Source organism: Paramormyrops kingsleyae, chromosome 15 (assembly GCF_048594095.1).
Source record: "Paramormyrops kingsleyae isolate MSU_618 chromosome 15, PKINGS_0.4, whole genome shotgun sequence".
NCBI lineage: Eukaryota > Metazoa > Chordata > Actinopteri > Osteoglossiformes > Mormyridae > Paramormyrops > Paramormyrops kingsleyae.
The window spans coordinates 26,525,626-26,597,714 of NC_132811.1; the positions used below are offsets into that span (position 1 = coordinate 26,525,626).

The window sequence follows — 72,089 nt, forward strand, 5'->3', positions numbered from 1 at the left end:
AGTGCGTTTGTGAATATGAGTTGTCTGTAAGTCAGGCGTTCTTAACCTGGGGACTGCCTGTATTACAAAATATATTAGGTCTTTGGAGAAAGCATGTTTGCTTTTCTTTTTTTAGAACTGTGGTTATTATTCTTCTGGTGCAGACAGGAGCTTTCCCTCACTTCCTACTCGTCTAGCTACTAACACAAGGAGAATTTATAGGCTGGCTCTACAAGGACCTCTTCTCCATCCCTGCCTGGGATCTTGGACCTGAAAGGTTTGTGAAGGACTTCCTGTTCATATCTCATTGCCCCCTTGACCTTGGAGATTAATTTGGAGATTTGTTTATTGTTAATCTTGCAACACTGAAGAAACAAAAAGATTTAAAATATCCATGAATCATTTTGGTGCTGTGAACAGTGTTAGCCAAGCGTACTCCCGGCTGTGTAAGTGGACTCCACCAAAATGGATTTGGTTTTAAATTTTAGCTCACATCAGTAATATTTTAGTTAAATTTTACATTCCCTTTCCAAATATACAGCTGTGACATTAATAAACAGGGTTACACACATTGCTTTTTTGTGTCATAATGTTATCTCCAAACATCATGAGTCTTATTGGACACAAAATAAGGTATTAACTTATTAGCCTTTCCTGGCAGTTTACCTTTAGTTTTACAGAAACTAGACTTGGTCTTTTAATTTGACTGAAAGTACCTGTAGTTGACTGATTTAAACTGAAAGGAGAATAAGAAATTATAAGCATTATGATGCAAATTCTCTGGATTAACTTAAATGTACATAATATCCAGGGTTATGATGATAATATAGTTAATTGTATGCAATTTCCAGGGTGTAGATTGATTTTTGTCTACTTACTCTCCATTTTCCTGGAGCTTGTATCACAGATAACTTGTTGGATTTTCGGTATTCTGGGCTAACTCTAAGTGACCGAAGATACAGTCCATATAAATTAGAGTATGTTAAATCCGACAAGTTATCCAACTAAGCAAGAAATCCAGCTTTGTGATACAAGCCCCTGGAGCTGGAACATCTCTTCCCAGGAAGTTAATGCATTTTCTTCCAGTACATTTCCTTCCCACTATGGATTAGTTGTATTTTGGATGAAGACTCCATCCTATTTATATAATTCAGAAGAAGTGCACATCATCTAAAAGAAAGAGATCTTCCCCATAAAACTAGTTGTGTTTTGGTGTTTTTCACTTTTATGTTAGTTTCGTTTATGGTTGATGTGATTTAGGCTTTTTGGAGGATCGTGTTGTTAAGGTTCTATAAAAGTCCTCAAAGCAGTGCAGAAAAACTTTAAATGTCCAGCTTCACCCATTAGAAACAAGTGCTGTAGATTGTATAGCAAAACATTTAAGTATATCAGGATATTTTAGTAGCCGGTCAAGGAGAAATAAATCCACTGTTCAGAGGGGAAGGATTTACATTGAGAGGTCTTGTTGTTCTACTTCATAGCAATATGCCTAAACCTCAGTCTAGTCTAACAATACTAAAGAAATTTGAAATACCTGCCTTTATGCTGGTATTGTTTTTAATCTATTGTGTTGTGATTGTGTTTATTTATCCATTACCTTTCCCACATAATCTGATGTTTGTCTTGTGTTTTATATCCATTTCTAGGCTTTACTGGGGTTTGCTGACTTTATATATTAATACTATTTATATTCTATTTATCACTTGATGTTGTGCTATGATCAATGAGGAATGATATTTCATGTCAGTGTGTGGCCCATGCGTCAGAGCTGAGGACAAAGTTACTTTAACTGTATATTTAGTATGAGGAGGGGTGAAAACAGTCTGCACACTAGTAACTTCCAAATGCTGATATTTGGGGGGGGGGGGGGCACAGTGTCTTGACGTCAACTCCCTGTGTTTCCGCTTACACAGAGAGAACCAATTATTGGAGCGGCAGTTAATCACCTGTGAAAGGGAGCAAGGAAGCAGAAGGGGAATGAGCTTCAATTAGCTTGGGGTGAAATCACCCTTGCATTTCGCTCACTGCTAATCTTCTGAAAAAAGCCCACACGTTTGGATTATGCAACAAGATCTCTCTGGCTGTGTTTCACATTTCATCTGTTGAAGCAACATCTTGCTTTAATCCAAAAAATGAGTCTCTGGACCGGATAAACTTGGCCCTCCCGCTTCTGAGTGACGCCTTCCGGCGTTAAGCTGCTCATATCCTCCTGGATCTCCCAACGAGCTTGTGGAACCCAGGGGAAGCTGAGCTTGTCCAAATAACTGTCCTCCATCAACCCCCAGGAGCTGAAGGAGCCATCGGCGACTTCCCATCCGTGCTGTTTCCGTCATTAGTAAGGGCCGTGCTGCCGGGGTGGAGTCTGTGTGGATGCCCCGGGGTCATTAAGAAGCAGTATTTTTAGGCCTGTCTGCGGGGAGCAGTGGTAAGCTTTCCTGTTAGTGAGAACAGCATGTTGGGTCAGCTGAGGTATAACCCCCATGTCTGCGTCTAGACGCGTGCCTGTGTTCAGCAGCAAAGCCACCAGGACTCCGGGCACGGCTATTTTTAAAAGGTTCGGGGGGGATCAGTACGCTGGGCAGCTGGCCACCGCAGGGCTTGCTTTCCTCAGCTAAGCTGAAATTAAATTGCTGTACGCCACACTAATAGCTTCATATAGGGGGCGCTTTAGCTAACCTGGGTTGTGTGCGGAGCACTCAGTGTAAAGTGAAATGCCTGCTCTGAAGGGGAGGGGGTCACGTCTCATTCTGAGGGCGAAAGGGAAGCCTTGTTCTGATTCTGCTGGTAAGGAATGGCTGGACTGTATGCTCAGCCCCAGGAAATGAAATATGGAGTAAGTGGCAGAGAGAGAGAGGACGAGACAGCAGAAGAAAGAGAGTTAAATGGCAACAGCTGTGCTGCCCCTGTGTGGTCACTCTGTACTGGGAGACGGGAGGCTGGGCAGGGGGCAAGGTGGGGGGGAGCGGAAGCCCGCGTGGCGTGCACACGAGGCCGGAGCAGGGCAGGGCGGCCGCCAGGAGAGCGCCAGGGGAAGAGCAGGCCTGGGGGGGGGGCAGCCAGAGGGAGGTGGCGGGTTCAGCAGAGAGCAGCACTTTCCCACAGTCTGGGGATTTGACACATGGCTCTCACACATTCCGCAGGCTACAGCCGTCAGCCAGCAGACAGTCAGGGCACACGGCCCGCGCGGGTGGGGGGGGGATCGCCGGGGCAGGTTCCGCCCTTGGCACTAGCAGGAGTGTGGAGCGGGGGTGGAGGGGAGCAGGGGCAGCGGGGGGTGGGGGTGCAGTCCACCGCACACTCTGTTTGGTTAACTCTTCCGTCTCTCCCAGACAGTTTTCGGACGGTTTCACATTGAAGCTGCACATTGCAGCTGTCTTGCATGTGTACATAACATATCCTGTTTTGGACAGTCCATTTAACCCTTAATATGGTACAGTAATTTGTAAGCTCTGCTTGACAGCAATGCGAAAAGCTAATAGTTACTGATTAGCCTGTAAGTTTATATCTTTGCTGTTCCTCTGCAGAAATAATACATCTTTCTGTGTGTACCTAAAACACTCATTTTAAAGTGACCTTTTCTACAAGGCTTGACTAGTTTGTGGTAACCTGGGGCTGAGGACCAAAGATGTGTTGTTCTAGTTTAATATGTGGCTAAAAATCTATGGCATTTGCTTGAGATTTTGAGAACACAAGTTTCTGGACATCATGGCTTCCGTGTCATGGCTTGAGAGAAGAGCTGATGATCAGCTAATTCAGTCCAAAGGGAGCCTAATGGATAGATCTCCACCAGCTCCTCTCCTGAATCAATGAGCTGTGCAGCAGGATGTAAGAGGACGATGGTGTGTGTGTGTGTGTGCCCCCACTAAGCAAAGACCACCCATATGCTATGAAAAAAGTGCAGGAAGACTCTCCAAAGAATAGAAAAAACATGGCTAGGTGAAGAGAGGAAGGAGGTACATCATTTCTGCCTGTGAGCCACTGGAGCTTAGTGTCCAAATCCATTCATAGAAGCGCAAATTGGCAATTAAGCTGCATCCAGGTCAGACCGTATTACGGGGCTCCTGCTTCAAGTGCTTCCGCTAAAGGAATTAAAACATGCCAGGCAGATCTGATTCAGCTCTAATGCTGATCCTGACGTAGCAACAAAGCCATAAAATCAAGTGGGAGACCAAGCCAGAGTGTTCCTATCACCCCTTGACAAGGTCACTTCCTGGATTATTAAGTGCTGTGTTCTCCAGTCTTGGGGTGGTTTACTGACCTTTCATTCCTCTTCAGGAGCAGTTTGGTCAAGCCCTTCTCTGTAAAACTCTGGTATAAAAGGCAGTTTGTTTGGAGGACGAGTTGGAACAGGGACTGTGGGGAAGGAGGGAGGTGGGGGTAGGAGAGATGAAAGAGGTCAGAGCCCCCCCCCCCCAAGCCCGCTACAGCTCGCTCTTGGAATAGTGAAGCAGCCAGGGGAAGAACAGCTAGCTTGTTTGGACGCATCTCTTGGTAAATAGATGATCTTTGAGAGAGGAAGCGAGTCATATTCCAATAGATAACAGGATCTCCTCTAGTTGCCCCCTTCCCTGAATGTTGACTGTGCTGAAAATGGCTGTTGCGGCTGAAAGTGGATGCCTGACAACAGGGGAACAGTGTTCCCAGGGTCACTAGCCTGTCCAAAACGTGTGTTCAGGAAGCTGCATCTGCAAGCTACATGTCAGGAATAATTGTTGCCTTTTGCGCGATTCCCAATGTCAGCGATTTCATCAGTTGAGTCTCAACCCTATCTCTAAAGTGATGTGTTTTAGTCAGCAGCCCACCTAAATGGCTTACGCTAAGATAGATGACCGATTACAAATGTATAGAAGTTGGAACATCATCCAGCATCATAAAACTCCCATAACCCAGAGCAGACTGTGTTGTAAATGTTTCTTTTAGACAAGGCTGGATGCTGCTCCTGGATGGGCTGAGAAGAGATGAGGGTCTTTGATGTGCTCTTGATGTGTTTTGTTCAGTGCACCCTGCACTAACACTGGAGATGATTAGTGGGCAGCTTGAGGCCCTCTAATGAATCATGTTTGATCTTGAGTGCCCAATTACTCCAGACACAGCCCCAGCTTGAAAGGAGTATGGAACAGTGTTGTTCCTGCAAGAGCACCTTGGATGCTTTAATCCCAATGACACATTCGGTGGAGCCCAAAGCTGATAGGTCAAGTCGTTTGCAGCATGTGTATGAGCACGCAGTTACATGCATGCTAGGTAAGTGTGTCACGAACCAGCCTGAAGGAGCCTAGTCAGTCTCACACTCCTCACATAGGGATTCCCCCCAGCTCAGCAGCCATGCCCTGCAGGGAATCCTTGCATGAGAATCCTGCCCAGTCAGAAGAGCCCTGTCCAGTCTGTGTCCAAGGGTCCCTGCTGATCTCTGTCATTGGCCACGCCTCTCCCGGCTGTTGCGGGTTATCGCTCATTAAGCTTCCTATTTTAGTTGCATTGACACGCTGCTCAGGAACAAGATCTTCTCATTTTCTAAGAGTTTGAGCGTTTTGCCTTCTGGTTTTTTGATCCTGTTCCGTCTTTCGGTTCCAAATTTGCCTTGCCCCTGGATCACCATGTGTGACGGAGTGACCTCAAAGTTCCATGTGACCTACTCTGGTATTGTGAAATTTATGAAATCACCTTTTTGTCTCGTTGTGTCTACATCTTGTCTTTCACTCTCCAAATATTTTTGCATTCTTTCTGGATTGGCATTGCAAACTGTATGACATCTCCTACAAGTACCATTTCTTTCAGACCACTGAGAGCCAATATTTCATTAAAACTATCCTGCAAAAGTTAAAAGGTAAAACACAGATTTGGCACAGAATGAAACAAATGAGTGTAAGATTCAATGTAGTTGCACTATATGTCAATTAGTGTACAACAGTGACATATGTTCTACACATAATGATCCACTCCATCAAATAAAATATATCGTTATTTTTGAATGTGATGGGGTTGACATGGTTTGCTCAAGCAACATGATTAGGTATGAAAAAAGCAACAAATCACAAAGCTGAATCAAAACAAAACTTACACCTTCCGAATATGGCTCCTCTAAAGTCGCGTGATATCACTTCCTCTTATTTAGTCATTTACAAAGAGAGTGACGGAGCTAAAGGCAGGGTGAGCACACAAAGTTATACCCAACAGCTAGAATACATACAGCATATTACTTATTTTTTAGTTATGACTTGCGACTTTATACATCTGTCATTTCTGTTATACATTCTTATTATGGTGGGTATATGGTGTAATTTTTAAATATATATATATTTTAAATCTGTAAAATCCCTAAAACAAACTTAAAATATACTGTAATACATAGTAATGTTTTGAAGTAAAACTAAGCTACTCCTTTTGTGTTTAATAGTTTTCCGTTTGAGGAATTTGCAAAAAACTGCAGTGCATAATGGGTAGAATCTAAAGAAAAAAAAACTTTGAGCAAGGCCTTCTGTTTGTTTGCAATTTCGCCCATGTAGGCTATGTTCTTAAAAACTGCTTTTGGTTGGATATAGTCTGATTATATGCCTTTGGTTTCTATGCAGGTGGAACATATACAGTATCCTATTGCTTCAAAACCTGAGAATGTAGCATCTAATTTCTCACTTTCAGTGATTATATTTCTTGAGTATATATTTTTTAAACATTAAATTTAACCAAAGGAAGTAAGTGATATAAGTTAATTTCACAAATTATTTACAGGTTTCACAAGTGCCAAAGGCTATGATATGTGTAGCTTTACTCATGTCCTTGAACCACAGGCTGAAATTAAGGTGCTGGTTTCTTTGTTTTTTGAGCATTGGGATGCTCTATGTCCCATCTACCCAGAAAACAATGGATATAAGGCATATAATTTGATTTCACAAATTTTCCACAGGTTTCACAAGTGCCAAAGGCTATAATATGTGTAGCTTTACTCAATTTCAGCCTGTGGTTAAAGTACATAAGTTGCTGGGCTCTTTGTCTTTTGAGCGTTGGGATGCTCTATGTCCCACCTGCACCGAAAACAATGGATATGAGGCATATCATTTGATTTCACAAATTTTCCACAGGTTTCACAAGTGCCAATGTGCATGATATGTGTAGCTTTACTCATGTACTTTAACCACGGGCTGAAATTAAGTTACTGCAGGGTTCTTTGTTTTTTGAGCATTGGGATGCTCTATGTCGCACCTGCCCCGAAAACAATGAATATAAGGCATATAATTTGATTTCACAAATTTTCTACAGGTTTCACAAGTGCCAAAGGCTATGATATGTGTAGCTTTACTCATGTACTTTAACCACGGGCACAAATTTTGTATACTCAATGTTCCACCTGCATAGAAAAATAATGGACATGTTACCTTATACCACTATTTACAGTTTCACGAGTGTTAGTGGGCCATGTAAGTATGGAGGGCTAAGAGTGCCAAAATTAAATAAATAAATACACCAATAATTAATTAATTAAATGTGTCATGAATTGTTTAAAATGGGAAATATAAAGATAAATTATTACTTAAATGTGTCATGAATTATTTAAAATGGGAAATAAAAATATCGTTAATTAAATGTGCCATGAATTATATCTACCATTAGAAATAAAATCATTATTAATTAATTACATGTGTCATTTACAATTATTTCACTATTTATTTAATTTTGGCACTTTCACCACATCATGAATTAATTTTATCTGTCAGTGTGACCCATCAAAGTCAGTAGGCGGGTCACTGCGGGTCGTCAACCAAGAGTAACATCTGATTGGTTACCCTGTACAGCAAGTCAAAACAAATAGATCCCAGATAATGGATCGGTACGGGACCCGTCAACATACTCCGAGACAATAGATGGCAGTATTTGTTTTAACATTGCTACCTATAATAATCAAGAAGAAGAAGAATTTCGCAACGGCCTTAATTGAGCGATATAGGTAGGGGTGTCACCATAGATGTCACTACCTTAAATGTAACTTCCGCTACTACGCATGCGCACGCTTGCGACTTCTGGAAGAAGGCGTGCTATTTTTATGGCATCGCGTCACATTTCATCGTCTGTTGATTTTTTATGATAATGTCGACAGCGAGAGGAAAGAGAATTAACCGGATAATGATGGAGTCCTTCGACTTTAAAAGATTTTATTTCGCATAGGCCTTTAATGCCTAATGTGCTTCAGAAGGAGCGACGTAAAATACAGGGTATGGCCATCAATTTTAGTCAAAGGTGACATTACTTTAATGTTACCATTATGTACTACTCCCAGTTCGATGTGCTGTGAAGTTACTTAAACTAAGCCTGCTTTTTGCTCCTTAGTCATTTCTTTTCTTAATTGTATCAGTGTAATTACCACACACTCGTGTCAGTTATGGCAGCTGTGTTCTGTGGTGCTAAATGAAGCAAATTATATTTGTTTCTGACAGACGACCGATTGTTTTATCTTGGGCCAAACCGCACAACATAAACATTGTTTATGTTGTGCAAATAAAAGTTCTTAACTATTATTTTGGAGTGATTTATTTATTTTTTTTTGAAAATGCTGTACATATATCACAGCCCCTTGATAAGCAATATGGGTACACAAGATTGATATACACCCCAATTTCATTACGATTTCTAAAGAAAAGGCATCTATTCAGCAATACCAATTGGGAAAGTGTAAGATTACTGTCCGGTGTTCTGACAAAACGTCCTACTTTATCAAAATATCCTACCGTAGTGTTAATCGATAGCCCTAACCCTAACTCTTACCCTAACCCTAACCCCCCAAAACCCCCTAAAACTCTTACCTTAACCCTAACCCTAACCCCTAAAACCTAACCCTAATCCCAAAACGGTGGAACTGCACATGCGCAGAAAGGCTCGATAGCACGTCTCGATAGGTAGGATGTTTTGTCAGAACACCGGCACTAAAAGCAACGCGCACACAGATGCAAATATTACAATCTGCAAAGCAATATGGTTTAAATACCACAATAAAGTGACGGCTGAACTATAAATATAAACATCAATGACCCATCTCACAATACGTGACCAATGAATGATGATACACGACATTCATGCCCTGAATCACGGTCTGCCGCAAAATGTGAATACATGCGCAGTATTGGGCCTGGTCCATGATTGGTAGCGCCATGTTGGAAATGACACAGCTTCAGACCAAAACAATCGGCTGCACAAGATCCAGATAGATCATTGTTTGTCCCGCCTACTGACTTTGATGGGTCACACTGACAGATAAAATTAATTCATGATGTGGTGAAAGTGCCAAAATTAAATAAATAGTGAAATAATTGTAAATGACACATGTAATTAATTAATAATGATTTTATTTCTAATGGTAGATATAATTCATGGCACATTTAATTAACGATATTTTTATTTCCCATTTTAAATAATTCATGACACATTTAAGTAATAATTTATCTTTATATTTCCCATTTTAAACAATTCATGATACATTTAATTAATTAATTATTGGTGTATTTATTTATTTAATTTTGGCACTCTTAGCCCTCCATATGTATGTGCTTGTCATTTCTTGTAAGTATGTGCCACATTGGAATAGCGTTTTAAAGTGTTTTATGTGTTTTGTAACAATCGTTTGTTGAGCTACTCCTTTTTTAAATTTGGGACTTTCATTTTGAAATGTCGCGGTCTGTCTAAACCCCTAGTGAACGCGTTAATTTACACCAGGAGCTGCATTATTTTGCTTTTTCACAATTTACTGGATATAATAATTGAATAACCAAGGTGTGCATGTGATTTCACAAACACACACGAATTTGTGAATGTGCAATTTACTATGTTTTGTAATGTTTTAGAGTAAATTCAAAGGTGATCTGTGAATGTCTGGTGAATATCGAACCCACTGCTAACTTTACTCCAGTTAGATACCTAGGCTAAATACGCCAATGTGATGGGGGAATTAAAAACTTAAGGACACACATACATTTTCATATTTTAATTTTAATCTCTATCTAGTCATTCTATTGTGAGTCTGGATATCTATATGCGTCTACATTTTGCAAATGTTTTATGTTAATACAACTCTTAATCTATAATATATGGGATTAGATTTCGACAACAAACACTGTGGCAGTGGAAATTAAATTGCTTATTTATGCATATTCATGTATCTGCTATACTTATTACCAGTCCTTTGTTCTGGTAAATTATTTGTTCTCCCTCCATTACCATGTTCTGGCAGTGTCAAGCGAGTACATTATAATTAGGATATTTATAGGCAAATACATTTGATTTTACAGTGTATTGTTGGTGTGTTGGTGTACGCGGGGATGGGGTGGAGACGGTTTTGGTGCACGCGGGGACGGGGTGGAGACGGTTTTTGTGTACGCGGGGATGGGGTGGAGACGGTTTTGGTGCACGCGGGGACGGGGTGGGGACGGTTTTGGTGCACGCGGGGACGGGGTGGAGACGGTTTTGGTGCACGCGGGGACGGGGTGGAGACGGTTTTGGTGCACGCGGGGACGGGGTGGAGACGGTTTTGGTGCAGGCGGGGACGGGGTGGAGACGGTTTTGGTGCACGCGGGGATGGGGTGGAGACGGTTTTGGTGCACGCGGGGACGGGGTGGAGACGGTTTTACCCTGGACTGTTTGACCCTGTTGTTTTTCCCTGAACCATTAAAGCCTCCTAACTTCACATCCGCATCTGAGTCCTTATTACAGTACTTGCTGTCACAAAGTGTTAGCTCTAGGCTCCTTCAACAAGGACTTTGAAAATCAAGGAAACAGTTTAAAATCAAGTGGAGGAAGAGCAGTTTCCTTTGTGAAACCTCAATTCAAACTTGTCTAGATTATAAGCAAACAGCTGTGTAATATGTTAGCACAAGGATCCTGTTTGCATTGGGTTTTTTGTACACTGCTGAGGACACGTGTAGGTAGGAATTATAGGCACACATCTGCACTCGTGCGTGTTCTTGGTGTGTTTTCCATAGAATAAACATTGGTGTGAATGCTCTTCCTGGACTCTTTTTTTTGTTGTTGTGAGTCAGGGCTTGTGTACTTGTGTGGGAAAAGAGAAAGCTGAAACTTGCCGTGGGATAGAGGCACAGTACTTGACCCCAGTCTCCTGGTAATCTTTTATACAGATCAGTAAACATGCACCAGGGCAGACTGTGCTAGACAATCTCCAGATTGGCGTTTGAAGAAGAGGATTTCGGAGACGCTGCCGATTCTCCTCCAAGGGCTGTCTGCTCTCTTTCTCTCCAGCAGCACGAACTCTGAGCGAAGGTCTGGAAGTCTATTAATCATTTTATAGGAAAGATATCAAATTATAATGCATTGTAACTATATACATTTGATTCTTCACATTATGTGTTTTTTAATCGTTATATTAAAATTCTCTCTCTCTCTTTCTGTGTATATATATATATATATATATATATATTTATTTTTATTTTTTTTCCTTAAGAAAAACATTCATGACCATTGTACATTTTCATGCTGATGCTTTTTTACTGCATTAATTAAAATTTTTTAGCTTTAGGTAAATCAGGACAAGCTGTAAGAAAATGGATGTTTGCAAAATTTACCCATACTCTATTTTATACCTTGTTGTTGACTACATTTATATTAATCATATAATTAATCATATAATTACATAACTGATTCACAGTCTACACTGTTTCTCGCATATGATTGGCAAGATCTGTGCAGGAATCAGGAAAAAAATGTATTCTGCTATTGTGTGCCATAGTTTTACGTTAGGAACAATGTCTCAAAATCAAACTGTATTAAAATTTGGGTGTAACACAGGTGCTAACCAGCTGATCAGTTAGTTGGGTTTGAGGTCAGCGACGGTCACGGTCAGGGAAAGACACCTAAACATGTTTGACAGGGGAGGAGGGAGAAATGATAAAAGGATCAGGCAGAGAAAGAAAGGCTGAACGAGAGCTCTGTGAAGCGGAGAGAGGACAAGAAAGCGGCAGATGTGGGAAAGCGAAGAAGAAGAGGCAGGGAGAGAGAAAAGAACAAGGGATAAAAGAAGAGAATGAGGGAAGAGAGACAGGAAGCAGGGGGTGACACGCTGCCCCCATCAGAGCTGGGACTGGCGTGCCGGCGTGAAGTGGCCAGCGGGGGAGCTCTAACAGCCATGCTGTGTGCCGCTTGGGCCCGTTTGCATTTGAAAGCGTCTGGCCACCCCCAGAGCCCCAATGCTTTATTGTGCGATCTTATCTGGCACGTGCCTGAGATGGCCTTTCCCACACCATGCGGCGAGCGGGTGGGCATGCGAGGGGGCTCCACGTCCGGCCATCAGCATCACGCCAGCTTGACAGCCGTGACTTCATGGCCCGTCAGTGCTCTGCCTTTCTTCCAGAAGATTCCATAGCGAGACCTTTTCATATTGCCCGCGTCACCCTCCCCCGTACCCATCCCACCATCCAGCACCCCCCAGCTTCCCAATTTTAATCGGTATCCTTCAGGATTAGCTGTCCACCTTTCTGTGACAAGTCGAGGTATAGAAGCGTTTCTTGACGTACGCACAGGCAGCGAGGGAAGCATAGTCCCCCGCTATAAAGAGACTCCTTCCATCTCGCTGTCAGCCACTTTGCTCCAGGACGCCTGTTCCCACCAAGCCCAGACAGACCCCCAACCAACATGATATTAAAAAAAAGATATCTAACATTCATTTGATTTAAAAAAGGACAGATCTTGCTCCAACTGAATGACTTAAAAAAAGAAGATGAATGTCCTTCCTGTATGTCTGTTAACATGTTATTCATCTATGTTGTCCCATCACGTAGCACATAGTGGTCAAGGTAGACTAATGCTCTTCAGATAAGGGAGTAAGACAGTGACATGCAATATTTTTTGGTACTCACATAATACATCACTTTATTACTAAATGTTACATGCGTGTAATGGTCATGCTTTCCTCTGTTTCCCATTTAATCCTGGCATTGTCTGTTGGTTTTGAAGGTATTATACTTCCAGTTGCCCTGGTTTTCCTTCAGACAGCATCCTGCTCTAATCAGAGGCTGTTTGTAAGGGGATGAGCTGATATGACTTGTTTTACTCCAGTACTGGCAAGGGGCGGGGGAGGGGGGGGGGCTCTGAATTGAGGTCCTCCTGGGTCGTCTGACTCAATTTCTGCTTCATCCCTGCACCCCCAAGTGCAGGCCCCTTCACACCCGAGCAGTAGGCATGCTGCCCCCCCCCCCCCACTCTTCCACCCAGCACTGTCACTCCCAGGAAGCATGGGAAGCTGCCTCCCAGTTTGTGCCCAGGGAACAGACGGCAACCTAGACAGCTCGGCTCGGGATGATAGAATTCAGGTGTGCCTTGATTTCTTTCTCAAGGAATGTCCCATCAGCCAGCCCTGTGGAGGACACCTCACAACCTCAACATTGCACGGCCAAGGAGCCACTGCGTTACATTTCAAATTAAAGTGTGGAAAAACAAATGTAAATGTTGTAGCTGTAATGCCTGATACATGCAAAAGCTGAAATAGTAACTGTATGTATAGTAGTCAATTCTACCTGCAGACATTCCAAGGCCTTTTCCTTACCATTGTTATGACCTCCAAAAATAGTATAACATCCATCCATTAAATAGTATAACATCCATCCTTCCATTCCCACTTCTCCTGTGCAGTGTCTCAGAGGTCCAGAGCCCGTCCCAGAGGCTAGAGGTGCAAGGAAGGGAATGTGTAACATAATTGTATTGTATCATATAGTTTACATTTATTTATTTAGCTTTTTTTCCAAATGGATGAAATTAGAATCAGAGAGCAAGTCAGCCAAACCTTGGAGGGATTTTAAGGGCCTTGCTCAAGGGCCCAAGGATGACATGGTTACTCTGCCAGACATGCGATTTGAACCCATGATCATCCAAACAATGGCACAGATCCCGACCCTACTGAACGACGTGTCGCTCTTTACTATTATCATGCTGAAGCATTTGCTGGCTGGCAGAGCCTTCTGCAGCTTCCAAGGTAAATTCAGTGGTAAATCCAGTGGGCCAGCAGCGATATGGTATCTTAACCCTAACTGCACTGTTTCCTACTCTATAACAGTCAGGTGCTTCTGATGCATGGTGATTATGATGCTGTTGAGACCTGTTTTATGTGTGTTTGCTTCCAACCATATACTTGGTCTCTCCAGAGACCTCTGTCCCAGTTTGCAGAGTCAAGTTTTGGATTAGAATTAGGGTTAGGTTTTGAATTAGGGACAGACTTTGGATTACGTTTAGGGTCAGACTTGTGGATTAGGTTTAGGGTTAGGTTAGGGCAGGGTTACCCAACCCTGCTCCTGGAGATCTGGTATTTTGATGTTTTAGAAGGCCCTGCTCAATGGTCCAGGTAACTGTTGGATAGCAGCAAGGTAAGTAAGACAGACGACCTAAATAGAATGAATAAACGAATGAATACACAGAAAAGAAAATTTATTTTAAAAGAGGGAAAAGAAATAATGTTGTGACTGTACTGTGATCCGTCCCAGGATAGGATCCAGGGTAGAAGGTTTCTTTAGGTTTACCAGTAATAGGAATATTAAAACTATGGATTAAAGATGAGATGTGAAATATTACAAAGGTCCCTATTGGAGATGAAAGAAAGTGAAATGAGGATAGGGGAAGGGGAGGGAAAAAGGGGGGTTAGGGATTGGGGTAAGGTGGTCCATGGGTTCAGACTGAAGGTTAAGGTTAGAAGAGGAGATGGGTTTGGGGTCCCTAATGTTGAAGGGACAGAGATTAAAAACATTAAATGTTTGGGGACTGCAGTATAGGTAGGGGCCCTCGGTAAAGGAAAGGGAAGAGATCCTGACCATAGGATATTATGTTTGAAAGAATGGTACCCGTATTGCTGAAGGTTTTGTAATAATCAGTAACCGTAAGGGACAAAACCAGTTTTGAATGGAATATCTTAATTTCCCTTTCTTGACAAAAAAGGCAGAAATATTGCAGTGTTTTATTTTTAAAGTAAATAATGTTTAAAATTTATGGTGGAGAACACTGGAGAGACCCACTAATTGAGAGTAATCTGAATTACTACATTTTTAATAATAAATATGTCCATACAAACATAGTTAAAACATGAAATTATTTTAGTAATAAAAATGGATAATCAATTAACTCATCAAAAGTCATTACATTAAAATACATTGATTAACTTAATCAATGTATTTTAATGTAATGTATTTATAACCCATGGAGTTATAAATAGCAATGGTTAAGAAAATTGCTTCAAAAGAGTCATCACTGTCTGATCCCCTCGTTTCCTCTCGGGTGTTACTCTAAACTAGCCATGCCTGGGGCTTATCAGTCTTATCTCGTTCTTTCCCTCCTGTTAACCAGTTACAGCTGCCATCTGTTTGCCCCCTTATTAGTCAGGTATATTAGCGTGTCCCAGTCTTGTGCTCCCTGATCAGCCATTGTTGTCTGTCAGCGCCTGTAATCCTGTGTGGTTGTGACAAAGTCACCAAGCCTACAGCCTGCATTTTGGTCATGCCTTACCTCTGGACATGACAGTATCTCCTCATTAGAAGAGAAAAGTGCTTGATTAGTTCATAAAAGAAATCACTCACACTTCAAACATAGTAAATGTTTTAGTTTTATATAGAAGATTTTAAAAAAAGTTGGTATTGTGAAACCATTCATGACAGGTTGTGAGTAAAGCCCTATCACGCTCCTTTGTCTCTCAAATTTCCCCCACCAAGTAACTGCCCCACTTACCTCAGGTTAAACCCCAGGGAGATCCACATCTGTAGCTGATGAATCCACCTGTACTCCTTGCTGCGTCTTTGTTTCAGTGACCAGTTACAATTTGCTTCCAACCGGCAGAACATAATATTATCATGGCCATGTTGGTGAAAATATTGTACCGGGATAGTACGTTTAGTATTATTAGATAATGTGTACAAATATTGTTTCAGACAGTACAGAATTTGTTCTGTGTATCCCCAACATACGTCTTATCACAGTGTTTGCACTGGTTAAGGTAAGTGGCATTATTAGTTCCCAGGGTGATGTTATCCTGTATGGGTATTATGCAATCATTCTTTGATATTAGATTAATTGGTTTAAAAAAGAATTGGTTTCCTGTTTTATTATTTGTATTACTGAATGATATAGTTACAAGTTTTTTTCATGTCATACATTATTGCAATGTAAATGTTTTGATGTAGTAACTTTTTTCTCTGATGACTAGAGTGAATTTTTTCAGTTAAAAGGCAACTACTAGCCTTACCTTGTGAATGTCTTAGTTTCCAGCATATAGTTTTTAGTTTGTGTGGTCTTCAGGAGAACGTTTCTCGGTCTCCTTATGGTAAGGCAAGGCAAGTTTTTATTATCATACACAGGGGTTATTTAATGTGCTTTATAAAAACAAGATTTTAAAAAGTTAAATCAAGACAAAAAAAAGCAAAATAGAGATGGAAAAAAAACTTATTTGAATAAAAATTGCTTAGAAAATCTAAAAAATCTGATTAAAAGTGCAGTATGTCCTGCCCCGCTGGTATGCTCCTCCCGTGTACCGCACCCCCTCGTTAACCCCGTGTGGATTCCCCGTGTTTATCAGCTGTTTCCAGTTGTTTTCATTATCGCTGATGGGTCTGGAACGTAACTTCCGCTATAGGCGGGGGATCACTATATATTTTAAGGCTTAAACTATAAAAAAGTTTATGTACACTACTCACAATAAGTTACGGACATTGTTATTTACATGAGTGCTTTTCCTATTTCCTCTGAATTTTAATGAAATAAGTAAAAGTTCCCTTTGATATTACTAATAATGTATGAGAAGAAACACCATTTTCATTAGTTTAATATTTATTACCCCAAAAATTTAGACAATAACAGGGATAGCCCCAAATAACAAAAATTGACAATGTCAGTAGCGGGTGTTTCCACCATTTGCCGCAATGACAGCTTGACAGCGACGTCTCATGCTCCTCACTAGCCTCATGATGTTGTTCTGAGGCAATGCGTTACACTCTTCCACAAGTGCTACATGCAGTTCTGCCAGGTCATGTGGGGGTGGGGTACGATCATCCAGTCTCTGCTTCAACTGGTCCCAGACGTGCTCTATGGGGTTCAGGTCAGGGGACATTGATGGCCATACCATATGAGGCACTCCAACCTCCTGAAGTCGAGCTGTGACAATTCTGCCACGATGTGGTGGAGCATTATCATCCATGAACAGAAAGTTTGAGGTGTGCTGGCAGAATTGGGGGATGATGATGGGTTGTATGATGTCTCTGAGGTAAGAACGTGCAGTGACTGAGCCATGTACAATAACCAAATCTGTTTTGCGCTGACTGGTGATGCCTGCCCAGACTGTTGCACCTCCTCCACTAAAGCAAACCCTGGGGACGATGTTGACCTCAGCGTATCGCTCACCTCGCCTTCTCAAGCAACGCTGACAACAATCATTTCTGTGCAAGGTGACCCGACACCCATCAGTGAACAGGACGGTAGACCACTGCTGCATTGTGCAGGTCACATGGTCTTGTGCCCACTGCAAACGTCCACGGCGGTGTCTTGGTGTCAGTGGAGTCACCTGCAACGGTCGTCTGGCATTCAAGCCAAAGCGGTGGAGTCGGTTGTGAATGATTTGTCTGGAAACCCTAGTACCCCTCGCATCTCGTAAACAGGCCTACAGCTGTGTGGCAGTTGCATGATGGTGTCTGAGAGCATAGGTCCTTAGGTACTGGTCATAGTTGCGGTCTGTCACTCGTGGGGCTCCACTCCTGGGTCTGTCATGAACTCTGCCAGTAGTTCTGTGTCTTGATGCAAGTCTGCTGATGACACTTTGAGACACACCAAGTTCACGAGCAACATCTGACTGCCTGCCACCGACCCGAAGGCGCGCCATGGCCAGGTGGCGCTGCTCGTCCGTTAAGTGACGTTGTGTGTTCATGGCTGTTTGAATGATGAACTTGGAATGACTTACTGACAATACCAGCTTTTTATACCCACAGGATGTTGAAATTGATGCCACATTGAAAAGGGTTGTCTTTTGGTATTGGCCCCAATTTAAGGCACACCTGTACACAATGAGACCATTACATGGAAAACACAAAATGAGGTGTGTCTATCACCCCAATACAATTGCCTCCCTATCCCAAAAATGTCTGAAGTGAAACAAACACCGTTTGTATGTCTCTCACAATATCCCTAACTTATTCTGAGTAGTGTATATGGTCTTTCTATATCGCGGATTTTCACCTATCGCTGATGGGTCTGGATCCCCCACCTATCGCAGAAGTTTCAGCGATAGGTGAAAATCCGCGATATAGAAAGACCATATACATAAACTTTTTTATAGCTTAAGCCTTAAAATACCACTCCCACATGCTTTAAACACATGTGAACTTATTAAAACGCACTTTGTAAACACATATGATATGTGGATGTTGGGCTAAGGATATGAGTGACATAAAATATGAGATTTTCTGGTATCATTCGAATGTTTCTAGTAATGCATCGTGTTGGTCTTAAATTTTACTCATAATGGTCTTAAAAGGTCTTAAAAAGGTCTTAAATTTAACTTACTGAAACCTGCAAGAACCCTGCTCCTCCCAATCTGCCATATAAGTGTTGATGTATGCCGAGGCAAACATCTTGCCCATGGCCATCCCCTATACTTGGAGGTATATCCAGTTATGAAATTCAAAATCATTCTAAGGTTAATTTCTAGGAGTTCTTAAATTTGTCTCTCTGGTCTGTATACATCTGGGTATTTCAAAAAGGCTTTTTGTACTGCTTGAAATCTCAAAGGCGTAGATATATTAATATACAGACTATTAATATTCATTCTAAATAGGAAAGCTTCCTCCAGTACCTGGACCCCTTGCAATTTATTCATGAAATTGTAGGTATCTTTAGGTAACTATTGTGCTGTTGTGAGATGCGATTTACAAAGTCGCTTAAATATTGTGCAGTATGGTAAGCGTTGCTGCCACAATCTGAGACAACAGGTCTCCATCTGGAAACCTCACCAGAAACCGTCCATGATGTCTGATCTATGTGGATCTTTGGCAGCAAGTAAAATAATCCAGAAAGGGGAATGTCTGAATCCATTACATATTTTTTCTGTTTTAAAGCGATTAATTGTTTCATGTATAAAGTATTAAAATACTGTTGATTAATTTAGCCATTTCCCCTTCCAGTGAGTGTGTTAATGGGATGTGATCAGTTATTTAGTTGTCTCATGGCTTCCAGTTTGTATTGCTGTGTGACTGTTCCCTAACCCTTATCTGTTGATTTGATTCAAAATTTCAAGAATTCAAAAATTTGGGCAGCTCTGTCTTTCGTCCAGTGGGCTGGGTCCCTGGCTTCTAGTTTAAAACATCATTTTTTTAATTCCAGTAGCGGAACCCCCTGGGACTCAATGTAGTTGTTTAGAATTTGCAGATTGTTTTGCTCTTCCCTAGGTAGTAAGTGTGAGTAATGAATGATAGTAGCATAGATGGAGGTGTTTGGAAAAGTGATTTTCTGTAGAGGCCTTGTAGTTGCTTTATTGTAGTTTTGTATGGTTGTCATTCGCAGTTATTGATACCTACAGAAAGGACAACTTTCTGTGTCTATGGTTGTGGGGGTAGTTTTTGTAGGACTCGGATTTGGGGAAAATTAGCCCCAGGAAAGCTATCCACTTGTACGTGGGGGTCTTTGATCTAAGGGATTGTGCTTGAATCTCCAATAAAGATAACAGGTTTGTGGACCTTCAGTGACCACTCTATATTTTTTCTATCCATATTAGGATGTGTATGTGGTCTGCATATTTTTACCTTTTCAAGGTCCCTAAAATCTTCCTTCAGTGTTATAGAGGAATTTGGAGATTTTAATGCAGGGGGTTGTAATGCATTATGTTCTGTCACTGTCTGTAATTTAAAAAATGAGGGTTCATATTGGGTTTTGACTGGGGGATTACAATCCTTTTCTTGCCCATTCATCATTATATCCTCCCTTTCTTTCAGAGCTATAACTTCTAGGGTGCAGGGACCTATAAAAGAAAAATCCTGGGGTGAGTATTTCATCCTGGATGTTTATTTAAAATATCCCTTAAAGGTGGATTACGGCTATGTACCATATCATGTACTGATTTGTTTTGGGTACGTACAAAGTTGGTAATTCAGGGGCCTTTGATTCCATTTTTTCTCTTTCCTGTTAATTACAGTCATTGGCCTCTAAGGGACTGGCCCCGTTACTGGGCAAATACTGCCACTGCAAGTAGTTTTATCTGTTTAGATAGTTTATGATGTTAAGATAGAGCCTTTATGTTCTGATTAGTTTTGTTCAAAGTGTTAAGCCTTAATTCTGCTTGTATCTATTCTTGGTCCATTTACTAGCCATCTCCTATTCTCTGTCTCTCCACGTGTCCAGTTTATTTTAAGTTTCTTTTAGATAATGTTCCTGCAGGAGGTGTATAATTGTGTCCATCCACGAACATGTATTTGTAGATAATCTTTCCGTTGTGATGTTAGTGTTTATGGTTGGTTTTATAAATTAGTCACCTGTTTAAACATTAATTTGTAATGCATCCTCTACTGTTAAGTGGTGGGTTATGGGTAAGAGTTATTACTTCTGGTAATTAGTTTATCAGATGGAAGCAATCATGGTTTGAATTACGGGGGGTACTGTACCCCCCGATCAAGACCCAGACCCCCCCAAAGAGACAAAAATATCAGTTTGGGGGGGGGGGTCTTAAAATTATTCTTTTGTTGTAAAAAAAAAAAAATGATAACCTCACCGTGTAGGAAAATTTTATGTAAAACGATTTCAGACACCCCTAATATGGACCGTACCATTTTAACTACCTTGGCGCTAGAAGCAGCCAGTCGGTCGCATTATTCATTCTCATTGAGTGACCTGTTCATTGTGTTCGTCTTTCATGGTACTGTTTGTCATGCGTTGGTAAATGTAAGTAGCCAGCAGAAGTCTAGCCTGTTGAAAATGTGTTATTTTACAACCTTCATTTATTCGTTTAAGTGTTTTATCGGCTAATGCAAGCTGACGTCTTTATAAGTTGAATTACTTACCATTGTCCTTCTGAGGCTGGTGTTCTGTCGAGTTGGTCAAACAATGCTTCAACAAAGTATTAGTTTAAAGTATGCACACTTCTACAACCAGCTCATTGTACACTTTTTTTATATTCTCCTCAATTGAATTGTACAGGTATAGGTCACATTAAAGGTTGTTTTGAAACAATTTATTGTTTTCTCATTTCTTTTATCACAAAAATCTGTCATTTTAACAGGGGTGTGAACACTTTTTATATAGAGGATGACACTTGTTAATCACTGCCGCTTCCTCTTCAATCTCCTCTGTCTTGCGACTCACTCTGGTCTTAGCAGTGCATTTTGTTTCTTCCTCAGGATTTATTCTCACCAGGAATCTTTAGACAAGATGAAAGCAATTAGGAAAACATTGGCTAATCATTATTATGACACATGACATATTTACAGTTTATTAATGTATTACTTGTGTATTGTACTGCAGTAACACTTTCTAAAATCAGTATTTTTAGTAACATGACATTGCGGTCATTATGGTATGCTAACCAAGTTAACTAATATTAGCTCTTTTAAATTACAATAAATGCAACCTACGAATACTAAAGAAAGGTAACCACCCAACAATAGTTCAATAGTTTAAATGCTAGTTAGTGTGAGTATGTTTACATTTAACCTAGTTAAATTAATGTTAGCTTAGCTAATGCTAACCTAAGACTGATGTTAACACACGTTGTGAACCTCTATCAGAGAATATTACAAGCACTGCCTTGTAAATTAATCTGAACTTTGCCTGTGACTGCAACGGTTTCATAAATCCAATGATTAATTTAGCTTTGAAACAATAAACTGTAAAATCATCTGTAAAGTGAAATGTTAACCTGGTTTACCTTTGAAAAAGTTTTTGCTAACTACTGCTGACGCTAATGTTAAGGAGCAACAGTTTTGCCCATCAGACCTGACAACCTTGACTAATGCTAATGCGTTTTTAATAGTGACGCATTTACCTTTGCTGTTTGCTGTTTCTCAGTCCCAGAATAAAAAATCCTCATGAACCCCACCTCCGTTGCATCCATTGAATCACGCCAGAACCGCTGAACTGTAGCTTTACTTTCATGCATGTTGCGTCTGCTGAACTCCTTTCCTCATATAACCTGCCAAGCTGGTTTTGGCTCCCAGTCTGCTCTGTTAGGCAGAGTGCGTTGTTCAAATCACTCAAGTCAATGGTGATAATTACGTTGAGTCTTTATGAAAATAGTTGGCGCCAAAAGGAAATATAGTAATTAACATCAATTAAAAAAAATACAGTAAATATTTGAATATAGTGTTTAGCGTCAGCCAAAACTCCCATGATACCGTGAAAACTACAGTTATTTACTGTAAAATTAATTTTCAGTATTGTACTGCATAGTATGTCGTAAATAACAGTAGAAATCACAGAAATGTCTGACAGTGCAGGTAACATGCAGTTCCCCTGGAGCTGGGGGTTAAAGGTCTTGCTCAAGGGCCCACAGACCTTCTAATTTATTCTATGGCTATTCTGTCAAGGCCAGGGCTCAAACTGGTGATACTTTGATCACCAAGACATCAAGACTGTGATCTTTCGATCACAGAGAGTTAGCCTGCTGAGCCAATCACCACCTAAGCATATTAGCCATGCAAATGTTACAAGTTAAAACAGATAATTACCCACAGACATGATCTACATTACCTTAATCTGCATTTATCTCACAACCTTAATGTTAAATGCCAGGTCCCAACTGTATCTGCATTAATACAATGCAGAAACGCAACTATTTTTTGTTTGGTTGTGTGGGTAACCTCTTTTTTGGATTATGGGTTAAAATACCAGAGGATATGGGCTAAGGGGTGGGGGGGCATACTGATTTTTGCCTATTGGCCCCCAAATCACTAAATCCGTCTCTGGGTACAGTATGATGTCATAAGTATGGTGCAGTGATATCAGACAGGTGATATTATGATGTGATGTCACTGTGAGATCATTATGAGATTAAGATTTGATGTCATACAGTCATGTGAAAAAATTAGGACACCCCATTAAATGTTTAGTTCTTTATTAAGAAATATCAACATATCACTATTAAATCTTCTTTCAAATCATATGTGTAGATAAAGGTGATGTAACAAATTCACTTATTTAACAGAAGAAATTAACTATGATGCCAATTTCCACGTAGGAAAAATCCATTATTATTTAAAATGCCTAGAGTTAGATTCAGGTGCAGCACATCAGGTGAAAATGATTAGAACATTATTACAGAGCTTTTTGGTGGAGTCTGTCTTATTTATACCATAGACATTTAGTTTGGTTTGCTCTTGATTGTTGAAATGAGTGGGATCACCATGGTGAGATCCAAAGAGCTCTCTGAGGCCTTCAGAAAGAAGCATGTAGATGCATATGAGTCTGGGAAGGATATAAAAAGATCTCAAGACAGTTTGGAATGAGCCATTCCACTGTCCGGAGAATAATTTACAAGAGGAGAACATTTAAAACAACTGCCAGTATGGCCAGGGCAGGTTGTCCTAGCAAGTTCAGCCCAAGAGCAGACCCCAAGATGCTGAAATAAGTCTCCAAAAATCCTAAAATGTCATCACAGGTCATACAGGAAGCTCTTGCCACAGTTGATGTCAAAGTACATGCATCTACCATCAGAAAGAGACTGTGCAACTTTGGTTTACATGGGAGCTGTGCAAGGAGGAAACTCTTGCTGTCAAAAAAATACCAGGGCAAGACTGAAGTTTGCCAGAGACCCACCTAGACAAAGACCGGGACATTTGGAACAATGTACTTTGGAAAGATTAATCTGAAATTGAATTATTTGGACATAGTAACAGAGGACAGTTTGGTGTAAGCCAAAGACATATTTTGAGCAAAAGAACTTCATGCCAACTGTGAAGCATGGGGGTGGAAATGTCATGCTTTGGGGTTGCTTTGCTGCAGCAGAACCTGGCCAGCTCACCATCATAGAATCTACTATGAATTCTTCATCATATCAGAGGATGCTTGAGGACAATGTGAGATCATCTGTCCAAAAGTTGAAGCTGAAGTTGGGGTGGATCATGCAAAGGGCAATGACTCAAAACATTCCAGTAAATCTACCAAGGAATGGCTTACAAGAAAGAGTTCTGGAATAGTCAAGTCAAAGCCTGGATCTGAATCCTATTGAGATGCTGTGGGGTGATTTGAAGAGGAAATGTATGCAAGACCCCCTTCAAACATCACACAGCTTAAGGAATTCTGCATTGGAGAGTGGGGAAAACTTTCTGCCAGTCGATGTCAGAGATTGATAGATGGTTATAGGAAACGTCTCATTGAAGTTATTTCAGCCAAAGGGGGAAATACTAGCTATTAGGGCACAGGGTGTCCTAACTTTTTCCTCAGTAGGCACTGGCATCTTAGTTAATTTCTTTTGTGAAACAAGTGAATTTGTTTCTTGTTTTTTCATCGATCATGCAATTAAATCACCTTTATCTACAAATATAATTTGAAACAAGATTTAATATTGATATGTTGATATTTCTTAATCAAGTACTAAATATTTAATGGGTGTCCTAATTTTTTCACATAACTGTACATGTTAGATATTTATGACATCATAGTGATATTTAATATATATCATGTCCTGGCTGGGCAGTCATATGCCTGATGAGGCAGAGCTCATCTCTGTGGAGCTGTGTCAATGTTCCCGATTGGTTTTATTTTTGCTAATTTAATTACAGTCAATATATATATATTGACTGTAATAAAATTATATACAGTGGTACCTCGGTTCTCGAACTTAATCCGTTCCAGACTCCGGATCGAATCCTAAAAAGTTTGAGTTCTGATCGAATTTTTCCCATAAGAAAAAATGGAAAACCAATTAATTGGTTCCCGGCCCCCCAAAATTACACCTAAATATGTTTATTATTTTTTTTAGCATTTAAACACAAAATGAACAGGATAAAACAAGAAGAGCATTTTTTTCTTAATGGCTTCCAAAACGATAAAGATCTTACCCCTGTGCTGCCCCGATCGTCCGCTCCTTCTGTGTGCCACGCCTCCTCGTTAACCTCGTGTGGGATCCCCATGTGATCAGCTGTTTCTGGTTGTTGTCCTTAGTCCTCTGTATTAAGTCCGCGTTTCAGTTTGTTTCCCCAGTCAGGTCATTGGGTGCGTTCGACTTGCTTACAGCGCTGGCTTAAAGCAACGCATTCTGATCCTGACGCAATGCCTTAGAGAAGGGTCCAGCTGCAGACGCCTGTAGAGTGGAGCTCCACCGGAAATACGTCACCTCCATAGGAAACACGTGGCCTCAACTCTGTGTCACAGCGAATAAACCCTAACCTTAACCTTAACCCTAACCCTAACCGGAGCTCCACTTTACGTCCTTAAAGATCACGTGTTTCCTGTGGAGGTGACGTATTTCGGGTGGAGCTCCACTCTACAGGCGTCTGCAGCTAGACTCTCTTGTGGATGCCTTACGGTTAGATGCATTGCGACCTCTCACCCAGCTGCACAAACTGCAACTGCCTCCGTGACGACACACCTTTGCCCTTATTGGCTGAAGAGTTTAGTTACACGCATGACGTTTGTATCCCAGGCAGTTCCAATGCGTAATCTGCTATTTCTCCCGAATATCACGTAAAGCAGTGAGAACTGGTTTTCAGTTAATTTACCTGGTAAAATAAAGTTTAAACAAATTACATAAATGCTCTAATAGTACACGTAAGTTAGTGGTTTATTTATTGTTAGTTACTGTAATGTTGCACTGCTTTATTTGATTAATCGTCCAGTCTGTGAAGAAGGCATTCAAGTAAGAATTGCATTGTTGTCTGTACGTGACAATAAAAACTTTGAATCTGGTCCATTGTTTATTTTTATTATTACTCTGTATTCGTTAATTTGTTTGTGAATAGCAAACTTTTAGGTTGTAACATTTGTACAACTATTACGTAACTTTTTGGTGAGCAATGGCTAACAAAATGATATAAAGTACAGTGTATTACCTGATACAGTATTTTCAATAAAATAGCATTATCACCAACAGGCTGACACTGAAGCGTTACCTTTTGTTTCTGCTCAGAGACGTGCCGTGTGACTCATTTCCTGGCGTGTGCAATTTATATTAGGTCAGCGTTCACGGTTCGACTTCTGATATTCAAATCGAGTTGTAGGTCAAGCTGGTTTGTTCGACTTTCAAGAAATTCGAGTTCTAGTGAGTTCGAGAACCGAGGTACCACTGTATATATATATTATGAACTTTCAACTTATACATTTTCAGATATACGAATGAAGAGGACTGTAAGTCCTAATTGTGTTTATTGGGCTCCCGTTTCCTGTCCGCAACATCAGTTTTTTTTTCTGCACGCCAATTCCGGGTAGTACGACTTCTGGCCCCTACTCCCGCCGTGCAGCAGTGTAACGTGCATACTCCCAGCATCCTAGTTCTTTGTACTTGTGTATACCCTTAAAATGATGTTGAATAATGACTTACGAACATTTCAAGTTACGAACGACCGTTCAGAACGTATCTCATTCGTAAGTAGAGGAGCGTCTGTATATATATTATGGAATCTTCTTAAGATATGATGGTAATTCAATATATATTTTTATGGCCAATTGATAATACTTAAAGGATTTGGGATTTGAAGATAATACATACAGATAAATCATCACAACTGTTGTTTTAGCAGCTGCAATTTTGATGACTGATTCCATTTAACAAATAAAGAACAGGTTAAATGAAGGTCTAGAACACTGGATGCCATCAGTGAGGGCTGCATAGCCATTTGAGAAAGGTCTCCTGTATCCCCTGCAGTCCCTCCCTGCAGCCGACCTGTTCATGTCCTCTGAAAATCTCGCTCTGGAACGTTAATTATAAACTAAAGATTTGTGACTAAGGGCTTAACCATGACTTTCCCAGGACAATTAAAATTACTTTGTTTTAGGGGGGGGCAAAGCTGAAGAGTGTCCCCTCTGTCCTCCCACAGGGACAGCTGGGGTGAGTAGACACGGATTACCCAATTCTCAGGGGAGTAATTGGCTGATGTGTGGGAAAATTCCGCTTGTCCTGCCTTTCCTCCTATAATCTCCCACAAATCTCTCCCTGCGGCCGCATAATTTAATAAGCCACTGAGTTGCTAAATCCTGTCTGCCTGGCCGATCCCCGCCAGGCCCAGCTCAACACTGTAAGGGGGCAGGTCCGTACGCTGCTGGGCCACATGCCATTGGCATCCTCGGCCAGCCTCGCTTATCCTCTAATTTGCTGCCCTGTTCCTTTCACCAGGGGTTCCTGACCTCCGAAATCCAGGAGAAGAAAACCTTTCTGACAGGTGTTGTTATCCAAATTAGGAAGCCTAATTCAGGTAAAGCTCTGTCCACCAGGGTGCAGCAGGGGACGACAGCAGGCCTTTGCCCCCCATGGTCCAGAGTCAAGCATCCTGACTGCTACCCCCTACTGATTTCAGGCTGAGAGGACAGATTGGCCCTTCAGTTTGGTTAGTCAGGCCAGAAAGACGCTATTAGTGAAGGCAGCTAAATCAACATACAATCATGTTAAGAGGAAGAGTAGTGATTAGTAATGGGGATGGGCCAGGCATACATCGTGGGAAGGTCACTGGAGGTGGACTGGCAGAGACAGAGGCAACACCGTGAGGAACAAGTAGCAGGAAGTGAAGTACTCAGAATCAAAGGGTCTGACGAACATCACCATCAGTGGAAATGTGCTCCGGATGATATTAATTTGCAGATAGCCTTGCTCATATTACCACATGCATTGTATCATTTCAGTACAAAAACATATCATGTTTTTATATAGTCTCAAAAACATAACTATTTTTTGAAAATGTACCTCAGTTTCATTACATCCACTTAGGTGCCTTGTCTTTGTGGCTGTTGTTCAGTCATAGGTGACACACAAAGTGTGGATTGTTCTGACACTTAGGACAGATTTTCAGTTAATAAGGAATTAGTGTTATTAGTGTATAATATTAAGTGTAAAAGCTACCAGCATGGCATAAATACTTGAAACAAAATGTAATTTACTGATTATAAAAAACTGCACCATTGTTTTAAGCATCAAACGTATATGAAAGAAATAATAAAACCTCAAAGAAAACAAATAAATAAGAAAACTGTTGAAAGTGGTGCGAAAGGTGATATAAAAAAAGAAATTGTTTGGAGTTCAGGTAAGGGTCATTGTCATTTGTCATAGTCAGATTTTATGTAATAAGGCAAGGGGAGTACCATACAGAATTTTCTGAACAGTCTTCTATTATGCAATATTAAAAAAGTTTTTTAAAGTTCCAGGGCATTTTATTGTTGGGGAAACAGCTGCAAAACAACAATAAGAAAATATATAGACTGAACATAGTCATCATCATTATCAGCTTTTTATACATATTCACAGCTGTGGTCCATTTAATAGCGACGCTAATATTTATTTCAGAATATTACGGGAGTGACTGGGTAAAAATAAAAGCAATGACAATGATGTTTTTGGGCGTTGATGCCATAAGAGGACTAACCAGTGATCCCTACAGAAACCGCAGGATAACAGTGAATGTGTTACATGTCAGACAGAAGAAGAGGGCCCAGAGAATTAAGACTAATGAGCCACTGATGGAACAGAGGGCAACGGAATTACAGTGGGGCCCCGCGAATAGGCCATGTGAGGGGAATGGGGGGGCACAGGCACACCTGCACAGCAAAATGCAGTCTGGCGATGTGCAGACAGCGAGCTGCAGACTCAGACCTTAAGCTGGGGGGTGCACAGGCACACCTGCACAGCAAAATGCAGTCAAGCGATGCGCAGATAGCAAGACACCATTTTCCTGCATGGAGCTGAGTGGCTTCTTAATTATTGTAGCTTACCTTATGTTTGATGTTTTTCCATCCAAAGTATTCCACACTTGAATAATGTAGTAGTATTGAAAAGTATTATAATTATTAAGTAATTAAGAAATATGTATAGGTAATAATATGAAAATATAAGAGTAATTTATGTGTATAGCCAGTTTTAATGGCTCTGGGGGTTTCAGATGTTCGTCTTTGGAGATTTTTGGAGAACAGAAGTGAATTTGATAGCTATAGTGAAAAATAGCATGCTTAAGCTCTGCAAGGAGCCATTCCCAAGAAGCAGGCAGCATCTGAAGCAGAAAAGACTCATTATCATCTACAGGAGGGAGTGCAGTAACATTCAACTTCATATGTAGCTTAATACTGAAATATTTACACTTGCTACATGTAAGCATCTCACTCAAAGTATACAAAAATACGACACTTCATATACTGTATTTTATTATATAATAAAATACATTTAAAAAATAAAGATTTCTTATTAATTACTTTAATGTTAATAATAAACCATTAATACATTTAATTATAATAATATTGCTGTGCCCATCGGGGACAGAACAGAGACAAAGGCACAGACATCAGGGTATTGGGAAATACGGGGTTTAATTACAGGTAAGGCATGCAAAACGCAGACGGACAATACAATGACCGGACTGGGGAAACAAACTGAAACACGGACTAAATACAGAGGACTAATGACAACAACCAGAAACAGCTGATCACGCAGGGATTCCACACGGGGTTAACGAGGGGGCGTGGCACACGGAAGGAGCAGACAATTGGGGCAGGACACATTGTTTTTTTTTTAACTTTACACATTGTTTGGATACATTTATTTTCTTACTTTAAAAATTACTGTTTTGATAAATGTGCTTAGATGTGTTTAGTGCAGTATATGCTCTTCTTATTTTACCCGGTTCATTTTGTGTTTAAATGCTAAAAAAAACATATTTTGGTGTAATTCTTTGGGGCCAGGAACCAATTAATTGGTTTTCCATTATTTCTTATGGGGAAAATTCGATCAGATCTCGAACTTTTTAGGATTCAATCCGGAGTTCTGAACGGATTAAGTTCGAATTATGAGGTACCACTCTATTTGCACACTGCAGCCGGGTTCTTCTCTCTTTATCATTAATGAAGGGCTTCTTCTTTGCATTATGGGATTTCAGTCCTGCTTCTAGAAGCCTGATATGGACTGTCGTAGCAGTGCACTTCACACTTGCACTTAATGTTTCTCAATCCTTTTGAAGGTTACTTGATGTCATTCAACAGTCATCTCTGGCATTAGAAGTTGCTTTCTCCTTTACCTGACTGGTTTCTCGTCATTCCTTGTGTCTCCTGCTTCACCTTTAAGTGTACTGCTACCTTAAATTTTGAACCTGCAAGCAACCTGCAGTTCAACGCAGCCTTCTGCCAGCAGAACCACGATTAAATTAGGACTGAAAAATGCAGATTTGTTAAAAAATACAGTGGTCTCTTATGCTTTTCCATGGCTGTATGCTGATAAATCAGGTTTTGTCCTGTCAAGGCACTGGTGGACTTGGGAGGGGGTGTGTGTATACTGCCTCCCAGTGTCCCTCTGACTGAAAAAACGTTGCTAAAGTGTCCTTTAGAGTGGCAAACACATGGCTCTTGGCTGCCCATTCAGTGCCATCTAGGGTGCCCCCTTCATGGAAGATGATGTGCCCTATCAAGCAAGAGAATGTGATGTAGTGTCTTAATGAGTGTCCTTCTGGTGGAGAGATTGTGATACAGTGCACATATGAACACCCTTATGCCTGAACATGGTGTTCATTATGGACAATCCGTGATGAGCACAGAAGTCCAAGAACAGAACACCACTCGGGTTCAGATCCGTTCCTCCCAATCACGCCACTCCAGGTCTCACTGTCATTGCCCACGTGAGCATTGAAGTCCCCCAGCAGAACAAGAGAGTCCCTTCCAGGGACTCTAAAAAGGGTGGGTATTCTGAACTGCCACTTGGCGCATAAGCGCAAACAACAGTCAGGACCCGTCCCCCCACCCGAAGGCGAAGGGAGGCTATCCTCTTACCCTGCGGTAAACACCAATGTACAGGTGCCAAGCCAGGGGGCAATAAGTATGCCCACCCCTGCTCGGCACCTCTCCCCGCAGGCAACTCCAGAGTGGAAGAGGGTCCAACCCCCCTCAAGGAGACTGGTTCCAGAGCCCAGGCTATGTGTTGAGGTGAGCCCGACTATGTCTAGCCGGAACTCGCGCACCAGCTCAGGCTCCTTCCCCATCAGAGAGGTGACATTCCATGTCCCAAGAGCTAGCTTCTGCAGCCGAGGATCGGACCGCCAAGGTCCCCGCCTTTGGCCACTGCCCAGCTCACATTGCACCCGACCCCTATGGCCCCTCCTATAGGTGGTGAGCCCATTGGAGGGGGGACCCACATGCCTTGTTCGGGCTGTGCCCGACCAGGCCCCATGAGTATAGGCCTGGTCACCAGGCACTCGCCATCGAGCCCCACCCCCAGGCCTGGCTCCAGGGGGTGGCCTCGGTGACCTGCGTCCGGGCAAGGGAAAATGTGTATCCATTATGGTTTAATTCATAAGGGGTCTTTTGAGCCGCACTTCGTCTGGTTCCTCACCCAGGACCTGTTTGTCTTGGATGACCCTACCAGGGGCATAAAGCCCCAGGCAACTTAGCTCCTGGGATCACTGGAACACACAAACCCCTCCACCACGATAAGGTGTCGGCTCCAGGAGGGGGTTCAACTATCGCGCCCCCGCTATATCGCGGATTTTTCCCTGACGCGTCACAGTTCTCTGCGTATCGCGTACCTTGCTTGTGGTCCGATTGTTTTCGTTTTGTTTTAAGCCCTACGATGGCTCCCAAGCGTCCTGCATGTTCTAAGCCTTCTGATAGTAGTGAGCCTAAGCGCCAGAAGAAGACCTTGACCACTCAAGAGAAGGTAAAACTCCTGGATATGCTTTGGGAAAGAAAGCGTTACACGGACGTCGCTCGCCATTACGGCTTGAATGAATCAACGGTGCGCTACATCAAGGATGAAAAGAATATATGAGCCATATATGTTTTTATTTTTATATTCCATTACGTATACACAGAGAGAGATGTGTGCATATATTATATAAACACATTATTATTATTAGTGGTGGAACAACTGCACACAAAGCCCCAGGGCAAAACACCGATCACCCCCCGCCCGCACGCACACACGCACGCACACGTATATGCGGCGGCGCTGAAACGAGTTTTAAAGTGTGGGTGCAAGAACACAAAAAAAACTTAACGAGAGAATTCGACTGTCCCTCAGAAAAACTGTAAAGTTTTAGTGGCTAAATTGCGTTTTCTACACCTTTTCAGACAGGAGGAGATTTGTATGGCTATGCCTAGAAAATAACATTGTTACCAGTGTGGAGGCCGTCAGAGTTTTACCAAGGACAAAAATTCCACCTCCAGCTGCCTGCCCATCTCATCCATTTCTGTTGCAAAAATTGCAGTGTATTGTCTAAGTGAATAGGGTATAGGTTAATTAGTGTGCACTCACCGTCTTTCTCATACTCATAATGCGTCCATGCATCCGGATATAGCCCATTCAAATGTCATGTAGTCTAACTTTTTATACAATTTAGACAGCACAGAATCATTAACCTACTTTAACGCATTTATTTATACAACCAGATATTTCCCACATTTTGACATCAGTGATGCAGTGAAGATACAGTCTCTTTATTTCTTGACGCCAACTCTCCCCATTAATCCGGGTTTAGGACCAGTGTTCTGACGAGTTGAGCTGGCTTGCTCCCTTAAGTGGCTGGGTTAGGCTAAACTATATACTGTACATATTTACAAAGACTACAATAAAACATCTCGAAATATGTAGTCTAACAAAACTCAGTTTAAAGAAGTTAGCCTACCTGGCGAAATTGCAAACAAACAAATTAAAAGGCCCACGGCATATAATCGGGATATATCCAACAAAAAGCAGTTTTTAAGAACGTAGCCTACATGGCGAAATTGAATTACTTTCTGGACCAACAAACGCAACCAGGGGGGTATTCCATGAAGCAGGATTAAGGGAAAGTCTGACTTATTTTGACAAGTCAGTCTTACTTAAGTGAGAGTTCCGTTCCATCAACGTGTCTTAAATGAATCCCCGCTGAATTACCATGGTAATTTATACCTGAGAACAAGCCTGGTCTGGACCAGGCTAACTGTCTCGCTTAGTTTAGCGTTGTCTCAAAGAACGTCCGACGTGTGGGAACAGATTCCCAAAAGATCGTTCCGTCGGACGAAATTCCGCGATCTTCCTATTCATGTCATGTAATCTGTTGAATTATATGTCCTCATCTGACATTATATTTTACATTATCTGATTGAATTTTTTTGTTAATCTGTAAGGTGTACCAAAATTACATGATTTTGTTTGAGTTAGCGGGAGAATGAGTATAGAATACGTATATAAAAAAAAATGGAACCCTGTAGTCAGTGCTGTGAGTAAAAGCAAGGCGAGAGTGGTGAAAGGCCATATTGTCCCATACAATCACATATGTTGGTAAATTTTGCCTTACTTCATCTCTTGGGGCAGTAAGTTTTTCCCACAGTTCATCAAGGAAAGTAACCAGGAGGGCTGTGTTGTATGGGCCAGTTACAGCCCTGTGCAGGTGCAGTCCTTCTGCAGATATTGCTGCACACATAGTGATGTTAGCGCCTCTCGCCAGGAGCTTCAATGGTGGCTCTTCTTCCTATGACATTTCTTCCACGGCGTTGGTGTTTTGCCAAGTTGAAGCCAGTTGAAGCCACCACAAAGATGAACAGATGCTCCATCTCACTCGCCTCAAGCTCCATAACTCTCTTCGGTAAATTAGAGAACACACAATGTCACAAATTGCATAATTTACTATGTTGTGCAAAGAGTAAATGTCTGTGTGTGCTGTATCGGTCAAACTCACCTGAACGTATTTATGCCTGAGTTCCTTGACACGTTCCAAGTTTCTTTCAAATGGGACAGTGTACAATTGCTTCATCCATATCTGATGTTTAGTCAACACTCTCACAATAGTTGTTGTGCTAACAGTGTTGATGTTGGCAAATATGTTGTCATCGCCAATAATGTTGTCGTGGATTTCTCTCAGCCTTATACTGTTATTGGCAATCACCATCTGCACCACAGCATCCCCCTGCTGCGGTCTGAAAATTCTTCCTCTCCCTCCTGTGGGAGGTAAACGCTGGATCCTACAATAGTGGGTTGCAGTAAAGACAAACGTGCACCGATGCATCAGTTTTTCCCGCCAGAGACTTCCCTCAAATCACTCTGCTACAGTAATACGCACATCAATCAAATACCTTCAGTCAGAATGCTCTAAATACTGTATAGTGCCTGTTGCTTTGCTTGTGGCTCTGATTTCATCAGTTACCATGGTTCTCCCTCTTCCACTTCCTCTCCGTTGTCTTGCTCTTCCTCAGCCTCTAGCTGCATCCATTTTTCACTGGCTAAAGCAAAATGCCAATCCAAAGATGGCCCCTTTTGTACATATGGCAAATTGGCACTAACCAAACAAATTCCTAGATAGGTGCTTAGCTGAAATTACAGGCAGGTGTGTGTTTTCATTCAGCTTTCCAGCTTCAACCATTGTAAAATGCTTGGTGGTGATCTAGGGGGATGGTGGTGGTCTAGTGGTTAGGGATCTGGGTCCCTATTACTGTAGGAACACCAGAAGATTGTGAGTTCAATCCCAGAGGGTACCACCATTGTGCCCCTGAGCAAGGAGCTTGACCCCAACTTACTCCAGTCCATTTAGTTACAGTACTTCACTGTAAGTTGCTTTTGATACAAGTGTCTGCTAAATGAATAAATGTAAATGTTTTACTGTAATATATGTTGCCATACCCACTGTTTTTGCACAGATTACATTGTGTTGCCAAACTTGCCTTGCAAAAAGGAAAGGGTCACTCCATTTGTATAGATGGGGTAGATGGTAACGAAGCAGCAAAAACAAAATTATGAAATTTCTGCTAAAAGCATAATTATTTGTGTTACTGCAAGTGCATAGTGTCCTTTGTCTGTCAAAATGCAGCATGAATCAATTTACAGTGCTCTAAATTTCATTAGGTTTTCACCTGAAAGTTAACTGTTTTGAACAGATTATCTAGACGTCTGAAAAATCGGCTGTAGTTGTACAAAGTTTTGCTGGTGGTGAACACTGATTGAGAGAAGTATTCATGAAATTTGGGGGCAGTGGTGATTGAATGCATATTGTGTCAAAGCAATGTAAACGTATACATAGTTTAGCTCACATGGTCCAATGGTATGGTGCATGTGTTAAGTGTTTTGAAAAAGTGGACATGGTATTGAGACACGCGTTAAAATGATTGGAAAAAACTGTAAGACAACATCAAGTGTGTGTATGACTGGAACAAAGCAGAAAGAGCTTCTGCAAGTTAGTCATTCTGTATAATTTAAGCAAGTTCAGCGACAGATACATGACCGTACTCTGTAATAGAGAACATGCCATTTGGTTATGTTGATTATGTTGTAGTTATTATGATTATGTAATGTAGTGATTATGTAGTGATTTTTAATTATTTATTTTACATATATTTATTACGAATTCTGTTTTCTCTGCTGTATCAAAATTGCACTGAACCACGAACCCAAAACTCAGGTTTGTTCTGAACCATGACTTTTGTGTATTGTTACACTCCTAATACCAAACATGAAATAATGTGAAAATTGGCTGTTTAGTATATATAGCCACTTCTTCTTCTCTTTCTTGTCACATGGAAAGCAATAGAATAGCAATTGTTTTTTTTCCAGATTGATTAAAACTCCGAGGAACACAACAGTGCCGTATATGGCTATGGAAACAGTATTGTCATGTAGAGCTAGGCGATATGGCAAATAAAATTATAACGATATTTTGAATATCACTCAATATTATAGTTTCACAATGCTGTTCCATGTAATAATGTAATAATCAAAATAATAATAAAAATAACCTTATTCTGACAAATAGAATGAATACATTGAAATAAACAATATTAGTAAACAAATACTTATTTTCCTATGAATTTTACTGTTTACATACAAAATTCCCTTAAAATTATAAAAGGTTATTGATTTTCAAGTATTCAAAGAATGAGCAAAACTGTATAATATTGCAAATATGTTAAAGGGCAAACATAAAATAAAGCAGGACAGAACTGACTGCAACAAGTATCTTCCTCTATTCTTGGCCTCTTAAAACTTTTTAAAATTCTGATGTAGAAAAGTATCTAAACCAAACAAAAAACAGTTATTCAAAAAAATGCCAAATCATGGTTAGATTTTTTTGTCCGGCGCTGCAAAACGTCACAACGCGTCACCATGTCGCATGGTACATAATCCTCGCGAGAGCAAGACGACTTGAGACAGACCGTGCAGCACAAACTGGAACCGCCTCCGTGACGACACAACTTTGCCCTTATTGGCTGAAGATTGTAGTCACACGCATGACGTTTGTATCCCAGGAAGTTCCAATGCGTTATCTGCTATTTCTCCCGAAAAGCACGTAAAGCAGTGAGAACTGGTTTCAGTTCATTTACCTGGTGAAATAAAGTTTAAATAAATTACATAAATGCTCTAACAGTACACGTAAGTTAGTGGTTTACTTATTATTAGTTACTGTAATGTTGCGCTGCTTTATTTGTTTAATCGTCCAATATGTGAAGGAGGCATGCAGGTGATATTTGTATAGATTTATCTACACCCTTCTGCCATTGCAGTCAGGTCTCACAGACTACGAGGAGTAGAAGCTGTCCGACTTGTCTGCAGTCAGTTTATACTCCACCCCTGTAGCCGCCGGCAGATCGCGCTCCACATTGCGTCACTGCAGACAGACCCACTGCCCAAGTCGAACGCACCCAGTGCTTCTTTAAGGGAGGATGGGCAAAATTACAACGTCGTCGGTGATTGGCTGTTGCACTGGCGTTCAGTAAACCTCTGCTCGATAGGCCATCGAGTTGTCTGTCTCAGCGCATTCTCTAAAACGGAGCAAATTTGGTTGATCGAGTTTTATAGTCTGTGTGTATCATCGTGATCTTCCTCATTTTTTATCGATAAAAAATCGAGATCGTTTTATCGCCCAGCACTATTGTCATGTGATTCAAACATCATAACAAGCGGATGAGCACCCTTTCAATGGAAAAAGGTGCTATTATGAAGTGCCTTGTATGCCACCCTTACATTATTAAGTGTCCCAAAACATATCCTATTCTGTATAAAAAAAAACGCAGGGTACTCCTTAAGAGTGAGAAAACATGGTAAAGTGTCTAAATAGGTGCCCTGCATGAATGTAATGCATTGCTGTATAGGGTGTCCATCCATATGTGAGAGTGTGAGGAGTTGTTTCCTCCAGTGGAGAAAATATGACGAAATGATATATTTCAATTAGATATAACAATTAGATAAACTTGAGGTACCCATACGGAGAGAAAAATATCTCTGATGGGTGTCCTTCCAGTGAAAAAAGTCAAGTTCTAGGCTGTCCTTTAATTTTAAATTTACTAGTTAACTGCTTCATCCCATGAAACTGCAATATTTAATGTCCCTTGCAGAAAGAATGCCTTGAATTTTCTGTGCTCTTATAACTACTATAGCAGGTTACTTTGATGAATAAAAGATATGACATTTTCTTGCTAATAAAGGTACTCAAACAGTGAATATACTGTAAATATATTTGTTAGCAAAAAAATTTGAGTGTATTTATAGTAAATGTTAAGTGAGTAACATGCAAATGTAGAAAATAGTTTATGCAAAAACTTCTGACTGGTATTGTAGGTGTTCCCAAGAAAATGTGATATCTACTCATCATGCAATAGGTACCCTTTTAATTTTTTTGCCCCTGCCTGAGTCTACCATTGGGTCGTGGGAGGGGAGAGGTAGGAAACGTTACAGAGAGTAAATAGCAGATGTCACCAAGTGTGCAGCAATCTAATGAGAGGGTGTGATAACTCATCCATCCATCCATCCATCCATCCATCTATACTCCAGAGCAGAAGTTTGAGCTCACCCTCAGATTTTTTTTAAATAATACACTACTTTGTAAGGATGCTGTGAATCTGTGCTGCTGTGACAAAGGCCAGGGGTGATTATTTTGATTAAACTTAGGCACTCACATTCATTAAATTGCACTTACAATCCACAGTAAATTGCTACAGTATACTTTAAAACCAATCAGTTACATGTAAGTATTTCTAAGATATTCTTGTAATAAAAGTTTGAAAAATCTACAGTGTATTGTTTATAAAAAAAAAAAATCGGAGGGTTGGCCCAGCTGTCTGGCCTGTAGTCTGTCAGTCTATCTATCTATCTGTCTGTCTGTCTGTCTGTCTATTTATTATTGATCTATTTTCCCCAGCTTTTGAGTTTCTGAGTAATATTCCTCCTTGATTTTTGCATTGTAATGCAGCTAATTTTGAATGACGTCTGTCTGTTTTTACATTGTTCAAAAACAGATATGTGAAGTAAAATCTACAGCTATATAAAATCAGAAATAAACAATAAAAGAGCTTTCCGATATGTAGCAAGTGTGAACCAAAGGAACCATTTTTCCTCATTAAACCACTGGTCAATGTTCATCAGAATCCTGTTTGATTGGCCCAGATCAATGTCAAACTTGTTCTTCAAAGCTTATCATTTGCTCTGCATACCCTTCATTAGGGAAAAGAGGTGCTGTTCTGTGTCAGTGATTTAAAGAAGAAACAAGTAAATGGAAATGGCAAAAGGTATGCAAAAATACACACTTAGGAAGAGGAGAAGCCACATGGACTGCAGCATCCTGTCTTTTTCAGAAGGGTGTCGGCAGTTTAAACGTAGCAAATGGCAGCACTCGACCTTTCAAAAGCTAAAGGAATATGACAGGCATGGTGCCTCGCAGAAAGGAAGGCAGCAACAAAGCCACACAAAGTGCGGCCCTGTAGCAAACAGCCAGCTCACCATTAATGTCAGTCAGCCTTCCTGCAGGGACAGTTTGATTTCCACTTTTCAAATTAAGCTTTTTGTGCTGCTAATGGGGAGGCTAAATTGAAACAGGCAGCTCTGCAATCTGCAGATAATAGTTGCAGCGCAGGAGATCATGTGAACACTGCTCTTTCTGCCAAAAAAGAGGGGGAAAAATCTAATCTTCATCAGCATTGAAAAAAGAGAAAGGAATATAAGCAAGGAAAAGAAAGGAGAGAAAAGCAAACTAGGGAGAAGGAGAATAATGCCTGGGTAATCAGGGGATGGGGGTGGAGCTTTAATGTTTCTGGCAGGAAACCAGCTGAGGTCTCGAGGTTATCCTGGCTTTGCAAGCTCCCACGGGAAAGGTGTGGAGGAGGGCCGACCCCTTCCATGGATTTGTGAGGTGCAACATTCCCCTGGGTCATACGATGAGCCTTGCGCCAGGAAGGATGGCCTGCTCGGTGGGTCAGGCCCAGGGTAGCGGGACAGGACTGACGTGGGAGTGTGTGACAGGTAGCCTGTGTACACCATCCAGTCAACAAAGGAAGACACAACAGTGCACCCTTTGGCTAAGTCTGCCATGGCTATTTAGGAAGAGCCCCATTGGTTTGCCAAGCATTATTTGTGAATATAGACATTTGAACCGCATTATTGGTTATATATACATTCTTAGTGTTCATTTTCCCTCTGTTCACAATGGTTTGCAAAAACAGTATAATAACAATGTAATCATTTAACAATATAAAATAATTTATTATCTTGTGAACTGCAACTGATAATTGTTTTCAAATATTTAGTTAATGGGACTGTTATGTTTCTGCGGTGGATCAGTACTATGTTACCTACCTGGTTCCCTCTGCTTCCCAAGATAACTACTACGGCTCAGAGGTTTCTGGAAATAGAGGGACTGTACCGTTTGCAATATAGATATTTTCAAGGAAAATCCAGTAGCATTAGATGAGTGTCATTACGTAAGAGGATTAATTTCAGCCTAGATATGTCACGATAAACTCAGTCACTGAATCATATCTCAGTGTTTTCATTATGTTCTTCTATTATAGCTTTACTGTAGAATTGCTGCTTATTTCTTGACTTCCATAGATTATAAATGCTGTTTTACTAGTTTTTTTATTGTAATTATTTCCAGATAATTACAAATCAATATAAAATTATTTGATTTTAATTTTAACAAAAAATAAAGGATTAAGGGCAAAAAGACAAAGACAATGGTCTACTTTTTAAAAAGACATCTTTCTTTAAAGCCAAAATACATGATATGTGCACACATGAACCAGTTGCAGCCAGCTGTCACTGTGCTGATGCAGAGTGTACCTGAGGAGTCACAACGTCATCATCCCACTGTGGCCATAACCAGGTTGACCATGTGACAGGTCAGTTGATTGATTTCAGACAGACTGCCCAGCAAGAAGCTGAGTTCCGGTACTCTGCACTTTCCCTGACCTGCAAGCTCCGCTAGCTCAGCCTCATGAATAACCATGTTTCCAATCCACAAGGCGAGAATAGGAGGAACATTTTGCTCTGCCTCATTTTACATCCCTCAGAGCTATCCTCGCTGCCGACTTCCAAACTGCACGCTGGAGTCATACAACTTCAGTAGAACAAAAGCCCAACAAGAAATCCCTGAGTGCTTATGCTCCCAGTGATTTTCTCCTGCCAAGCTTCCATGCGCCGTGGCTGTGCGTGCGGCTGCCGGTGACCTGTAGCGATCTTTGCGAGCGTGAACCAGTGCTCCGCCGCTTCGCTAGCCTGAAGCCCTCCAGCCGCCTCACTATCTGGTGGCTACAGTCTGGAGCAACGCCGGTGAGTTTGTCCACGCTGTAGGAAGCTGGCTGGAAAGCTTCCAGAGCCCTTTCTCTCCCTCCCTCCCTTCCCATTGGATGGATTTGCAGGCTCTGAAAGCAAACAGAGCTTTTGATCGCCACTCTGTTTCAACCTCGGCTTGCTCGGAGCGCCAGTGTATCCATGCCTTTCATTTCATGCCATCTTCAGGAGCTCACACCCACACAGGGATGCTCACACACACACACTTTCAGGCAAACAATCCGTTGTATTCAGTAGGTTCACATTTTTTTGTTTCACTTCCTACAAAATGTATGACTGTAAAGTTTACAGTCAAACATTAACACAGACACGTATACAGGTGACAGCATGCTTGGTGGTCACAGCGCAGGGTCAGCCAGCACGCAGCGCCCCTGGAGCTTGGGGTTCAGGGTCTTACTCAGGGGCCCAATGGTGGCATTACTTTGCTGCTATAGGGTTTGAACCAGCGATCGAGGGTACAGAGTCCTAACGTATGGATCCACTGCCTCCTCCCTATGTATATTTGTGGTCTTCTCTAAAGTGTCATCTGCTGCATATTTGACATTGACTTAGCCAGCTTCTTTTAGTTAAATGCACTTGGTTTGTCTTGTATTTTGAACACACTTTCCCCAAAGCTCTTTACTAGACAAACAGCTGATTGTGTTGATCATCTATGCCTTTCAGTGCAGTTTACGCCGAGAGGATCATATCAACGTGGCCTATTGCCTGTTTCGCTCATATGAATGAGTTACATATTAAAGGCAAATTGTCCCTAATTGCAGGGTTGTATCACCTGAGTCTGCAACACAGTTTGCAGAATTCAGCTCGCCAGCCAATTGCCAGGTTCAGTAGGCATGTCTCAGCAGTGAAAACAATATGTTTCCCAATAATGATTAATCTTAATGAATAACAAATGTGATTAAGAATGATAAACCATTCGTTAACTGAGAATTAGCAAACAGACATAAAGCACAGACTGTCAATACAGGAACATTGATCTCATGTATAACAATGATGAAATGTCTATGTTATTGCCATATGAGACATATGCAAATGCTAAATAATAACCTAACTTAAAAAAAATCAATCACGACATACAAAAGTATTACATCTGGTATCTAGAGGACACAGACCCCGATGCAGAACAAAGTTCATGATTTTATTCCTTTGTCAGGCTGGGACACATATGAACTTACCCTCAAATGAAGACTTTGTTATTCTGGATTGTCCAGTGGGCACCACGAGATAGCAGGCTACAGCTCCTGCATAACTCATTCAGTTAACAGAGTTTCTTATTTTAATTTATTTTTTGTGGTAGGCTTCGTTCTGCAACGTGGAGTATTACTCCTCAGCTAAGACAAATTGTGTACACTGCCCCCTACTGGTTGACAGTCTGGATACATCTAATATATCCATAAAAACAATACAGTAGTTCTGCAAATAATTAGAAAGCCCTGCATGTTACCAGTACGACATTTCAGTTTGTTGCAAATCCTCCATTCCTCTCCCACCAAAAACAGATGTCCCCAACATATACATATTGTGAATTTTACTGTAGTATAAAGTCGTTCACAATCTCACTGTAACAATGAACAATATGGCCACTTCTTTCCAGATGAAAACAGTTTGATCATCTAACTCAGGAGTGGTCAATCTTATCCAGAAATAGATGCGGGATTTTGCTGCAACTCCCTAATGAAATTACCAGTTAGAGGACTGATTGGCTGAAGGGTCCTCACACCTGGGTTTGAACAGCTGACTTAAAGATTATCCCAAAAACCTGCATACACACAGGCCCTTTGCAGATAAGATTTGCCACCCCTGATCTAACTATATTAGCTGCTTCACAGGTTTACCATTTTCACATTACTCTACATATGGTCTGATTTAATCTCCCCCACAGTCAACATTACAATGTTTATATAGTACTTGTGCTTTGACACTGTTTCTTAACAATGGAAACCTGTATACTTCAGTTTTTATAGTAGAATCAACTAGATCGAAAAAAAATTACCTAGAGCTGGATCTGAATCTCAGAAGTCAAACCGTGAACGCCGACCTAAGATAACTTGTACGTGCAGGGAAATGAGTCACGCGGCACCTCTCTCAGCGGAAACAAAGGGTAACGCTTCAGTCTCAGCCTCGCATTCGCTGTGATAGCATCGTGCATGTTTACACTAGCTGAATACAAATTTAGACAGTAAAAATACATTTAGACAATGATAGACAGTAACAGTAATTATTATTATATAATAAAATACATTTTAAAATAAAGATTTCTTATTCATTATTTTAATATTAATAATAAACCATTAATACGTTTAATCATGGTTCAAATTACGGGGGGTACTGGGGGGTACTGTACCCCTCGATCAAGACCACTGTTCATTCTCATTGAGTGACCTGTTCATTGTGTTCGTCTGTCATGGCACTGTTTGTCATGCGTTGGTAAATGTAAGTAGCTAACAGAAGTCTAGCCTGTTGAAAATGTGTTATTTTACAACCTTCATTTATTCGTTTAAGTGTTTCATCGACTAATGCAAGCTGACGTCTTTATAAGTTGAATTACTTACCATTGTCCTTCTGAGGCCGGTGTTCTGTCGAGTTGAGCTACTTTGTCGAGGTAAACTACCGTAGTGCTAATCGATAGCCCTAACCATAGCTTACCTCGACAAAGTAGCTCAACTCGACAGAACACTGGTGCAGTCAACGTTAATTAAGTTAACTAGCAAGATAAGCTACGTTCTCTATTTAATTAAACCAGGCTAATTTGGTGAGGTAAAATTGATCATGGTCATTTTTCAAGGAGATGAACTCCCTATGTTTTCATTCTCATTTTATCATGAATAAATTGTGCCTTTCTGAAATTAATTTGCCACTTAGCCTTTGTGGTTTGTTATTAGGCTAATGTTAACGCATAAGAAGGTCTAACATTATGCTCTGAAAAAACATTACTATAAGTGAAACCTATAGGGTAGGGCTGGGCGATATCACATCGATATGATATCGTCCAGCCCTACTATAGGGGCAACGTAAAAACAAACTAGCTAGCAAATAATAAGCCCTATTATTTGAATTTTAGTGGTATTGATTCTGCATTCCACAATTTCATATTTATAGACATTTTTAGAAACTTCATCTGATACTGTTTTGTTCACAGACACACTATGAGGAAAAGGAAAGATGGAGATGTCAGACACTTTTTTGGTGGTAAAAGAAGAGTAAGTAGGAAATATTAGTGTTAAGAGCTACAGAACATTACACTAAAAGTATAGGTGCAGTTTTGCAAACTGTTAATGTGTATGAAGGAAAGTGGTGGTCAGCAGAAGGCAGGAGAGGCACAGGAGCAGGCAGCAGGAAGATGGCAGGATGAGGACAGCACGCAGGACCAAGAAGTTAATTACATTAGGCTGTACTTTAAGATCTACTGTATCATCAAGACAGATATTAGCCTAATAGGCAAATATTTATTTCTGAAGGCTGTTGGAGCTGGGGGGACTGAGAGGGCAGGAATAACACCAGACTGCTGGACCAGACCAGGCTGTTTGTAAATGTATAGGCTTATTACCTTTACTAGGATAATTCCTGGGAGTTATCAAAACCAAATTCTTTTGGATAGGAATAAGGATAATGATATCTTCTGTATTGATTCTCATTTTGTCGCATGTCCAGACTATGACCGTGTGTTGCATACATGTTAGTAAACACCCCTAGCACATCTTGCACTGTTAACATTGATCCTGGTGGCGACTATTCGTATTGACGTGGTAGCGGACCATAATGGTCATAGAAGTGTTATGAAGGTAGTACCCCCAATTATGGAGGGGTAATTTGCACTCTGTGTTTAATTATAATAATATTGTTGTGCCGAGCGGGGACGGAACGGAGACAAAGGCGCAGACGTCAGGGTATCGGGGAATACGGGGTTTAATTACAGGTAAGGCAGGCAAAACGTAGACGGACAATACAATGACCGGACTGGGGAAACAAACTGATATGTGCACGAAATACAGAGGGCTAATGACAACAACCAGAAACAGCTGATCACACGGGGTTTCCACACGAGGTTAATGAGGGGGCGTGGCACACGGAAGGAGCGGATGATCGGGGCAGGACACATTGTTTGGATACATTTCAAACACAAGTATGTGAATACAACTCACTGAGCCGAGTGTATTCACATACTTTGGAATGTTGCAAAGTCCAACAAAGCAATGACTGGGTTGACCTAGGCTCTCATATGTTAAGTTTACCTGCATTGTGTCTCCTGCTGTGACCTCCACACCTGCAATTCTGTCTGTGGTGACTCTTGATGGTCATGTAGGTTGTCATAATCATCTGTCTCTGTTTGTCTTTGAATCCACACTCTTCCCGATGGTAGGCTCCTCTGCTACATCCGGATTAAGTGCAAGCTGTGTCACAGGTTCAGGGAAACTTGTTTCAGGTACTTGTTCTGTTGCTTGGTGTTGATGTCTGTTAGCTCAATAGGAGATCTCCTCATCCAAGCTCTTGGAATCCTCAGACCTCTCTACTAATTCCAGTTTTATCTGGTGTCCTTGACCATGTGATTTCTGTTTTGTACTACATGTGGGATCGGCTCTTCCAGCAGTAAGACATTACAGGGCATTAGCGTATTGTGGTGGAGTATCCAGCCTCGGCCTGACCCATGCTCTGGCTTTACTTTGTGCACTAGGATATCTTTCCCCTTTCAAACAACAACATGTATCTGACTTTCCTAGCAGGCTCGCAATTTCCCAGGCCCTCCACAATATGACATATTCCAAACAAGGTACACAGGTACAGCACTTTGTCTTTTACAGTCATAGTATGTCTTACCTTTCTCCTCTAGCTATGATGGGATCTTCCAACTGACCTTATAACAGTTCATGCTGTGATGTGTGTATCTATGTGTTCTATCAGCCCAGTTATATCCTGAACTGCTGGATTCACAGTAATGGCTGTGGTCCAATTGATAACATCCTGTCTCTGCATCTCAGTGGTATTTCCAATCGCTCCAATCACTTCCAGGCACAGGAAGTCTGCATCGATGTTTACTCTTCCCGGTAAATACTTCTGGGTGATGTTGAAAACTGCTAACTCTGACATCCATTGATGCCCAGTTGCATTCAACCTTGATGTCATCATCAATTAAGTAAGGGGATTATTGTCACTGCAGTTACTGCAGGTGCATAAAACAAGTCATCTCTAAATTGATCTGTAACTGGCCACTTCAGGAATAGGAACTCAAGCTTTTCTGAGTGTAGTCTGTACTTTTTCTTTGCAGGTGTCAAGGTACAGGAAAAATAGCCAATCACTCTAACCTTAACACTGGAGAGTGACTGCTTCTGCGTCACGGTGAGCTACTGCAGCAGCGAAGACTTCCAGATCTAAGTGTTCTCTTGTCACATAAAGGGGGCTGTCTGCTGTATCTTGTACAGCTTCTCCACAGCCTTCATCAGCGTCATCTTTACTTTTATATTATTGCTGGAGGTGTGAGAGGATGATGGCAACGGTAATTCATCCCTGTCCTAAAGATGGTGACAAGATCTACTTCAAATTATGGCAAAGTATGCAGAAGAAGATGGCGGTCAACTTACACCTTCTGAGCAACAAGGAACTGGGCATTTCAGAGGTGCTTTGGAATGCTGCTCAATTCAGGCTAGAAGGTCTAGTGACATGCACCTCTTAAACATAGAGTCAATGAGGAAGAGCCTGGATGGAAAAGTATATGTGATCACAGGCACCTGGAGTCCATCCGAACACCCCCACATTCCAAGTACTGAATGAGGACCTGCCTTAAGAGAAGCAGGTGTACATGACTGTGGCGGTGGACCTCATGGTGACAAAGATGGCAGAGCCGGTCCTTTTCTTCATGGACACTGTAACGGAGTGTGCCCGAGCGGAGAAGGGGTTCAGCACCGAATGTTGGACAGACGCACAGGGGTCTTCAAACAAAAGACATTTCCTTTATTAATTTCCTTTTTACGTTACCAGCAGGACACAACGCAGCATACCCATACCTCCTCTCCCTGCAGAGGCAAAAATCTCTTGACTGAGCCGCGCAGGACACATTTAAAATGTTAGGCAATACCATTGATCGCTCCCTAATCAATCAGCTGTCAAACGCATGCCTTACCATTTTCCACATTTTGCCAGCACAGTATACCTCCCCGACCCACTGTATTACAGCATAAAACATCAAGTAACATAACATTAATTTAATAACAAAATACCATACTTCACCCCCCTGCTCTAATGAGCTCTCCCACCGTAAAGTGCGACCCGAGCACAGAAAAACTTCTCCCGACCGGCATTCCGGTTTCCTGGAGCACACCTGTAAGACCAACACCAGCAACCCGCCGCAAACATCGGTAAGTTATTATAAATGAACGCATGCCCTAACATCGTCTATTCATAACTAGCGGGGAAACCGCTAATTTACAGGGACAGACGTATTGCGCTCTGTCACAGACACACAGGTGAGGGTCTATCTGGCTAATCAGGGGTTCTGGTACTTCAGCCGGAAGGTCTTCACTGAAACCTTCTACTTCAAGCTGAGACAGAACAGCCATAAAGGCAGCCAGAGAGATTCCATTTTCGAGAGTCTGCAGAGAGAGACAGAGAGGGTGAATGGGACATGGGACCGACTGCTGACCCCTGGCGAGGAAGTAGAGCTGAAGGAAGACAGTGACAGTGAGCTCTCTAGTGGCACTGGTGATGTTTCCAAGGATTGTCTAGAGAGTCTTGGGGTGGGATCCTCAGCAGATGGCATGGCAATGCCAATGCACCCCAAGGGCCTGAGCACCCTCATCTGGACCGGCATCCCCGAGGCCCTGCATGCCAAGGTCTGGCAGCTCCTCTCTGGCTGCCAGAATGACCCAACACTGCTGGACCGCTACCGTGTGCTCATCATCAATGACTCCTTGCAGGAGGGGGTGATTACACACGGTGTACATTGCACCTTCATGGCCCACGACTACTTCAATGACTCCAACTGCAATAGCCAGGACTCCCTGTGCAGATCTTTAAGGCCTACTCTGTCTATGATGAGGAGACTGGATACTGGTCAGTCCTTCCTGGCAGGTGTACTGCTGTGGCACATGCCAGAGAAGCATGCCTTGTACATTCTGGTGAAGATTATGTTCGAGGACGGCCTCCAGAATCTGTACAAGAATTCAATTCAATTTTATTTATATCGTGCTTTTAACAAGTCATTGTCACAAAACACTTTACATACACTCACATAAAGGATTATTAGGAACACCATACTAATACGGTGTTTGACCCCCTTTCGCCTTCAGAACTGCCTTAATTCTACGTGGCATTGATTCAACAAGGTGCTGAAAGCATTCTTTAGAAATGTTGGCCCATATTGATAGGATAGCATCTTGCAGTTGATGGAGATTTGTAGGATGCACATCCAGGGCACGAAGCTCCCGTTCCACCACATCCCAAAGATGCTCTATTGGGTTGAGATCTGGTGACTGTGGGGGCCATTTTAGTACCGTGAACTCATTGTCATGTTCAAGAAACCAATTTGAAATGATTCGAGCTTTGTGACATGGTGCATTATCCTGCTGGAAGTAGCCATCAGAGGATGGGTACATGGTGGTCATAAAGGGATGGACATGGTCAGAAACAATGCTCAGGTAGGCCGTGGCATTTAAACAATGCCCAGTTGGCACTAAGGGGCCTAAAGTGTGGCAAGAAAACATCCCCCACACCATTACACCACCACCACCAGCCTGCACAGTGGTAACAAGGCATGATGGATCCATGTTCTCATTCTGTTTACGTCAAATTCTGACTCTACCATTTGAATGTCTCAATAGAAATCGAGACTCATCAGACCAGGTAACATTTTTCCAGTCTTCAACTGTCCAATTTTGGTGAGCTCGTGCAAATTGTAGCCTCTTTTTCCTATTTGTAGTGGAGATGAGTGGTACCCGGTGGGGTCTTCTGCTGTTGTAGCCCATCCGCCTCAAGGTTGTGCGTGTTGTGGCTTCACAAATGCTTTGCTGCATACCTCGGTTGTAACGAGTTATTTAGACACTAAACAATCCGTAGTGCAATCAAGTGCAGCGGGATTTGACATTACTTTTGACAAAAACAATAGCTCAAGGAGATTATCAATAAAGTTACTTGCTCTGTTTGATGTGATTACACGTTTGGCATAGAAGCGAGTCGAGGACTTAATATTTTGAGCAAGGTAAATATTAAACATAATAAGATGAGGGTCAGAGATAATACTGATCTGAAGCAATAGAGTTACATTATCTATATCAAGACCAAACAATAGGATTAAATCAAGGGTATGACCGCAGTTGTGGGTGGGCCCAATTACATTTTGAACGATACCCATAGAGTCTAATATATTAGTAAAGGCTATTGTCAGGGGATCTTGTTTGTTGTCTACATTAATATTAAAATCCCCCACAAAAAGGACTCTGAGGATCTCCACTGCAAGTTCTAGCAGTGGAAGAGACTGCTGCAGGAGCAGCTTCCTTTTACCTTGGTGGGGTCCATTTGGACTATGCCTTCTGTGAGGACAAAATCTAAAAAGGAGACCATGGACCGGTGAAACTTGCACTTCTCTACCTTAAAGAAAAATCTATTCACAAGGAGCCTCTGACGAATCTAGCAGACATGTTGAACATGATCCTGTTCAGTCCTCGGGGAACCCTGGACAGTCCACGTTTTTGCTCCCTCCCAGCTCCCAGCCAATCAGGAACACCGGATACCTGGTACAGGTGCGTTGGGTGCAGAGAGGAAGCAAAAACATGGACTGGGTTGGGAAACACTGATCTATATTGATGGCTAATTCAATGACATCCTCCAAATTGTCAGGAAGCTTCCCCTTCCACAAGTCATTGCCAATGTCCTAAACTGGATGGCAAAATCAGCTCACGTGCTGCCTCTCTCCCTGACTTAGAGTGATCAAAAACGAGCTTCATCTCCTCCGCGAAACAAGCGAATAGACTGCAAAACGGGCTCTGGAATCCCAAGCTGTTGTTCCCCATTCTCTGGCTGAGCCAGTGAGCAAGACAATTACATGAGTGATCTTGGAGTGCTCGGCTGGGAAAGCTGAGGGCTGCAGCTCAAAGATCATCTAACACTGGGACAGGAAAAAGTGACATGAAACCGGATCCCCACTAAACTGACTTGGAGGCCACAGACATGGCTCACATACTGGCTGAAACGATGGATAAATGGGGTGACAGGAAAGCAGTTGCTGCACCTGTGAGGCGAGCTCTGACAGTCCTGTGTGAAAAGACTCCAGCTACTCCCCGATTGCTGTCAGCTCACTTCGATGAGTCCACCAAGGAGGACTCCCTGCTTCCCCGGGGATTCTGGCACATGTTGGAGGCTGCTCTGATCCGCTGGGTACATTGTCTTTGGTGAGATGTTCTGTTATGAATACAAAGGATGAACATTGATGTAGATCAGTTACAGGTGACCAGTTCTATTGCTGGAAGGATTAGATAATCTATTAATAGAAACAGCTCCAGGTCAGCACGAGGTTTCTATGGATTCTCCTGACAGCTGATAGAACCCAGTGTTGAGGAGTAGCCAGAGATGCAGAGCGATTGGTGTGGGTAACTGGAGGGCAGAGGTTGGATAAACAGGCATTGGTCGGGTGATCATCGTCAGTAACCATTGGGCAGAGGTAGAGATCAGAGCCAGGTAACCAGGTGTGGGTTGGGCGATAGTTGACATTGGTATTATGGGGAACAGGCACAACTTGGAATCAAGGAAACAAAGTGATAATCAGTACACAGGCAATCAATAGAAACCAACATGAAGACCACTCTAACTAAGTACACCATGAACATCTCACAACCCTTCGGTGAGACTGGCTTCTAGAAATAGACCTCTTGATAGGGAAACAGGAAACAGCTGAGAGAGGTGTGGTTCTCAACAGGAGTCAGGGGTGTAATCAAGAAACCAAAAACAGAGGCTTCCTTGAGGAGGTGTGTCCTGTCAACAGGATTCCAGAAGAGTGTGGTCATTGGAGCGACATCTGGGCATCCGCAGAGCAGTCTGTGACACAAGCTCATGAAATACCTAAAATGTGTATGCCATTTTTTAAATTTGCTTTCACAAGCTGTCAAATTAGTTTTTAATTTATTTACATTTAAACTTTTGGATTATTTGTTAAACAAAACGTTACTGCAAATACTAGGGATTGTACCTGCTGTTTTGGAGATTCTTACCCAGTTGTCTAGTTGACCTTTGTCAATGTCACTTAGATTGTTACGCTTGCCCATTTTACTGCTTCTGATCTTATTTTCAAAATTCTATATATACTACATTGCCAAACTGAGCTTTGGGTGCTTCACTGCTTTTTATTTTTTCTTTATTCAACAGATTTTGCTCATTTTGGTCTTATTTATTATGGTTAATAACTTTGGGTTTATATTTTGATGGTATTTTGAAGAAACAGATTGAGAAGACACTTGTGTTTTATATTGTGTAAATGTATGTGTTTGTTGTTATTTTGTTGTGTTTGTGGACAGGATTATGAGGGGCTCAGCAGGATCCAAAACATCCAGGGCCAACCTTTCCTGGTACTTAATTCTGTGGTGGGAATTAGGCATTATGGTCATTTAAGTAAAAGATAAACCACAAAACAACAAAACCACAAAAACACAACAAAATCCAAAATATTGTTGTAGCGAGAAAGCACATCTATAGTTTCCTTTGCGGTCAGAGTTGTCACCCTCATCATGTCCCTTAAACTATAGCTCCCGTTGACCCAAGAATTAAATCATATCAATCAGCCTTTTTTCAACCTCATACTTTTTCCTCACTATGTCATTGTTTGTCTAAATAGAGATGCATACCTTCATCATTTAAACTATCATTATTTATTGCTAGGATTGCTAGTTTTGATTTTAAGAACTAAAGGAGACCACTCCCCCACCTCCCCAGATCTATCCATCCATCCATTTTCTGAAACCGCTTATCATGTTCAAGGTCGCAGTGGGTCCAGTGCCTATCCCGGAGGTTATTGGCACAAGGCAGGGAACAACGCAGGATGGGACACCAACCCATCGCAGGGCACTCTCACACACCATTCACTCAGTCACATACCTGTGGGCAATTTGGAAACTACTCCCCAGATCCCCCACAATGAAATTTACTGAGAGGAAGGGGGGAGGGGGTTGATCACATGATCCAAACATCAGAGACAAATCAACTCCCATTTTGGTTGAAGACAGGACACAACATCTGGGCGATAATGCAATATACAGAATGGGTGCTCTAATCCTCACATTTACAAAGACATTGACCTATTCCTTTTGCACAATAAAAAATTTAACAAAAATGACTATTTTTATATAATCAACAAGAACAGTACAGTGATCCCCCGCCTATCGCGGAACCATCAGTGACAGATGAAAATCTGTGATATAGAAAGACTATAGAAATAAACATTTTTTTTTATAGTTTAAGCCTTAAAATACCCCTCCCACATGCTTTAAACACACAAAAACTTACTAAAACACACTTTGTAAACATATTGTCAGGCGTGGGCAAGAAGGGAGACAAAGATCCAAGAATGCAGGGAAAACGAGACTTTAATGAAGTCTATGGAGGACCAGCAAAGACAGGGAATGGCTCCGCATAGCGAAGGAGTGCTATCTCCTTAGCTAGAGCGCTGACAGAGTGCGCTGTGGGCGAGGGTGCGATCACAAGTGCTGAAAGCCGATGGTAACGTACAGAAGGGGCGCGCAGGAATCGGGGTCGTTGTCCGTAAGCAGGGTTCGTCACCAGGGGAATCCGTCCAACAAGGAGACACAGGACCGGGGCACACGAGGAGGGGAGAACGGGAGATGCCGGGATCAGCAGGACAGGTAGGTTAAGGGCGGGAGCTGGTCTGAGGAGGGAAGGAGAGAAGGTAAGGATCGCACACACGGTTAACAGGCAAGGCAGGGGAAAGCGGGCAGACAAGAGACAAGAATAATGCTCAGCAAGGCGTCTATACATCGGCTCAATACTTCGCAAAGAAGTTCCGGGATCGCTATGCTTATAAAAGAGGTTAATTGTCCGTCGATGATCTGCACCTGTCGAGCCCCGCCCCCGTGGGTGTGACACATATGATATGTGGATGTGAGGCTAGGGATATGAGTAACATAATAATAATAATAATATGTAATGTATGGCATGCCAAACAGGAAATATTTAATCATCTTTGATATACACTCACCTAAAGGATTATTAGGAACACCTGTTCAATTTCTCATTAATGCAATTATCTAATCAACCAATCACATGGCAGTTGCTTCAATGCATTTAGGGGCGTGGTCCTGGTCAAGACAATCTCCTGAACTCCAAACTGAATGTCAGAATGGGAAAGAAAGGTGGTTTAAGCAATTTTGAGCGTGGCATGGTTGTTGGTGCCAGATGGGCCGGTCTGAGTATTTCACAATCTGCTCAGTTACTGGGATTTTCACGCACAACCATTTCTAGGGTTTACAAAGAATGGTGTGCAAAGGGAAAAACATCCAGTATGCGGCAGTCCTGTGGGCAAAAATGCCTTGTTGATGCTAGAGGTCAGAGGAGAATGGGCCGACTGATTCAAGCTGATAGAAGAGCAACTTTGACTGAAATAACCACTCGTTACAACCGAGGTATGCAGCAAAGCATTTGTGAAGCCACAACACGCACAACCTTGAGGCGGATGGGCTACAACAGCAGAAGACCCCACCGGGTACCACTCATCTCCACTACAAATAGGAAAAAGAGGCTACAATTTGCACGAGCTCACCAAAATTGGACAGTTGAAGACTGGAAAAATGTTACCTGGTCTGATGAGTCTCGATTTCTATTGAGACATTCAAATGGTAGAGTCAGAATTTGACGTAAACAGAATGAGAACATGGATCCATCATGCCTTGTTACCACTGTGCAGGCTGGTGGTGGTGGTGTAATGGTGTGGGGGATGTTTTCTTGCCACACTTTAGGCCCCTTAGTGCCAACTGGGCATTGTTTAAATGCCACGGCCTACCTGAGCATTGTTTCTGACCATGTCCATCCCTTTATGACCACCATGTACCCATCCTCTGATGGCTACTTCCAGCAGGATAATGCACCATGTCACAAAGCTCGAATCATTTCAAATTGGTTTCTTGAACATGACAATGAGTTCACGGTACTAAAATGGCCCCCACAGTCACCAGATCTCAACCCAATAGAGCATCTTTGGGATGTGGTGGAACGGGAGCTTCGTGCCCTGGATGTGCATCCTACAAATCTCCATCAACTGCAAGATGCTATCCTATCAATATGGGCCAACATTTCTAAAGAATGCTTTCAGCACCTTGTTGAATCAATGCCACGTAGAATTAAGGCAGTTCTGAAGGCGAAAGGGGGTGAAACACCGTATTAGTATGGTGTTCCTAATAATCCTTTAGGTGAGTGTATATGCTATGCATATGTACATGTATTTGTAATTGTATTCCCCGGGCTTCAGGGAATACATATAGTTTTAACAATGGTCCACCGCCGCTACAGATGCTTTGCTATGTAAGGCAAAAATAATCCGTTTGATGGATCTTTTAAAAACTTTGCATAGGCATCGCATGGGTGAGGACCAAAAACTGATTAAACCTTGAGACACATTGCCCCAAAGTTGAAGCAATGCTGCATAATGATAGCAAAAAAGTTAATTTCAGACATTTGATACTAATAGTGTGATAACACAAAAAGTATTTTACATATCTTTTTCAACCTTTGCAGACAAGTTATAAGGTTTAATATCTGGACCTGTACAAATTTTGAGAGAAATTGCACCAAAACTGAAGCCAAGACACTTAGTTACAGCAAAGGGAAGGCTTAGATGATTAGAGGCTTATCCTAGTAAACAGTATCAATCTTTTTGTTTGACTCTATTTGATGGATTTTATTACTACTTTACAAAAACATTATATAGATGAAAATGTACACCTAAAATATATGCTTGATGAGATCCAGAATTGTAGCTGCAATGACAGAGGGCAGCAAAACTGAAACAGAAAAGGCAGATGGGAGCTGAGAGTGAATATTGAGCCCGCAGTCGCCATCTTGGGAACACCATCTGCCATTTAAACTTATTCTGTGGATCTTTTTGCAAATTCAGTCATTTTAAAACTGTAGGGCATGAGATGATTTTCTGAATATTTTTCTGAATATTGTATAATACATTTTTTATTTACATACTGAAAATCTGGCAGTGTTCAACTGGGCAAATATATTAGTATGTGAACAACATAAATACAGTAACCTATGTTTAAAGTGACACTTAAAAATCAATTTTTCTCTCATAGTGATCTAAAACTAGCCACCTCGAAGATTCATGATTTGTCCCCCCCCCCCGACCCAGAATAAGCATCAGTCGATAGGCCTACATTTAGTAAGCTAGTAGATTTTCAAGTTTTAAAACAAACGCATAAATGCATAAATGGACTTTAGATGTATTTTTAAGATTACACATCATAGTGTCACAAACGAGTCCAAGGCCAAGTCCATGTCATGAAGCTATTGAATCCAAATGCAAGTTCAAGTCATGTATGTCTCATTTCTGAATGAAGTACAGTATATCTCATGTACAAATTATGTATGTCTCATGTCCGAGTCATGTATATCTCATGTCCGTGTGATGTGTATCTCATGTCCGCGTCATGTATATCTCATTTCCGAGTCACACAATGTGTCTGTGGAGTTTGAATGTTCTCCCCATGTCATCATGGGGTTTTCTCGCAATGGATTGGCACCCCATCCTGGATTGTTCCCTGCCTTACACACGTGGCCTCCAGGATGGGCTCCAGACCTCCTGTGACTCTGAAAACAAGCTGTTACAGAAAATGGATGAATGGAAGTCCAGTGACATGCAATGACTGACAATGTCATCCATTCAGTCACTCAGACTGAAATTAGGTGTGTTCCCATAGAACATTGCTTTTCAACTTTGGGGTCGTAACCTCACGTGGGGTCGCCTGGAATTCAAATGGGGTCCCCTGAAATGTCTATTGATTGATAAAAAAAATTACTGATAAAAAATATTTTAATTAATTATTATTCTTTTAAAAATGATGATTAAAACACCACATACAACTGTATTCTTTCACGTTTATAAATATCAATAAACATTAGAGATGCACCAATCCGATATTCGGATTGGTATTGGCGTCGATCCAGACCTATTTGACAGATCGGGAATTGGCTATACGTGACCGAGCCAAGTCCTATACTTATTTAGTTTTTGGCAATCTCTAAAAAGATAGCTCTTATTTCGTGTTAAATCTATTTGTACAATCAATCGCACAATAGCTCTTTCCCATTTTACATGTGTTTTTCGCGGCATTCAAATCGAACGCTAACGCTGCCCCTCAATCTTTTTTGCTACTCAGTGAGTGTGAGTACAGTGACTTCCGCCTGCTGTGACGTCATGCGCATACCCTTTGCAGTACGAAGCGTAAGATAAGACGTGACGATCTGGGAGTATTTTACACTTTTAACAGAAACCAGTAGCACAGCGATTTGCAATCTTTGTAAAATAAAGTTTTGAGAGGTGGGGAACACTATTAATAGCGTTTAATGGACAATCCCACTTAACAAAGCGCACGCAACTGTGCAAGACAAAAAAAAGCAATGGATGATTTGGGAATCGCTAACCTGGACTGTTCTGCCACGAACCACGCAGACAGGGAATTCCAGGCAACTAGTTTTATTCGGTAAGACAGAGAGAAGAGTCGTAAGCCGTTCCGAGGTCGTGAGCCATAGTCGTCCAAGCCGGGTGTCTTGTGCCGAATCGTGCGCTGAAGTCGTAGTCGAATGGAAAGCCGAGGGTCGTAAAGCCGTTGAATCAGTCCGGAGACGTAGACACACACTGGGGAAATAACACAAGGACCTAGGGGCAGGGAGGAAGGGCAGGAGGGTTGGTAGGAGATGCGGGAGACTCAGGGAGGGCAAGAAGGATCGAACGTAACTGTGGGGGAGAGAGAGAATAGCGCTCAGTACGTGCATGGCAACAATACTTCGCATTGGGTAATTGTCTCAGTGCGGTTAAATAGGTGACTCTAGGGATGCCTATTGGTCCTTGTTCGTGCGTCGCCTCCTTGAGGAGGGGGGAGGCGTGACAGGGCCCCCCCCCTGATGGCCGCCACCTGGAGGCCGAGGACGCCGGGGCGGTCGGCCGCAAGGTCGCGGGGCCAGGCGATCAGGGTGTGACCGATGGAAATCGGCGATGAGGGAAGGATCGAGGATGTCCCTCGCCGGAACCCAGCTGCGTTCTTCCAGTCCGAATCCTTCCCAGTCGACCAGGTATTGCAGGCGGCCCTGCTGGCGGCAAGAATCTAGCAGGTCACGCACAGCATAAACTTCATCCCCGAGGGGAAGTGGTGTAGGAGGATCCAAGGACCCCATGGGGGGATGGGCCAGACTATACCGTACCGGTTTCAGCAGGGACACGTGGAAGGTGAGCTTGATCCTGTAAACCCGAGGGAGCTGTAAACGGTAGGTGACCGGGCCTACCTGCGCTGCTACGCGGAAGGGGCCGATAAATTTGGGACAGAGTTTGCGTCCCACCGGGAGGCGCAGGTTCCTCGTCGCTAGCCACACCCTATCTCCAACTCGGTAGTGTGGTCCGGGCCTACGTCGGCGATCTTGGGTCCTCTTCATACGCGAAGCCTGTTGTTCCAATAGACGCCGGGAGCGATCCCATACCTGGTGGCTAAGCCGGTACCAGTCCTCTAGGGCAGGGATATCTGTGGGAGAGGGACTCCAGGGGAACAACGGGGGTTGAAAGCCGAGTACACATTGAAAAGGAGTTAAACCGGTAACGAGATGGGGCAAGGAGTTGTGGGCATACTCGGCCCAGGGAAGAAAACGGGACCACTCCTGGGGTCGAGAACCGCACATGACTCGGAGCATCTTCCCCACTTCCTGGTTTGTCCTCTCCGTCTGGCCATTGGTTTGGGGATGATAGGCTGAGGAGAGACTTAGGGAGATGTTCAGCCTAGTACACATAGCCCTGAAGACCCGAGAGGTAAACTGAGGGCCCCGGTCTGAGACTATGTCTTCGGGTAATCCATAATACCGAAATGCTCCTTGTACTAGCAGATCGGCCAGTTCTAAGGAAGACGGTAGTTTGGGCAGGGTGATAAGGTGACACATCTTAGAAAAGCGATCTACTACGGTCAATATAATGGTGTTACCTCTAGAGGGGGGCAGGTCAGTGATAAAGTCCATAGAAATGTGGGACCAGGGACGTGTGGGCACTGGAAGTGGCTGTAAAAGCCCAGAGGGCATACCTGTGAGAGTCTTATTCTGAGCGCACAGAGGATATGATAGCACGTACCTTTCGGTCTCCTTTCGCCATCCTGGCCACCAGCAATGTCTTTCCAGGAGTCTGAGGGTGGCTTTAACCCCTGGATGCTCCGACCCCAGGGAGGTGTGCACCCATTGAAGAACATCATTCCGCAGCTGTGAGGGGACATAGGTTTTCCCTGGAGGACAGTCAGGAGGTGGTGGAACTTTCCGATTACCTTCCAAGAGACGCTGTTCTAGATCCCAGATAATGGGACCCACCACGCAGGTCGGTGGCAAAATTCGGGTTGGTAGCTCGGGCGTTCTTGATGCAGGAAAGCAGCGGGATAAAGCATCCACTTTGGCGTTCTTTGAGCCGGGAAGATAGGTGACCTGGAAAAGGAACCTGGTAAAGAACAGTGCCCAGTGGGCTTGTCGGGCGTTTAAACGCCTGGCCTCTCGTAGAGAGGTGATCCGTCAACACTAGGAAGGGATGTACAGCCCCCTCTAACCAATGCCTCCATTCTTCCAATGCCACTTTTATAGCCAGCAATTCCCGATTTCCCACGTCATAATTGCGTTCAGCATCAGTGAGTTTCTTGGATAAGAATGCACAGGGGTGAGCCTTACCTGTCCGGGGGTCTTTCTGGGAGAGCACGGCTCCGATACCCACCTCAGAGGCATCTACCTCTACCTGAAAAGGTAGGTGCGGATTCGGTTATTGCAGGATAGGAGCGGAGCAGAAACGTCATTTCAGGTCTACAAATGCCTGGTAGGCCTCAGGAGTCCATTGGAGCCTGGTGGCTCCTTTCTTGACTAGATCCGTCAGGGGCGCCGCCACCGTGCTGAATCCTTGGATAAACCATCTATAAAAGTTGGCAAAACCTAGAAAACGCTGGAGAGCCTTGAGGGTCTGAGGTTGGGGCCAATCCTGTACTGCCTTGACCTTGTCCGGATCCATAGAGACCCCTCCTGGAGAGATAACATACCCGAGGAATCTCAGCGTGGTGCAATGAAATTCACATTTCTCACCCTTCACGTAGAGCTGGTTCTCCCGTAGACGCTGAAGTATCTGTCGTACCTGTTTGACATGTTGCTCCTCTGTTTCAGAATAAATGAGAATATCATCAATGTAGGCGACAACAAATTTGATGTAACATATCACGTAATACCTCGTTGATGAAGGGCTGTTTGCAAGCCCATAAGGCATCACGAGGTACTCGTATTGACCAGTTGTGGTGATGAAGGCGGTCTTCCACTCATCGCCCTCCTTTATTCGAATCAGGTTGTAAGCACTTCTCAAGTCCAACTTAGTAAAGATTCGTGCCGCTCTAAGCTGTTCCAGGGCGGAGGGAATCAGTGGAAGGGGTTCCCTTCTTTTCACAGTTATAGCATTCAGCTTGCGGTAATCTATGCAAGGCCGCAGGCCCCCATCCTTCTTAGCTACAAAAAAAAATCCGGAAGCAAAAGGTGAGGTGGAGTGATGGATGATACCTTGTTGTAAGGCCTCCTGGACGTAGGTCTTCATTGCCTCCTCCTCTGGTCGGGACAAGGAAAAGAGGCGCCCACGGGGTGGGGTCGCACCCTCCACAAGGTCAATGGTACAATCCGATGGACGATGGAGTGGAAGCCCATAGGCCTGGGTTTTACTAAAAACATCCTGGAAATCACCGTAATAATCGGGAATACCTGACAGATCTTCTGGAAGGGGAATCTCAATGGTAGACGCACGGCAGGGCAAGGATAAGCAGTCAATGAAATACTCAGGGGACCATGCTTGTATCTCACCTTCTCTCCAGTTGATCTGAGGGTTGTGTTGTCGCAGCCAAGGGAAACCTAGAATGATCTTATCACGTAATGATGTTACTACCATTAATTGTATTGTTTCAGAATGGAGCGCCCCCACCTGGAGGGTTATCGGGATCGTGCGGTGCGTTACCAGCCCTGAAGAAAGTGGCTGCCCATCTACCCCACGCACCGAAAGGGGTTGGCGCAGTTCCTCTAGAGGGATCTGGTGCTGTCAGGTGAAATCTGAATCCACGAAGTTCCCTGCAGCTCCGGAATCCAACAGCCCCAAACCTCGCGAACATTCCGACCCCCAACGAAAAGTAATGGGAACCACCACTTGTACTTTAGTTAAGTCCGGCGGTAAAACCCCCCTTACCTGCGTCTCTTCTGTCCGAGTCCTCACCGGCCGCTTTGGGCACAAACGCATGAAGTGTCCTGCTTCACCGCAGTATATACACAGTCCTCGGCTTTGTCTCCTTTCGCGTTCTTCCGGGGTTAGAGGAGCGCGCCCTAACACCATTGGCTCCGGCTCCAGTGGGTGGGAGGAAGCGACGACAGCCAATCCTTCTGCACGGGAGTTCGAACGGCGCTGTTCGCGGACGATGGTATCCAGGATGATTGACAATCTAACGTATTCATCGAACATCCGCGTCGCTCCTCTGCAAGCCAATTCAGCTCGTAATTCCGGACGAAGAGCGCGGCGGTAAACAGTCTGCAGGCAGTCCGAGGTCCAGTCCAAGCCGGCAGCGAGTGTCTGGAACTCCAGCGAAAAATCGGCCGCTGATCGATTTCCCTGCCACAGATCTAAGAGGCGATCACCGACGTTCCGTCCAACAGCAGGGTGATCGAACACCTCTTTAAAGGCCTCTTGGAACTCTCGGGAGGACAGGAGCAGAGGGCTATCCTCTACCCAGAGCGCGGTTGCCCAGGTAAGCGCTCTTCCCCCGAGGGATATGACAAAATGAACCTGATCCCTATCGGTTCGGAACTGATCAGGGTGATGGTCTATAAACAAGCCACACTGCATTAAAAAGCCCTGCATTGGTCCGGGTTGCTGTCGTACCTGTTAGGTAGGGCCACTGGCACAGGAAGACGTGGGGGGGTAGTGGAGTCGCCGCCGCGGAAGACAGCTGCAGTTGTCTGACCACATCCGTCAGCGGGGAAATCTGTGCCTGTGCCTGCTGGAGCTGGTCTTGGAGTTCTTGCGGCTCCATAGTGTAGGCGAAGTATTCTGTTCTGCCACGAACCACACAGACAGGGAATTCCAGGCAACTAGTTTTATTCGGTAAGACAGAGAGAAGAGTCGTAAGCCGTTCCGAGGTCGTGAGCCGTAGTCGTCCAAGCCGTGTGTCTAGTGCCGAATCGTGCGCTGAAGTCGTAGTCGAATGGAAAGCCGAGGGTCGTAAAGCCGTTGAATCAGTCCGGAGACGTAGACACACACTGGGGAAATAACACAAGGACCTAGGGGCAGGGAGGAAGGGCAGGAGGGTCGGTAGGAGATGCGGGAGACTCAGGGAGGGCAAGAAGGATCGAACGTAACTGTGGGGGAGAGAGAGAATAGCGCTCAGTACGTGCATGGCAACAATACTTCGCATTGGGTAATTGTCTCAGTGCGGTTAAATAGGTGACTCTAGGGATGCCTATTGGTCCTTGTTGGTGCGTCGCCTCCTTGAGGAGGGGGGAGGCGTGACAGGACTGTCTTGCGAACTTGCTGCAGCTTGTGATACAAGAGGGCTTACCATTGCAACAAAGTGTAACTGAGCTGACGCCAGTGGCAGGGTTTCCGCGGGTCTTAAAAAAGTCTTAAAAAGTCTTAAATCACTTTTCCGTGAATTAAGGCCTTGAAAAGGTCTTAAAACAGACCAGCAAGTCTTAAATTCATATGATCATGGCATTAATTTTTGTGAGGGATTGTTTCCTCGTGTGTTTTGATTTTAAAGAGAAGCGAAAGCGTAATTTCTGTGCTACATGGCTTAGATCGCTCAATATTCATTGAACGGTAGATGGCGTTATGTGCTGCTTCATCTGTCAGTAACCCGAAGAAGAACTTGACAAGCATGCGCAGATGAACACTTTCTTCTAAAGCGCGCTATTTAGACATGTAGTGCGATTGGAAGGCCGAAGAATACGTATATTCTTATGATTCTTATGATTATAATATAATATCATAATTCTTATGATTATAATATATTCGTATGAATTTCCCTACGATATTTTTTTTTTCCTTAAATTTTCTTTATTTGGTCTTAAAAAGGTCTTAAAAAAGTCTTAAATTTACTCTTAGAAAACCTGCAGAAACCCTGAGTGGGAGAAAAATTGTGTTGAAATTTTAAGCATTTGCCACTTGTGTAAACTTGTTTTGAAGATTTTCATATTGAACTGCAAATGCCTCAAAAAGGCTTAAAACAAGACATACAAACGAGGTGGAACAGTACGTTAGGTATGTTTGTAGTAGCCTAATTAAATATTTTTTGTCGTACATTTTTTCCATCTGTATTTACTAGCTTAAATATACAGTATATATATACACACACACACACACACACACACAGTGGTACCTCAGTTCTCGAACTCATTAGAACTCGAATTTCTTAAAAGTCGAATCAACCAGTTCGAAAAACAATTACCTAGAGCTGGATCTGAATCTCAGAAGTCAAACCGTGAACACCGACCTAAGATAACTTGTTCGCGTGGGGAAGTGAGTCATGCGGCACGTCGCGAAGTCATCAAATGCTCCACCTTCCTTTAACATAAGAAACACGAGCCTGAGCACTATGCGGCGATCACGTAAAGGCATAACCTAAGAAGTATAACTCAGAAAAATAACAGTACAAACAATTTTTAAATGGCACAAATTATTGAGACCGGTTCGGAGACAGATGTGGAGCTAACTTAACAGCGGAGTCACGTGACCATGTAAATAAGCAATATATCAGCACTGAAGCAGAACAAAGGACAGTTTTAATGGCACAAACTGGCACAAATGACGCAAATGGGAGGAGGGGCAACTTTACAAACATTAATATCTCAGAAACTAAAGCAGCACAAAAGACTGTTTTAACGGCACAAACCAGCACAAACACAGTACATACGATTGCAATCGGTTTGGTGGAAATCAGACACAAATGGGGGGCTAACTTCACGCTGGTGTCACATGACCATGTAAACAAACATTAATATCTCAGAAACTAAAGCAGAACAAAGGATAGTTTTAACGGCACAAACCAGCACAAATGCAGCACATACGATTGCGATCGGTCTGGTGGAAATCAGACGCAAATGGGGGACTAACTTCACGCTGATAACGTCACCATATAAACAAACATTTATATCTCAGAAACTAAAACAGCACAAACAAAAATTTTAACGGCACAATCGCGGCACATACGATTGAGACCAGTTTTGTTGAAATCTGAAACATATGGGGGGCCAAATTCACGCCGGTGTCGGAATGTGCGCCATGGTTTTCAACTTAACAGGACTGGCAATTAGGCTTCTGATTGGCTAACATGGCAGTACAGTTAGAGTTATAATGCCACCTGTTGTTATGGCATGCTTTTGACAGCGCATTTTAGCAGTTTCATGTGGACGGAAATTTTTTAGAAGACAATGTTCGTGTGGATGGGGATTTTTTTTTTTAAACGGAGGAGGAAAAACACCTTTTTAAAATATACCCATGTATGTGTGGACAAGGCATCACTCAGCCTCAGATTCGCTGTGATAGCATGTTTACACTAGTTGAATACATATATTTAGACAGTAAAAATACATTTAGACAATGACAGACAGTAACAGTAATTATTATTATATAATAAAATACATTTTAAAATAAAGATTTCTTATTAATTATTTTAATATTAATAATAAACCATTAATACATTTAATTATAATAATATTGTCCTGCCGAGCGGGACAGAACAGAGACAAAGTCACAGACATCAGGGTATTGGGGAATAAGGGGTTTAATTACAGGTAAGGCAGGCAAAACACAGACGGACAATAAAATGACCGGACTGGGGAAACAAACTGAAACGCGGACGAAATACAGAGGGCTAATGAAAACAACCAGAAACAGCTGATCACCCAGGGATTCCACACAAGGTTAACGAGGGGACGTGGCACACGGAAGGAGCAGACGATCAGGGCAGGACACATTGTTTGGATACATTTATTTTCTTACTTTACAAATTACTGTTTTGATAAATGTTCTTAGATTTGTTTAGTACAGTATATGCTCTTCTTGTTTTATCTGGTTCATTTTGTGTTTAAATGCTAAAAAAACATATTTAGGTGTAATTTTTGGGGCCAGGAACCAATTAATTGGTTTTCCATTATTTCTTATGGGGAAAATTCGATCACAACTCGAACTTTTTAGGATTCGATCTGGAGTTCTGAACGGATTAAGTTCGAGTTATGAGGTACTACTGTGTGTGTGTATATATATATATATATATATATAAAAGTATAACAAAGTAAAAAGTGCTCTTGTATCAGAATCCATATCGGCATCGGCAGTTGTGTATCGGAATCGGATCGGAACTGAAAAAATGTATATCGGCCCATCCCTAATAAATATAAATGAGTTCAAATAAAATGAACGCGATCACCTTCAGCCTTGTAAAGACAAGCTCGCCTAACTGTACATGTGATCAGGGAAAATAAAATGTGACTTTGTGCACTAATCTGGCTACTCTGTATTTGCAACACAGTGCAACAAACATGATCAAAAATTAATTCTAGAAAAAAAAATGTCTGTGGGGTCGCCAGAAATTTGTGATGTCAAAATAGGCTCACAGGCCAAAAAAGGTTGGGAACCACTGCCATAGAAGCTCAGGTTCTGGGTTTGGAGTTCCTGGGCTGTCTAAATTAGGAACTTTTGCAGTTCCTTGTCACTTTTGGTTGTCGGTTTCCCACATGAGGAACTATAACCTTTATGTTCAATAAGCATGCATGGGAGACGCAAAAAGTTCATAAACACTTCACATGTAATTTCATATGAAACTACACCTGTCACCCCAAAATAAGGATGAACAAGTCACTTTGTTAGATATTGGACCTGCTGCCCTAGTGTTCCATGGGGTGCTGCATGACTCAATGGGCTGAGCATGTGGGTTAGAGGCAGATATTCCTTCTTTTATAGGTTCAAGGCTGGCCTGAGACCAGTCACTCCTTTTCTTTATTTATTTTGGTTTTATTTTCTTCCCTAGTTTCTGATATGGTTAATTTATGTATTTGCTTTTATGTCTTTGTTTTGGTTACCTTGCCCGTGCCTTATTTAGTTATGTTATGTGACCAATATATGTATAACTGAGGCTGATGTGGTACTAAGCCCAGCTAAACTCAAAATAAATAAATCGCAGGGCCCTGATGGCATCTAACCTATAGTTTTAAAAGAAATGAGGGATATTATTAGCCAACCTTTAACTTTAATATTCCAGAAATCGTTATCTGCAGGTGTGGTACCTTCTGATTGGAAGCTTGCTAATATAACACCTATATTCAAAAAAGGTGATAGAAGTAATCCAACAAACTATAGGCCAATCAGTTTAACTAGCATTTCTGGAAAAATAATGGAAGCTATAATCCAAGTGAAAATGGTAGATTACCTGGATGCAAATAACATTCTGAGGGATAGCCAATATGGATTTAGGAGAGGTAGATCCTGTTTAATGAATCTACTTGAGTTCTTTGAGGAAGCTACAAGTGAAATTGATCACAAAAAGGCCTACAATGTGATCTACTTAGATTTCCAGAAGGCCTTTGATGTTGTCCCCCACAAACGGCTCTTGCTAAAGCTCAAAGTTGCAGGGATTTTAGGAACTTGGATCGAACACTGGTTAACTGACACGAAGCAGCGAGTAGTTATTAGAGACACAATGTCACAGTGGGCCTGCGTTCATAGTGGGGTACCGCAGGGTTCAATTTTAGGGCCATTATTGTTCCTAATTTACATTAATGATATTGACATCAATACATACAGTAAACTGCTTAAATTTGCAGACAACACCAAGGTGGGTGGTGTAGCAGATACTGATCTAGCAGCAGAGAGGCTACAACGGGATCTGGATTTAATTAGCGACTGGGCTGATACTTGGCAGATGAAATTTAGCACAGATAAATGTAAGGTAATCCATGCAGGGAGCAGAAATATAAAGTACAGATATTTTATGGGTTCCACTGAAATAAAGGTAGCTGTTTACCAGAAAGATCTCGGTGTGTATGTTGATGCTTCCATGTCCCACTCTCGCCAGTGTGGGGAAGCAATAAAAAAGGCCAATAGAATGTTGGGTTATATCTCTAGGTGTGTGGAGTTTAAGTCAAGGGAGGTAATGTTACATTTATACAATTCCTTGGTAAGACCCCACCTAAAATATTGTGTGCAGGTTTGGTCACCATACCTTAAGAAGGACATTACTGCCTTAGAAAAGGTGCAACAGAGGGCTACGAGAATGATTCCTGATCTTAGAGGAATGTCTTATGAGGAGAGGTTAGCTGAGCAGAATCTGTTTAGCCTTGAGCATAGGAGACTAAGGGAGGACATGATCCAGGTCTATAAGATTCTAACGGGTCTGGATGCTGTTCAGCCAAATGGCTATTTCAATATTAGTTTAAATACTAGAACTCGTGGCCATAAGTGGAAATTAGCGGGAGAACATTTTAAAACAAATTTGAGGAAGCACTTCTTTACACAGCGTGTAGTTAGAGTATGGAATAGTCTTCCTGCTAGTGTAGCGGAAGCTAAAACCATGGGTTCCTTTAAATCAGAGCTAGATAAGATTTTAACAACTCTGAGTTAGTTAAGTTCTCCCCAAACGAGCTTGATGGGCCGAATGGCCCCCTCTCATTTGTAAATTTCTTATGTTCTTATGTTCTGTTAGTATTCCTAGTCTCTCCTTGGGGGTATTGTCCGTACGCCGCTTAAATCATCCCAGATCAGAAGCCTCATCTTGGATCAATTAATGGTGGTGAAAATCATCCGGTTAATTCGGTTCCTGAAACGCACTTCATGAGTAGATTAGTTTAGCTGGATCCAATCATCCAAGATGATTGCACACGCCTGCGCTGCTTGAAAAGCCCATATATATCGAGTCTAGAAAACTTGATGGGCAAGTATCTCATTGGCTTCCACAAAACGTCAAAAAACAGGGCGCAATTTTTCACGCAATCCGAGTGTCACGTTCAGCTCCGAACGATCCGCGTGTGTGCCACGCCCCCTCATTACCTCATGTCGACTCCTGATTGTCATCTCCTGTTACCTATTCCTTTTGCCTTGTCTCATGTATTTAGTCCGAGTCTCAGTCAGTCTTCCCCAGATTCGTCATTGTATTGTCCGTTAATGTCCATGCCTGTCTCTCCTTTCGTTGCTATTAAAGCCTCGTTAACCCGTATCTCCGGCTGATCGCGCCTGCTTTCCGGCTCGCTTGCTCCGGAGCGTTACAGAATGACGAATCTCCCACACAAGCTCAGCGGCGCTACTGGGGAGGGTCTCCCCATGGAAGAAGAGGTCATCCATTGGACAAACCTCCTCGAACTACAGGAGGATCCAGTGGCCCGTTGGTTGATGGACAGGTGTTGGGATCTCCTGCACAGGAGGTTCCACACCGGTGAGCAGCAGCAAGTTGAGGTAGGCAGAAACCTACTGCTGCTGAGGGAGAGAGTGGCAGTTTGGCTGGCCCCCCTGGGGTATGCCGACTGGGAACCGCCCCCCGGCTGACCACCTACCTTCACCCCGGTCTTAAGCAAGACGGCAAAGGCTCCAGCCGCCCAGCGAAAGACAACTTTCCCCAAGCGCACGACTGAGCTTAACGTGGCTTCTGCTGCTCAAAACCTCAGCTCTGGAAGGAAGTGGCGAAAGCCGCGCCGAGCACAGCATGAGGGAGGAGAATCAGCGCTTTACCTAGGTGCCTGCTCCTTTATGCTCGCGTGGGAGGACGCCTTTCTTACCGGTGAGCCCCATGATGAGGAGGAGCTACCTCCTTTGGAGGCTGGTGATTACTGGCCAGTTCGCTTTCCCGGAAGAGGGATCAGCACCGTAAGAGACGCAAGTCCCCGGGTCCCTAAAGCCCTTAAAGGGCAGCGCTTGCTCAGCCGGCGCCCATTCGTGCGCCCACTCCGGACCTGCCCGCGGCACCGCCTGCTGCTGCTTCCCCCGCTCTGCCCGCGGCACTGCGTGCGGCAGTTGCCACCGCTCTGCCTGCGGCACCGCCCGAGGTGCCCGCGGCTGCGCCCCCTGCTGGCCGCGTGATGGCGGCACCAGCCGAGGCGCCCCCTGCTGGCTGCATGATGGCGGCGCCCACCGAGGCGCCCCCTGCTGGCCGCACGCCCGAGGTGCCCGCCGAGGCGCCCCCTGCTGGCCGCACGCCTGAGGTGCACGCAGAGGCGCCCCCTGCTGGCCACACGCCCACGGCCCTGCCTGAGGCCGCCGCTCTGCCCATCCAGCCCGGCTCTCCCGTCTTGCCCTTCCAGCCCGGCTCTTCTGTCAAGCCCACAGCTCCGGCTGCACCGCCTGCGGCCACGCCCGCTGCTCCGGCTGCACCGTCTGCCACCACGCCTGCAGCCTCATCAGAGGCCCTGCCTCTAGTTCCCCCAGCCTTCATCCCTGTCCCCAAGGAGGTCTCAAACTATTGGACTACCGCTCCATCCTCCGGGGAGGAGGAAGGACTTGAATGGGATCCCTCAGGGATCGCCCTGTGGACTCCCTCTCCCTCGCCGAAGTGAGACCGGCGCCCCTCGGGACCCCGTCTTTCAGTGTCCCATAAGGGACGGGGCCACAGGCGTCGGGACCGGTTCCCACCCGCCCTGCCCCCTGGCTCGTCCCTCACCCGCCTTGGCTGGGGTTCCGGGGTCGCCTGCGGGTCCTCGGGGTCGGCGGTCGCCTTCGGGTCCCCCCCCAGTGCCTCGGTGCCGGTCCTCGGCCTCTCCTCCGGCTCCTTGTCGGTCGCCTCCGGGCCCCCCTGCTTTGGCGGGGCGTCGGACGGCGCCTTCGCCGGCTCCGGCCGCGCCGTCGCCTGCCGCGGCTTCCCCCTCCTGCCTGCCTTCGCCGCTTTTCTCTCCTGCTCCCTCCGTCTTTCCCTCGTCCCGTTCCCTTAGCCCCTGTGTGGTCCCCTCCTGCTCCCTCCTTCCTCTCGCCTGCGGCCCCTCTGGCCGCTGCCCGTCGCCCGCCTGGGCTCCCTCGGGCTCCCCTTTGTCCCCCTTCCGTTCCTGTCTGGTCTCCCCTTTCTGCTCCTCCTCCTTTCGTCCCGCCTGTGTTTGCTCCTCGTCCCTCTGTTCCTCCTCCTTTCACTCCTGGCCCCTTCGTGTCGCCTGTGGGTGTTCCCTCCGTGTCGCCCTTTTCTGTCTGCCTGTCTGCGTTCCCCATCCTTTGTCAGGTCTTGTCATTTTTCTGGTCCCTGTTCCTGTTCTGTGTCTCTGTCCCGTTGATGTTTTGCTTTTGTTTTCCAGGTTTTGGGCCCCTCGTCTCGTCCGTCGCCTCCCCTCGGGCGCGCCCAGTGTGCGCGCCTTTGGGGGGGGGGGGTTATGTCACGTTCAGCTCCGAACGATCCTCTTGTGTGCCACGCCCCCTCATTACCTCATGTCGACTCCTGATTGTCATCACCTGTTACCTATTCCTTTTGCCTTGTCTCATGTATTTAGTCCGAGTCTCAGTCAGTCTTCCCCAGATTCGTCATTGTATTGTCCGTTAATGTCCATGCCTGTCTCTCCTTTCGTTGCTATTAAAACCTCGTTTACCCGTATCTCCGGCTGATCTCGCCTGCTTTCCGGCTCGCTTGCCCCAGAGCGTGACACCGAGCAGGACATTTTATTATTAAATTAAATGTGTAAGTAGTTTTTAGTTATTGTATTTATCACTTGGATGTAGTATTACCTTTCCAATGTTTCATTTTTGTTGTCATAATTACCAATCAAATACAAGCACAATCATGCAGGACATGAGAACAAGTTAAAGTGAAGTACAAACACAACATTTAATTCAATTATACATATTGTGTGTGTGTATGTGTATGTGTTATGTATTTTATGTATATGAAATGTAGGAAATCTTTAATATTTATAAAACATTCGTTTTGAAGCTAATAAGAAGAAGGCAGACAAAACCTTCAGAAATTCTGCGTAATGAGAATATTAGTGTAATTTTTTAATTTTTTATAGAACTGTAATTTTATTGTGTATGCATTACCTGCAATGGCATAAAGCGCTTCTTTAATTGCCTGCAATGGCAGGTATCCGGGAAAAACAATTGCGAATTGCCTGGCAAAATGTACTCTTTGATATACAGTGGTACCACAGAACACGAACTTAATCCGTTCAGAACTCTGGTTCGAATCATAAAAAATTCGAGTTCCTATCGAATTTTCCCCATAAGAATTTTTTTTTTCCCATAAGAAATAATGGAAAACCAATTAATTGGTTCCCGACTGCAAAAAAATACACCTAAATATGTTATTTTAGCATTTAAACACAAAATGAACAGGATAAAACAAGAACAGTATATACTGCACTAAACACATCTAAGCACAATTATCAAAACAGTAATTTGTAAAGTAAGAAAATAAATGTATCCAAACAATGTGTCCTGCCCCGATCGTCCGCTCCTTCTGTGTGCCACGTCCCCTCGTTAACCTTGTGTGGAATCCCCATGTGATCAACTGTTTCTGGTTGTTGTCATTAGTCCTCTGTATTTAGTCCGCGTTTCAGTTTGTTTCCCCAGTTCGGTCATTGTATTGTCCGTCTGCGTTTTGCCTGCCTTACCTGTAATTAAACCCTGTATTCCCCGATACCCTCACGTCTGCGCCTTTGTCTCCATTCCGTCCCTGCTCCACACGACAATATTATTATAATTAAATGTATTAATGTTTTTTTATTAATGATACTAAAATAAAGAGATCTTTATTTTTAAATGTATTTATTATATAACAATTAGTTACTGTCTATTATTGTCTAAATGTATTTTTACTGTTTAAATATATGTATTCAGCTAGTGTGAACGTGCACGATGCTATCACAGTGAATGCGAGACTGAGACTGAAGCGCGTTACCCTTTGTTTCCGCCGAGAGACGTGCTGCGTGACTCATTTCCCCGCGCAGATTTAAGGTAGCCTGGGCAAAATGTAAGTAAACAAATATGAAGTCCATTTAAACTGTGGTACCTTAAATCCGTTGTTACCCCAATAAGCCAGTAACCCCACTTCGTAGTACAGGCCACTGCTCCAAGCAGGTTTGAGGATTTGGATGTTCTGCTATAACAACACATCCAACAAGAGTTTCAAAAAAACAACAGATGCTGGACCATGCCAAATCGTCAACAATTTCATCCGGCTAAATGAGTAATCCACGTACGGAGAATTGCCCCCCTTGTGTAGATAGCCGTCCACGTTTGTTGTTTCCTAGTCTCTAGTCTAGTGGCTGTTAATTGTAATATACTGATCCATCTGTTCCTTGTTGCCCTGGGCCCTTGGTGATTGCTTCATTTGGTGATGGTTCTAACCTGTCCTGCATCGTGTCTTGTTTGTGGTGTATATAAGTGTCTGCTCTTGGTCTATTCCTCAGTGGTTCATTGTGGTTATTTGCTGTGTTTCTGTGTGATTATGAGTTATAGTTACCCCATGTTAGTTATTATAGCTTCCTGTGTTCCTCCCAGCCTTTAATATTGTTCCCAGTATTGCTCCCTGCCTTAGTTTCTGTTTTACCAGTTTAGTTTTGATCCCACATGTTCCCATTGTTTGCTGATTCTCCCTTTCTGCCTGTTCCGTTAATGAAACCATGGTTTATTGGAGCTGCTATGTGGATCTTCTCTCCTTTGCCATGCCCCACCAAACAATTACATTTTATTTAGGACTGTATTTTATACTGCCCTTGACATATTTAGAAATCATTATTAAATCTGCCCAGAAGATTGATCTTTCATTTTCCACAGAATAAAAAATGATGTAACGTTATTCTGCTAATAAGTGCTCTCAAGTTTATCAGCCAGCACCTGTGATATTAGACAGAAGTATGTCAGTTATTGATTGATTTTTTTTGATCCAGAAATATGGAGACGCAAGCAAAAAGTAATCATTAATGCATTTAATGTAATTGAAATACAAAAATAATAATTCCATTTGCTTCATTTTTGCTCCATTACTTCTGAAGTTAGTGCTGGTGTTTCCATTTGAGTACCTTTATTAGCAAGAGAATGTCATATGTTTTATTCATCAAAGTAACCTCCTCTAGCAGTTATAACAGCAAAGAAAAATTGAGGTATTCTTTCTACAAGGTGCGTTAAATACTGTGCTGCTCTGTTTCAAGGGATGAAACAGTTAACTAGTGCATTTAAAATTAAACCACAGCCTAGAATTTGATTACACCATCACCACACAGCCAGTTAATAGGATGTCAGACATGCAGTGTTACATACTTTTCAAATGTT

At 42.8% G+C, this 72,089-nt stretch overlaps 1 long non-coding RNA gene and 2 pseudogenes across 1 annotated transcript; all 3 read left to right on the plus strand.

Moving 5' to 3' along the window:
• Positions 1–11,103: 11,103 nt before the first annotated feature.
• LOC111848175 (uncharacterized) lies at positions 11,104–27,354 on the plus strand. The gene is made up of 3 exons (XR_002839240.1): positions 11,104–11,235; positions 19,920–19,966; positions 27,245–27,354. It is a non-coding gene; the product is annotated as an uncharacterized lncRNA (long non-coding RNA).
• A 184-nt stretch (positions 27,355–27,538) lies between these two features.
• LOC140577621 (rab GTPase-activating protein 1-like pseudogene) lies at positions 27,539–47,067 on the plus strand (annotated as a pseudogene).
• On the plus strand, positions 46,681–48,000 carry LOC111848152 (rab GTPase-activating protein 1-like pseudogene; annotated as a pseudogene).
• Positions 48,001–72,089: the final 24,089 nt, after the last annotated feature.